At 39.9% G+C, this 72089-nt stretch overlaps 2 protein-coding genes across 10 annotated transcripts; one reads left to right on the forward strand and one right to left on the reverse strand.

Moving 5' to 3' along the window:
• Window positions 1–3308: 3308 nt before the first annotated feature.
• Window positions 3309–40184, reverse strand: LOC148010368 (pentatricopeptide repeat-containing protein At2g39620-like). 9 transcript variants are annotated; one of them, XM_087671767.1, is made up of 4 exons: window positions 36001–40184; window positions 35666–35815; window positions 35407–35528; window positions 3309–3696 (listed from the first exon to the last, which is right to left on the reverse strand). In XM_087671767.1, exon 1 carries the CDS (start codon window positions 40126–40128, stop codon window positions 36295–36297), a length of 3834 nt encoding a protein of 1277 aa, XP_087527893.1. In that variant the 5' UTR covers window positions 40129–40184; the 3' UTR covers window positions 3309–3696; window positions 35407–35528; window positions 35666–35815; window positions 36001–36294. The 9 variants fall into 9 exon arrangements, with proteins under 9 accessions (XP_087527893.1, XP_087527892.1, XP_087527889.1 ...); XM_087671766.1 differs by having other exon boundaries at window positions 35407–35566; XM_087671763.1 differs by having other exon boundaries at window positions 35407–35575; window positions 35992–40184.
• On the forward strand, window positions 11506–13473 carry LOC148010369 (uncharacterized). Its single transcript, XM_087671064.1, has one exon. The coding sequence runs from the start codon at window positions 11506–11508 to the stop codon at window positions 13471–13473; it is 1968 nt and encodes a 655-aa protein (XP_087527190.1).
• Window positions 40185–72089: the final 31905 nt, after the last annotated feature.

Below are 72089 nucleotides of genomic sequence, written 5' to 3' on the forward strand. Positions count from 1 at the left end.
TAATGGAGATGATCCTTGTGGCTTGATTTTGGATGGAAGATCCAATTCTACATGTGGGGTGGTGCGACTATGTGGAAGTCCAAAACCCAAGGCAAATGATTGTAATATATGGATTGAAACCAATTAGAAAATAATGTTTTAATTAGAAGTCAATGAGTTTGAATTATCTAGTAAACATTTATGGGATCCTTATTGCATAAATGTTACCTCCACTCAAAATCGATCATAGTTTGTGTTTGTTCTAATTCATGGATCTTCCCATTTTTATCATTCATGTATTTACTTTTGAATTTTATACAATTTATCAACTTAGGTAAGAGATTCAATATCTACTTCTCCATGCATGATTAAATGCATGCAATGCTTCAACTCGTTCTTCACACAATGTGATTTGCACAAACTTCAAGTACATATGACAATGCGCTCAATTGATATAATAAGACATAATTCAATAACACATAATCTACTTCTCCATGCATGATTGGATGCATGCAATGCTTCAACTCGTTCTTCACACAATGTGATTTGCATAAACTTCAAGTATATATGACAACGCTCTCAATCGATATAATAAGACATAATTCAATAACACATAATTTAGTGGACTTTAAGAGCCAAGTGTTGTTAATTGAAAACAATTGTGATCATAACAATGAATGTCTAGATAAGAAAAAATCACAAGTATAAAAAATAAGATCTTTTTTAAAAAGGGAATGCTCATAGAACATGAAATCAAACCCATTTGCTCATGTACTTGGACCTAGGTGTTGAGTCATGCCCCATTATGAATATTAATAATGCTATTTATCAATGGTGAAGAGCTAAAGCTCTTAAATAGGTTTGTTAGACCACTTACAACTTCCAAGCTACTACATAGACTTTCATACCCTATATGAGGACAAACTTATGTAGACAAACAAAACCTTGAAAATCATATGGATACATCTAGTGATATTGTTGAATACATATGCTAGAGGCAATTTCTACTAGCCATGACCATTTCATGTGCAAATAAAGGTGCTCCATATTATTGCATGTTTGTGATATATTACTTCATGTGCTTCTTCAAGGTGTGTGGAAATAAAACAAGTTGATGAGATAGACTTTGCTAAGGCTCTAGGTGTCAAGGTGTTAGGATACTTTAAGTGGTATAAAGACTATGAATGTGGTAGCAATCAACTTGAGTGGATCACATAAAAGAGGTCATATTACACATGTGCATGCATAGATAAATGGGAGATTATTATTCGATAGCTCACATCTATGAGACAACTTGAAAAAAGTATTAAGTAGAGGATTGACTTGTCTACCCACCCTGTAAGTTACAAATAAGCAAGGAGAACCAAATATTGAAGTGCTAAAATTATTTATATCTACAATCCAAGAATTGAAATATACATGCAGAAAATTAAGTTGGTTTCCCCCATGTGCAAAGCTTCTTACCAATCGATGTCAATTTAGGTAGTAAATTTGCCTCCCTATTGGTTACTGTACTAATAATATTAGTTGCATGTAGTACTCTCTACATAGATAGTTAATATATTGATTATTACTCTCAATGGTCTCTTATTTATACCTTCCATCAAAAGCTCCAATCATAATATCTACTCTTGTGATTTAGATTTTGAATCAAAATTACATCACTCTTAAATTTATCGCGCAATAGTTCTTCATCTACTCCATTCTAATGTTCCTTTGAAACTTATATAATTGCTTTACAATAGTGCTACTTATTCGCTTCTTTTGAAATCAGATATTACAAACAATAAGTTGGTTGTATGTTTTTTTAAGTTTAAAAATATTTTTGAATACCTAATAAGGGCCCTTATTAAGTTTGATAGCATTTGAATCCATAGATGGAGTGATATGCTTAATGTAAGGACATATAAATAGACACTGCAAGAAAAAGAACAATAGTCTGATAAGAGCTATGTTTGATCTATTTCTACTTTGAATTTTTCTCCAAGTTGTTTTAAAGTGTTAGAGATTAGATTATAACCTACAATTTTGCACTTTAGGCAAACCCACTCCTAATTTAGTGTTTGACATGGTGACAAATCGACCCAAAGATGATAGTACTGAACTTTTCAAGACATATGGCAAAATTAAAGATCAATATACATTGATCTTTCTTGGTCTAAGGGCACAATCAAATTTTCTCTCTTGATATGGCAACTTGTTTAGGCATCAGAGAGGATGAGATGGGACCCATGGGTGAGATTGGTATGGCATGTAAGGGCCATACAGAGCTAGTCACTCTTATGACTAGAAAGCTGATCATGAACTACAGGGTTGCCACATGTCCGAGACTTGCTTAGATAAACAAGTGCCTTCCTTTTTGAGTGTGCTATGTAGCCTTCCCTAGTCCCGTAATGATCATGGTGTAAGTTGATTATGACCATCCATGAGTTGATTGCATAACTAGACTCATGCATTAAGTATATTTTACTTACACCATATGTCTAACATTAGGAGAAACGTGGACTCTCTCTTTTGACCCTTAAGGGGTTTTTTTTCACCTCTCTAAAAAGAGATTCCAAAATAATATTATAATAAGAGATATTTTACAATCAAGCAAAATCTCATATTTATATTTTCAATAGATTTCACCTATTATTTTATTTCCAAATTGTAAGATAAAGTCACTTTTTCTCAAAATTCTCATAACTAAAAGCATATCGCATTTTTCATGCTTGGAACCCAAACTCAATAGCCCATTTCACCTTCATCTCCATAACCCATGAAGATGCCTCTATGAGATTTCATGTCAAGTTTGATTATGTTATCAACAGGTACATGAATATAGCATTTGCAACCAAAGACCCTTAAGTGGTCGTATGAAGAACGTTTCCTAAACCAAACCTCTTCGAGGATGCCACTTTCAAGTGCACAATGTGGAGATAGGTTGCAAATACATACCGCGATTTTAAGTGCCTCTCCCCAAAATGATTACGGGAGATTAGCTGTGGACATTTTCACATCTAATCTCACGTAATCGTTTTGGGAAGTTGTACGTTCAAAGTTATGTGGATAACAAAGAGTTCTTTATTGCTCTTTTGAAAGGATGTGATGCCTTGCTTGGTATGCCTTGGTGCAATCATGTACATCTAGTGATTGATGCCCATGATAAGATTGTGACCCTCTTTCATGGAGGTAAAGTTCATACATTGAACGCAAAGTTAAAAGGGAAATATGTCCCTATTGTATTTACTTCTACTATTTCCAAGGTAATGAAAAAACATCTTTCAGCTTACTTGGTTTTACTAAGGATAAGAGTGATAATGAAAATGTTGAAAGTACACCTTGTTTGGATAAAGATCACATGTCATTTTTATTGTAAGCACAGGGAAGATGTAAGAATGAGAATACTTTGAACTTGACCAACTCAATCAATTATCACCATGAAAATTAGGAGAGAGACAGAGACAGAGACAAAGAGACACACACAGAGAGAGAGAGAGAGAGAGTTGATACCACACTGGGAGAGAAACTTGCCCCTCCCCCTTAACATGAATTTACGGAAACAAAACCACGCGCATCAAATATATAAGTCCACAGGTGCAAGTTTAAAGAAAGAGAAGAATATGAAAAAGAATAAGAAGACGAAATTGGAGTAGGTTTGGGCAACATGCTTTTCATCATTAGTAACCCTCCTTTGCATATCAATCTGTTCTTTCACCTCTCCTGCAACTTGCCCTACAAAATTTGAAGAAGAATAATGACAATGGTTTGTTTATTTTATTTATAAACAAAAAAGAAATCCTAATGTTACTAACATTTTTCTTCATACCAATTCATATGCACTGCACTTAAAAGAAAAAATAACCCTTAGCAATTCAAAGGTTTGCCAACTCACACTTCCAATGTCGATCTTTAGGTGGCTTATCTTTTCTCTTGCACTTACCCCAACTACCACTTTCTACCCAAGCATTTCCCCCCTTTTATTGTGAACAACCTTTGCCATATCCTCACAAGTAAGACAATTAGGCTTCCCCAAAAGAAAAAACACCTTGAGTAGTATCACCATCTACCCATGCCATCCTCATCCTCTATGTGGTGGACACTAACATCATCTTCTTTATTTTCTAAGTTGTAACAAACACAACAAAAGCTAAATAAGTTTTTTTATTTAAAAAATATCAACCAAGGAAAAAAACAAACACTCAAAATATAATCCTTGACCAACCGACCAAGCCAAATTGCTTCTTTTGAAGCCTCAGTGTGGCTGAAATATATTCAGCTTCAATGATAGAGTGCTACTATTTTTTGCAATCTAGAGCACCAAGAAACCGCCCCACCCGTCAAGGTAAAGATATACCCACTAGTAGATTTTCGAGCATCCAAGTCACCTGCCATGTCTGCATCACAAAACCCTTGCAGATCCAACATACCCTTGTCATAGCAAATACGTTTTCTTTGTGTGCCCTTAAGGTACCTTAAGATACATTTCACTACTTCCCAATGTGCTTTGCCAAGATTTGACATGAACCTGCTTACAACTCCCACTGCATAAGCAATGTCAGGTCTAGTAGCAACCATAGCATACATGAGTGAACCACAAGCTGAAGCATAAGGTACACCCTTCATAGTATTGGCTACCTTGTCATCTTTTGGGCAATCTGCTTTGCTAAGCTTAAGGTAGGGTGAAAAAGGTACACCAAGAGACTTAGCATCAGACATAGAAAAACGATCAAGTACTTTGCTGATGTACTTTTCTTGTGAGAGAAATAAGAGTTGCTGCTCTCTATCTCGTGTGACACGCATGCCCAAAATATGATCAACTACACCTAAATCCTTCATAGAAAAGGCTGAATTCAACTGCCTTTTCAATGCATTAATCTGGCTTTTATGCTTACCAACAATAAGCATATTATCCACATAAAGCACGAGTATAATAAGGCTTCCATCATCAGCCTTCTTAATATATAAGTAGTGATCTGCACTACTCCTTTTAAAACCATGTGAGAGCATGAAGGCATCAAACTTTTTATACCATTGTCTAGGAGCCTATTTCAAACCATATAAGCTCCTCTTAAGTTTACATACCAAATGCTCCTTTCCATGTATAATAAAGCCTTCGGGTTGTTACATGTACAGCTCTTCTTTCAGATTACCATGCAGAAATGCAGTTCTAGCATCCATCTGATCAAGTTCAAGATCCATAGATGCTATAATGGCAAATAACACTCGAAGAGTAGTCATTTTGACAACATGAGAAAACACTTCCTGAAAACCAATGCCCTCTTTTTGTGTATAGCCCTTAGCCACAAGTCTGGCTTTGTATTTGGGTTTGCCATCCACATATTTTATTTTATAGACCCATTTGTTAGGAATGGCTTTTCTATCCTCGGACAATGTAACCAAATCCCAAGTATCATTTTGATACAATGACTTCATTTCTTCCTGCATAGCTAGCTCCTACTTTTTCTTTAACTCACATGATAAGGCCTCATTATACATAAGAGGCTCGCATTCATCTGTGAGCAAAATGCAGTCCAAAGAAAGATCAAATATTTCTATAAGTCTTCTAACACGTGTAGACCTCCTTACCCAATGATTTGTGTTATCAAGTAGTGGATCCACATCCAAGGGAATGTCAATGGCCTCATTGTTTGTATGCTAAACTGCATGTTCAGGTTGCTGTAATACAATTTCAGGCTACTGTAATTCATATTCAGCATGCTGATTTTGGTGCTCAAGCTGATGTTCAGCCTCCACTTGCTACCCATTTTCATCTGGCTCAATGATGATACGCTGATTGTCATAATCAGCATCAAATGGAGCTGAATTTTCAGTGGTTGATGGCTGCTCTAGTAACTGATCATGCTGAAATTTAACTTTCTTTTTGTTTGAGTCATTAGATGTGACATTTTTCATCAGCTTTGACTCATTGAATATCACATCCTAGCTATGTAGCAGCTTTTTTATGCTTGGAACCCAAACTCGATAGCCCATTTCCCCTTCATCTCCATGACCCATGAAATGCCTCTATGAGATTTCATGTCAAGTTTGGTTCTGCTATCAACAGGTACATGTACATAGCATTCACAGCCAAAGACTTTTAAGTGGTCATATGAAGCAGCTTTGCCAGACCAAACCTCTTCAGGAATGCCACTGTCAAGTGCACGATGTGGAGATCGGTTGCAAATATGCACCGCGGTTTTAAGTGCTTCTCCCCAAAACGATTGCGAGAGATTAGCTGTGGATAGCATGCACCGAATCTTCTCACATAACGTGCGATTCATTCGCTCAGCCACACCATTAGAAGATGGATTGTAAGGAGCTGTAAGCTCTCGTTTAATCCCATTGTCACCACAAAACTTATTGAATTCTTTAGATACATACTCTCCCCCATTATCTGTTCTTATGCATTTTAACTTTAGGCCTTTGTGAGTATTAACCAATGCATAAACCCTTTTAAAAGCATCCAATGCTTCACTTTTCTACTTAAGCAAGTAGACCCATAGCTTCCTAGAGTGGTCATCAATAAAAGACACGAAATAACGGAAACCACTATGAGTTTTTATTGGCATGGTGCAAACATCAGAATGGACTAGATCCAAGATACATGCCTTCCTAGAGGCTCCATGAGAGTAGGGACTCTTTGCATGTTTACCAAAAATACAATCATCACAAAAGTCAAGCTTTGAACTTTTCACATCAACTCTTTCGAGTGAAGAGAGTGCCTGCAAACCCTTTTGGCTCATATGTCCAAGACGCTTGTGCCATAACTCCATGTGTGATTGTATTTCAGCAACTGCAATAAACTTTCCAAGAAGTGCCTTGCAGTAGAGATAATACAGAGTCCCATGTTTACCACCTCTAGTAACTAGCATAAATCCTTTTTGTATTTTCCACATGCCACCACCAAAAGTAGTGAAGTAACCTTTGCTGTCAAGCTACCCAACAAAAAGCAAGCTCTTCTTGATGCCAGGAACATACCTAACATCATGAAGAATCAATTCCTGATCATTTTCTAGAGCCAGGTGTATGGTGCCCATTCCTTCAATATCACATGCATGATTGTTGCCAAGGTGGACTTTTCCAAGATTACCTTCTGCATAAGTAAAAAAACACTCCAGAGATAGAGTTACATTAAAAGAAGCACCGTTGTCAACAATCCACGATTGTGACAAACCATCATGAGCTGACAACAAAGCATCTATCAGATCTATTTTAGTGATATACATGTCCTCCACTGTCATAGCAAGCGGATCTGAAAATGCAACCAACAAATCAGCATCTTTATCATCTTCTATCTCCTCAATAACAACACTAGATACCACATTTGCTTTCTCTTATCTCTTTGGGGTTAGAGCTGCCATCCTTGTCATTCTTTTTGCCTTTTGCATTAGCCTGCTTCTTACGTTCTTATTCCTTTTTAAAGTACCTGCAATCGGGCTTTTTATGCCCTTTGCGACCACATTGATAACAAGTTACATCTTGCTGTTTTTCCTTGCTTTTACTGCGATTTTTGTTTTTATTTGCAACATTATACCTTTTTTCAGCTCTTCCTCTTACATTGTTGTTTTCCCCACTTGCCTTGCATCTAATCTCTTCATTCAGAATAGAACCACACACACCATCAAATGTCAAGTTGGGGTTATTGCTTAGTGACACAACCAATGCTTCCCATGAATCGGGCAAGGTCATGAGCAAGAAGATAGCCCTCAATTTAGGATCAAAAGCTGGCAAACCTGCATCCTGTAACTGACTCAAAATACTAGTAAAAGCATTCAAATGCTCTGAAGCAGATTTGGACTCATCAAGCTTTTCAAGTTGACCAACTTCCACATGAGATGTACCTGATTGACAGGAGTTATATTCTCATAAGTAGCCTTAAGCTTTTCCTAGACTACATAGGCAGTATCAAGTCTCTTTATATCAACCAAGATGTCATCTGTGACAACTGTTTTAATGTAAGTAATGGCCTTTTTATTCATTTTAGCCCAATCCTCATCTGACAAAGCAACAAGCTTATGTTCTTCTAAAGCATCATCACAATCCTTTAGAAAGATGCATTATGGATAGCTCCCACTTCAGTAGTACATCATCAAAATTCCCAAATGCAATGACCCAAATGCTGTATTTACCACTGTTTCACTGCATAATGAGTATTCAGCAATGTATATACCAAGAGAAACTGCCCTTTTTCAACATTTGAAGCATCCAAAACTATAAAGACTCTCACTCAGCAGTGAATCTACTGCAAATTTCACTGTCCAGTCTCAACACGACTCAAAAATACATCACCAATGTGAAAAGCCCCAAAATTTCTGCAGTGAATCTGCTCCAATTGCATAAATACATCATCCCAAGCATCAAATGCGAGCTAATGTTGCAAAAATTTCACAATTTTTGTAAAAGCCCCAAATTTCGAGGTCCCACAGTGCACAATTTCCAAGAAATTGGCTCATCCAAGCAAAAATTTCACTTGCATTTGAGAATCCCCAAAAAACTTCTAAGGCCTTTGCATTCAGTGTCTGCAAATTATGGTCCAGAGATCACTGCAGTATGTGTCAAGTACCAGATTTGGGAAAAGCCCCAAATTTTAATACACAGATTTGCACAGATTTGAACTCTATGCTTATAGGTGTGAACATCTGGTAGAAGGGGAAAAATAAGGTGAAGAAAAAATTAAAAGAAAAGTGTCATTGACCTTCTGCTCCGTTCGTGTGACGGAATGCCCGTCACTCGAGTCGTCGTACAGCCCATCGATCAACGCGTCTGACATGGCATTCAGATCCCGTCCATCTGGCCGCATGCAGATCCCGTCACGCTGGTCCTGACCAGGCCTGCTTTTTGAAGGGCGTCATGCACGTTTTTAGGTCCATAGCACGTATTTTACTTTCATTATTTTAATATGCCCGTCACCATTGAAGTGTATATATTTCACATGGGCGTCATTTTGACGGGTAGAGTTAAAATCTGCAAGTTAAATTTGATACAAGTTACTAATTAGCTTGGGGTGCCCATTGCCCATTGCCCGGGGTCGAAGTTTGAACCAGCCCCCAGTGCCCACTGCCCATTACCCACTGCCCACTGCCCAGTTCCCAAACTATAGCCTACAGGGCCCACTGGCCCAGCCACCCAAGGCTCAAGCTAAAGGGACCTCTTTTTGAATGTTTGTTATTTTCTTGGATTTTGTTTTCTTGGTTTTTGCAACAATACGTTGTAGTCTATAGTATGTACTATCATTCTGAATCCTGATTCTTAGGGTTCCAAACTTCCATGTTTCAACTTCCCCATTGAGATACACGCCGCACAGTACGCCTGGCTGAATCCTAATAACCTGCAGATTGAGCTTTGAAGTTTGGAGCAATGAGGAGTTAGGAGGACTGAAGTTTGAGACTCAAGAGTCGAGAGCCTCTTGGCCCCTAGGGCCTGGACTATGTTCAACCTCAAATAAGGTACGTTCAGTCTTGCACTGACTCCTAAGTTCACTTTTGTTACACGATGCAAGTGGATGCATTATGCAACTGTTCAGTGTCCACTGTTACCCACATTGCCAAGTCCAAACTAGATTATCTCTTGGCACTTGCACCTCGATTAATGGTGCTTCTAATGTCGAACATAAAGGGGGGAATCTGGATTCTGGACTCTGGAGACTCGAGACTGAACCCTAGTCTTTGTTGAAGGCTGAAGCCAACGAGGAGAGACAACCCTTGGGCCCTGCTGCTGGTCCAGCCGCCTACTGTCTACCTACTCCCAAGTTCCAACCCCTATCTTGTGGCCCGTGGGTTGGAACTTGGAAGTTGGAACTTGCTACTACAGGCTACAGCGGGATAGCGTATTGGCATATTGCCATTGGCCAATAGAGACCTCAGACGAGGATGGGAAACTCGAGAGAAGGGGAAGCGTACTGCCAATAGATCCATCATTCGAGGATGGGGAAGAAGGGTAGGTAGACCGTAGCAGCATAGTGCATTGCTGTGGCTGGCAGGGTTTGTGGAGGCCCGAGGGGGAGAAGGGGGAGCCTAGATGCGGTAGGGGGCAAGAGTAGGTTGCAAGAACTTGCAACTTGCAAGTTTCCAGACCGTGCTTGAAGAAAGGCCGAGCCTCGAGGGCCAGGCCCAACCGCCCAAGTTCGAACCCCCGAAGACTGAGGGGAGTCGGGACAATACGACATGGCCCGTCCACAGTTCATTCATACAGGTGCAGAGGGAAGTAAGGCCAACTTCCAAGGAGGTGAAGGCTGAAGCTTGCTGCCTGAGGCTGGGGGGCAAGCCGCAACAGGCCATAGGAGCTTGGAGGGAATCATGACTCCGTGAGGTTGGGGGACAGCAAGCCGCACTGTGCAGGAGGGACTTGGGAGTCCGTGACTGGGGAGTCGGGAGGCACTGCCACTCTGCGAGACAGAAATCAAGATGATTTGACCTATTACTTTGATTGTAATGGTCTAAATTCCAATCGTCCATGCCACATGGAGAGAGAGAGAGAGAGAGAGAGAGAGAGAGAGAGAGAGAGATGTGCCTAATGCCCAATGCCCACTCTGGCCCTTGCAAGTTCCCACTGCTCACCATGGTTTTAATTTTTAATAAGCCTATTACAATTTACATTTATTTATTGAAACAATTGTAAATTGTAATGAATTGATTGATTGAGAGAGAGAGAAAAATAAGAAAGAAAAAATTGCCCAAGCCTCACACTAATCTTAAGATAGAGAAAAAAATACCTAAAGGAAGAAATATATTATGTGATCCTTGCAAGTTGCCGCTATCATTCAATAAGTGAGAGTTTATTATTTATAATACTAGTTTATTGTTTATTGTTTATTAAGAGACTCATAAGGTGATTATTGGTGATTGTTAAGTTGTATAAGTAATTGATAGATGTATATGGGCTCTAAATGATTATAGGTTGTAAACACAAGTGTATCTAAATTTAATGTGGTCTTCATCTTATAGGAGTTTCCATTGGATATTGATGGTAAGCTTTTGAGGATAGTGACTTTGTGGGGAGGAGGTAATCCATAATCTCAAAGGCCTTTGACTACACGATATTCTTGCTTTTGAGATCAAGGTACGCAATCTAATTTTTATCACTTTATTTTTTAAGCATTATAATAATAGTTCGTGCAAATTAATGCTTTACAATGTATGTGTTTTAGTATAGATTCTCAATGGCACCCAAAACAATGAAGAGGCAAAAGACTCTGAAAGCAATGTTTGGTTGGGTAGCTCCCTCTCCGGCTCTTGAGGAAGCTACTACTTGTCCTCTTGATTTTGATCTTAATGATGATTTGCAAGAGGATTTAGATATGCATGGCTTGGAAGGGTCATCTTCGACACAAAATGCAAGTAATATGCATGGCTTGGAAGGGGAACCTTCTTTAGGAAATACAAGTATTGCTTCAAATGCCGAAGGAGAGCAAAAACAAGGTTCAATAAGAAAATTTAGAGCCCAATGGAAAGAAAAGTTTCCTTGGCTCAAATATGTTTTGCGGGATGGCGAAAAAGGAGTTATGAAATGTGAATGGTGCGAAACGTACAAAGTATCCGGTCCATGGGTATAGGAGATGGATGTATTACTATGCAACATGATGCAATCAAGGTACATGCTTTGTCTAGTGGCCATAAGATGGCAATGGCCAAGTACACTTGTCCAGTGGAAAAGAAAGCAAATCCAATTCCAGTGCACATTGCATCAATAGATGATGCAAATAAGGCAAGGATCATCACTACTATGAAACTAATGTATTATGTTGCGAAGAAGGACAACTCAATAGCCTCATTTGAAGATCTTTGTGACTTGGCTATGTCTCTAAATGTTCCAAATATGCCAAGGACTACAAAGTACTCTTCTTATACAAGTCGATATGCAGGCATTGAGTTCCTTTCGGCAATGTCAAATCAATTGTTGGAAATGCAGATTGCATCTATGCTAGAATCTCCATATTTCTCAGTGATGTTGGATGAGAGTACGGATAGAGGACTTGAGATGCATTTGATAGTATATGGTACTTATCTTGCATGCAAAGGCGTGGGATGTAAGCAGTCAAGTTTTATGGATATTATGACACTGACAGATGGAAAAGAAAAGACCATCTATGAAGCTTTGATGCGGTTTCTTGATGCAAGAGGTCTATCCAAGCAAAGAATGATTAGCTTGGCAACTGATGGAGCATCATGTATGGCTGGTCATGAGACAGGGGTTGTTGGGCTTCTTAAAAAAGACTTGCCAAATTTAATAGGAGTGCATTGTATTGCACATCGAGAAGCTTTGGCTGCTGGAGATGCTTGCAAAATATTTCCACAGCTTCTATTCATAGAGAAGCTAGCAAACAAAGTGTACTCATGGATCAATAACTCATCCAAAAGAATGAATGAATTGATGTCACTTTTAGAGATTATGCAATTAGATGCACATCGACCGTTACAAATTCATGCAATCAGATGGCTTTCACGTGGACAAGTCATGGAAAAACTTGTTGTCTTAATGCCTGCCATCTTGACAACTTGGAAAAATGAAAAGTTGATGGATTGGTACAATAAAGCAAGGCATTTTATTGTGCAATTTTGCATTCATATGATGGCCGATATCTTAAAAGAATTGAATTTCTTGAGTCTAAAATTTCAAGAAGAAATGGTGGATCTAACATCCATTGGAAGTGCTATTGATGTGGTTATATCAAAGCTCAAGCATTGCTTTTTTAGACCCATGTATTTTGCAAAAGATACCACATACTTATCTAAGTTCTTGGAGTGTTCTAAAAAAGGATACTTGGAAATGGTTGATAAAGATGGCTATATACATAGACATGACCTGATATATAGGCCACTTCCTAAAGGTAAAGACAAAGAAGATGCATCTAATGGGAAGAAAAATGATGTTGCAAAGCAAGACACTCCAATGATAAGACCACACATTGATGGCACTTTGAAATCTTGCATGCAACTAGCAATGGACTATGTGCAATGTTTGATAGATAGTCTAAATGCTTGTTTTCCCGATCTTCCACTCTTTAATGCTGTAAAGCTTTTTACCCCATGCTTTTATGCTCAAGATGATGAAATCAGGGAGAAGAATGCTAAGAGATCGCTTGATAAGTTGGTACAACATCTTCAACCATGTGAGGAAGGAGATGAGCCATTACATCCCTTGGTTGATAGAAAAGCTTGTGAACGAGAGTTGTTTATGTTTACCGAGACTCTTCGCTTGAATTGTGAAGGGTTTACAATGAAAGAAGCATGGAGAGCATTTTCATTAATGAAAGAATGGCAAGAAAGCTTTCCTAATATGATGAAGCTATGGCAAGCTACTATTGTTATTCCAGCAAGCACTGTGGCATGTGAAAGAGGTTTCTCACGACAAAATATGATTAAGGATGCAAGAAGAACATCAATGTCGATCAAAACTTTGGATGCTCTCATGCGTGTTGCACTTACAGGACCAAAGCTAGATGATGTGGAATGGGATCGAGTTTTTGAGATTTGGCAGGATGCTAAAGAACGCAGGATATATGATGTTTGAGCAATGCAAGTTGTATAATGTTGGGTACCTTCATTCTTTAGTGAGTCTTTTGTCTTTTGTGCTTTCTAGTGGCATGTCAAAATGGTTGATTACCCGGGATATTTTGAGATTCTAAGCCTTAAGTACTAGTTATAGTTACAACTTACCTATAATAGTTTTAGAGCTTGACTTTTTAAGTGCTTGAAATGTACGGAATCCGAATCTATAGATACCTTTGGCTACACAATTGCATTGATTTATCCTTAAATTTTTGAAAATTTAAATTTTGAAGGGAGGGTTTGTTTCTTCCACGTCACAATGGGTAAAATGAAGGGCAACGATGATTTTAGAACGTCCCCTAAAATACTTACGAAGGGCATCCATGAACGTCAAAAAGCAGGCCTGGTCCTGACTGCATACTAGTCCCGAAACCTGCAAGTCGTCTAGGCTGGACTATGGTCGCCTGTCACCTGTCACACAGACTATGGTCGCCTGTCACAGTCCGTATGACCTGTCGTCAGTCTGCCGTCGACTATTACCTATCCGTCTACTCGCCAGGTGCCCCCTGCTCCTCAACAGCCTGACAGACCAATTGCCTGCTTACGTGAGCCATTGGCTCTGATACCAGTTTGCTGAGTCGAAGCCGAAGCAGATCGAGAAAGAGAGCTGAGAGCAAGCACAGTAATTGAGGAGTTTAAGGACTCCGAGCTAAAGAGTGTTTGACAGTGATAGAGTAAGAGTGAGTCGTCGAATGAATGTGTACCAGTGTGGTACACACAAAGAATGAAAGAATATATTTATACTTAGGGTACGCTACACTTACACCCGTTAGGGTGGGTTCACATGTGTGAAGTAATATATACACGGGAGAGCACGTAAAGGGCCTTTACACCCAACAAGAAGTTGGGTATAAAGGCCCTTACGCTACTCCTGTGTATGTATATTACTTTACACATGTGAACACACCTTTGCAAGTGTAAGTATATCATACCCTTAGTATAAATACATTCTTTTATTCTTTGTGTGTACCACACTGGTACACACATATCCCTCAACTCTTCACTCTCACTCACTGCTCACTCAACAGTTGCACACACCTTGATTGACATGTGCATATCCTAAGTGCTTCCTCTCACACTCTTCAAACTGGTATTAGAGCATTGGACCAATTGTCATTGGCAGTCCTGACAATTTATGCTGGTGACATGCAAGCATGACAACAGGCTGGACTGTTTCTATAGGCCACAACTGTCGAGAGCAACTCGCAAGGCACAAACTGCAACTAGGACGCATTCAGCAGCCAGTGAAACACAGGCTGGCGGGTCTGTTGTAGGAAGGTCGAGTCAACAGCGGGCGCCACATTCAGAAGGCGATAGGCACAAGGACTGGAGGACAGCTCGCAAAACTGGCAAGCAGGTCCAGCAAACAATGACATGCAAGTCCGCGGCGGGTAAAAAGGCTTGGTCAACGTCACGACAGGCTTGATTTTTTTCTATTTTTTATTATTCTACAATTTTCCTTCTCTTTCTTTTACCGAGTGTTCGCGCGCACAAGCATAGGATTTAGATCTGTGCAAATTTACATTTGAAAATTTGGGGCTTTTTCACATTTGATGTTGGGCATGCATAACAATGACATTTGACCCAACAATTATAAACATTGTGTGCATATGCCCTGGAAATTTTTGGGCTTTTATGTGTAAGTGAAATTTTGCACACTAAGCCAATTTCATTGTAATTTGTGCACATTTGGACCTGGAAATTTGGTGATTTTGCAAAATTCGTGAATTTTTGCAACATTTGCCCATATTTGATACTCCAGAGGATGTATTGATGCAATTCGGGCAAATTCACTGAAAAAAAAAATTGAGCTTTTCGCATCGATGATGCATTTTGAACCAATTTGAGCTTTGACAGTAAAATTACAGCAAATTCATTACTGATGGAAGAAATTTGAACTTGGGACGTTTCAAATGTTATAAAATGACAACTTCTCTTGGTACATGTATTGTTGAATGCTCATTATGCAATGAAACAATGGTATATACAACACTTGGGTTATTGCATTTGGGCATTATGGTGATGTATTATTAAAGTGGGAGCTGTTATTTATGCAAATGTATAAGATTTGATTTGTATGTATGTTATAATCAGTACTTGAGACTGAAATCACAAAAAAAAAAATCTGCTTCTTGGACACCTTGGAAGTACAAGTATGTGTACTTGTTACATTCAGCAACCTTGCTATTGGCTGAAAGTATTCAGCATTTTAATACAGTATTTTATTGTTGAAGATGTCTGGCAATGCATCTACATCTGACACAAAGAATCTCTTTGAGATTCATAAATTTGATAGCAATGGCTTTGATCTTGGAAAGATCGTACGCAAGGTATACTTTTTCTGAAGGATTGTGATTATGCTTTGGTAGAACATAAGCATGTTGCTTTGTCAGATGAGGATTGGGCTAAAATGAATAAAAAGGCCATTACTTACATTAAAATGGATGTCACAGATGATATCTTGGTTGATATCAAGGGACTTACTACTGCTTATACAGTTTGGAAGAAACTCAAGGCTACGTATGAGAATACAACTCTTGTCAATTGAATACATCTCATGCGAAAGTTGGTCAACTTGAAGCTTGATAAGCCTAAGCTTGCCTTAGAGCATTTAAATGCTTTCACTGGTATTTTGAATCATTTACAAGATGCAGGCTTGCCACCTTTTGATCCTAAATTGAGACCTTTCTTCTTGCTCATGACTTTGCCCGATTCATGGAAAGCATTGGTTGTATCATCCAGCAACAACCCCAACTTAACATTTGATGGTGTGCGTGGATCTATTCTCAATGAAGAGATTAGACGCAAGGCAAGTGGGAAAAACAGTGATTAGCCTACAATGTAAGAGGAAAGATTGAAAAAAAGTCAAATGGTGCAAATAAGAACAAAAATCGCAACAAAGACAAGGAAAAACGGCAAGATGTCACTTGTTATCAGTGTGGACACAAAGGGCATAAAAAGGCCAATTGCAAGTACTATTAAAAAAAGCAAGAATGCAAGAAGCAAGCTAATGCAAAAGGCAAAAAGAATGAAAGGATGGCAACTCTACCCCTAAAGAAACAAAAAAGGCAAATGTGGTATCTAATGTTGTTATTGAAGAGAAAAAAAAAAGATAAAGATGTTGATTTGCAGGTTGCATCTTCAGATCCACATACTATGATAGTGAAAGACATGCATATCACTAAAAGGGATATGTTCGATGCCTTGTTGTCATGACACTCATGATGGTTTGTCACAATCGTGGATTGTTGACAGTGGTGCTTCATTTCATGTAACTCCATCTTTGGAGTGTTTTTATTCTTACGTAGAAGGTAGCCTTGGGAAAGTCTATCTAGGCAACGACCATACATGTGATATTAAAGGAATGGACACCATACAGTTGGCTCTTGAAAATGGTCAGAAATTGATCCTTCATGATATTAAGTATGTACTTGGCATTAAGAAAAGTTTGCTTTCTGTTGGGCAGCTAGACAGCAAGGGTTACTTCCCTACTTTTGGTGGTGAAATGTGGAAGATACAAAAAGGGTCTATGCTAGTCACTACAGATGGTAAGAAGAGAACTCTTCATGGAAAGTCTGTTGCAGTTGCTGAAGTACAGTCACACATGGAGTTATAGCGCAAGCGTCTTGGAGACATGAGCCAAAAGGATTTGCATACACTTTCTTCACTTGAAAGAGTTGATGTGAAAAACTCAAAGCTTGACTTTTGTAGTGACTATGTTTTGGGAAAACATGTAAAGAGTTCACACTCTCATGGAGCCTCTAAGAAGGCATGTATCTTGGATTTAGTCCATTCTGATGTATGCACCATGTCAATAAAAACTCATAGTGGTTTTCGTTATTTTGTGTCTTTTATTGATGACCGTTCTAGAAAGCTATGGGTTTACTTGCTTAAGCAGAAAAGCAAGACATTTGATGCCTTTAAAAAGTTTTATGCATTTGTTAGTACTCAAAAGGGTTTAAAATTAAAATGCATAAGAACAAACAACAAAGAGAGTACATATCTAAAGAATTCAGCAAGTTTTGTGATGTCAATGGGATTAAACGGGAGCTTACAGCTTCTTATAATTTGTCATCTAATGAAGTGGCTGTGCAAATGAATAGCACATTATGTGAGAAGATTCAGTGTATGTTGTCCATAGCTAATCTCCCACAATCATTTTAGGGAAAGGCACTTAAAATTGCCATGCATATTTGCAACCGATCTCCACATCATGCACTTGAAAGTGGCATCCCTGAAGAGGTTTGGTCTGGCAAACCTCCTTCATATGACCACTTAAGAGTCTTTGACTGCGAATGCTATGTACATGTACCTGTTAATAGCAAAACCAAACTTGACATGAAATCCCATAGAGGCATCTTCATGGGTTATGGAGATGAAGGTGAAATGGGCTATAAAGTTTGGATTCCAAGCATGAAAAATGTGCTACGCAACCGGAATGTGCTATTTAATGAGTCAAAGCTACTGAAAAATGTCACATCCAACGACTTGGACAAAAGGAAACTGAAATTTCAACATGATCAGCCACTGAAAATTCAGCTCCATTTTATGCTAATTATGATAATCAACGTATCATTATTGAGCCAGATGTAAATGGGCAACAAAGGGATGCTAAAAACCAGTTTGGGCAACACAATCAGCATGCTGAAAATGAATTATAACAGCCTGAAAATGTATTACAACAACTTGAACATGCAGTTCATCATCCAAATAATGAGGTCATTGACATTCCTTTGAATGTGCATTCATTGCCTAATAACACAAATCATTGGGTAAGAAGGTCTACACATGTCAGGAGACCTATACAAAGGTTTGATCCCTCTTTGAACTGCATTTTGCTCATAGATGAAGGTGAGCCTCTTACATATAAAGAGGCATTATCATGTGAGTTAAAGAAAAAGTACGAGCTAGCTATGCAGGGATTTGGTTCCATTACCCAAAGATAGGAAAGCTATTCCTAACAAACGATAAGAAGGCTGTCTTGGCATCCATCTGTATGAGTTCCGTATCTTCAAATGCAACCAAGCCCAAGATGATTTGCAAAGTAGTCATTTTGACTACAGAAGAAAAGATTTCATCAAAATCAATTCCATGTTCTTGCTTGTACCCTTCAGCAACCAATTGTGCCTTGTACTTTGGCAAAGAACCAAAAGTGACTTTCATTTTGTAAACCCATTTACATGGTAGCACTTTCTGTCCCTTAGGCAAATGCACCAAATCCCAAGTGTCATTTTTCATGAGAGATTCCATCTCTGACAACATAGCCTTATGCCATTTCTTGTCTTTTCTGTCCATTGCTTCTTGGAAGCATGACGGCTCACCACAATTGGCCAACATATGACATAATCAACCACATAATTGGCACCAAGAATAAACCTATCTGGCTGTCTTTGCACTCTGGTCGACCTACGGACCCAATGGTCAAGATTTGCTGGTTGCTCAACCTACAAATCTACACTAACAACTTGCTATTCTACAAGTTCACCATGCTATACAATTGGTTTTGGTTATTCCAAACGCATTTGTTCTTGCTAAATTTGTAGTACATCATGGGCAATATCTTGCTAATCATTTTTAGCATTATTCTCTGCATTTTTAGGAACATTTACAACAGGTATTTGTTGTTGTCTAGCGGGCATCCTATATTATCCAATCGGTACATCCTTCCAGAATACAACCCTTCTGACCTCCTCTGTCTTTTCGGGTTGTTTATGCATGCAATCTTCCTGGAAGATAACATCATTGCTATGTACTACTTTTCTTTTCTCGAGATCCTATAATTAATATCCCATTTCACCTTCGTCACCATATCCTAGGAAAATACATTTGCATGACTTTGGCTCAAGTTTGATGCATTCTTCCTTGCGAATGTGAACAAATGCCTCGCAGCCAAACACTCTCAAGTGAGCATACAAAGGTGGCTTGCCCGACCACACTTCTTGAGGGACTACCCTTCCCCCCCCCCCCCCGGCCACCCAAAGGCCTATTTGGCGATCAATTAATCAAGTATACAACTTTCATAACAACCTCTATCCAAAATCCATGAGCTAAAGCAACATGTGACAACATTGTACGGACCTTGTCTTGAATTGTCATGTTCATACACTCTACAACACCATTTTGGGATGAATTGTAAGGGGCAGTAAGCTCCCTTTTAAACCCTTTGCTATCATAAAAGTCCTAAAAAGCTTTGGACACATATTTCCCACCATTGTCAAAGCGAAGACACTTTAATATCTTGCTGGTCTGATTTTCAAAAAGTGCCTGGAATGTTTTATATTTATCCAAGGCCTCATCTTTATGACGGATTGGATAAACATATACTTTGTGTATGGCATCATCAACAAAGGTAATGAAATACTTCTTTTTCCCTAGAGATAACCCTGGCATTTGAAATACATCTGAATGTACCAACTCTAAGGGTGAAGACTTTAGAGAGGGATTTTTTATGTGACACTTGAGCATGCTTACCATAAGTACAATGATCACACTATTCAAAATCAGCACACCTCAAAGATAGCAAATAACCCAAGCGAGAAAGCACTTTCATCCTAGTTTGACTCGTGTCCCAACCGTCTATGCCACAAAGAAACACTTGGCTGCTCGATTATGGCGACTACATGGTCATGCATTCTAGATACATGCAAAGGATACAAAGTATCACTTTTGGAGCCCTTGGCAACAATGTGAGAGCCCTTACAAATTTTCCATTTGCTATCCCCAAAGGTGGTGTGATAGCCTTCATCATCTAGCTACCCTATGCTTATCAAGCTCTTCTTGAGCTGAGGTACATGCCTCACATTATGCAAAACAAAAGAGCCCTATTGAAATTCCAATTTCACACTGCCAATGCCTGCAATTTTACATGCATAGTTATCTCCCAAGTGGACAACACTATGTGCACCACCATTGTAGACAGAAAACCACTCATGATGTGGGGTAATATGAAAAGACACACCTAAATCAAGTATCCAAGTGTGCAAGTCATCCTCAGAATTTACAATCAATGCATGTGCACTCAAAGAAGAAGCAAAAAGTATATCACCATTACTATCATTCTCATAAGTGATTGCATTTACCTCTTCTATCTTCACACTACTCTTCTTTGCGAGCTATCTGTCCTTGTTCTCAACCTTGTTGTCTTCAATGTTTTTATTTTTGCATTTCTTTCTTCAATTGAAAACAGTCCCATTTGTAGTGTCCTTTCTTGCCACAATGATAACACTCCACATTTTTGCCACGAGACTTGCTATGTGCTCTATTTATAGAACTGCCTTTTTGTTGAAATTTGCCCCTAGTGTGCAATACATTATAAGACTTGTTTGCTAAATTATTTTGTTTGTTGCATTCTTCCATCAACAAAGAACTCTCCACATCATAATGTAACAGCTGACCATTTGAGTTACTCAAGGCTGTCCTAAAAGTATCCCAACTTTCAAGTAAAGTGCATAGCAAGAAAGTAGCTTTAAACTCATCATCAATATGGAAATCCAAAGCAATCAACTGACTGAAAATGGAATTGAACTCATTCAAATGTACAGATATGGTTGTACCTTCCTTCATACGAAAGTCCATTAACTTTTTCAGCCAATAAACCTTGTTGGCTACACTTTTTTGAGCAAACAATTCTTCAAGTCTTTGCCACATTGCATATGCTGAATTCAGCTTCTCAATGTTAAAGAGCAAGTTGTCTGACATTGAGAGCTCAATGGTAGAGCGTGCAAGCTTCTCAATGTTAAAGAGCAAGTTGTCTGACATTGAGAGCTCAATGGTAGAGCGTGCAAGCTCATCCAAATCATCCCACTCTTCTTGTTCCATACCTACTGGTTTTATTCCCTTCGCTTTGATGGGCTTCACATGTTTCTTTTGCACCAAGACATTGTAGCATTGTTTTTGCCATATTGCAAAATTATGTGCATCCTCAAGCTTCTTGATATGCAAGAGATTGCTGCTGTCACTGTTTCCAACCATAATTTGCAACACTAAATTGACTCAAAAGTCGCCAAATTAAGCCCAAATGTCACATAAGTGACCACGGTACACTGCAAGTACTGATTAGTAGTGAAATTCAAAAAAGTGCATAAATATCATATCTGCAAATAGATTTTTAGAATTAGAGTGTGTCTGCTAAGCACTCCACAAGCAATTACAGCCACATTCAGAGGCCAAGGTACCAATTACATGTGGAATCCCCAAAATTTGACTACAATTTTTACTCCAAAAGCATTCACAAGCACAAATTTGAAAATTTCAGTCAAAAACCCAAAATTTTCTAAAGAAAATCTGTCCAAATCGCATCAATACATGTACCCAAGTAATATACCAAGCAATTGTTGCACAAATTGAAGAAATTTTGTAAAAGCCCCAATTTCCTTGGGTCTGATGTGCACAAATTTCAGTGAAATTAAAGAAATTTCACTAAAATGTGAAAAGCTCCAAAATGTCATGGACAAATGTGCACTGATTTTACAATTTTTGGGTCAGATTGTCATGTTCTGCATCACAGTTCCCAAATCTGAGAAAAGCCCCACATTTTTAGGCCAAGATTGCACACTGTGCTTATGCACGCGAACACCTAGTAGGGAGAGGAGAAAAAGGATTGCAAGATATTATAAAAACTGAAGAAAATCAAGCCTATCAAGACGTTTACCAAGCGTGATCTCAACCTAGGCCGAATCGTGGCCCCAATGGACCTACCTCGGTCGCCCACTGGATCTGCGCACCTGTCTCCCATTGGACTTGCACGCATGTCGCTTGTGCCACGTCTAGTCGCCACCTGCCTGATTCGTTACGTGCTAATTTCCGTAAGTGACCTGTCGCAACTCCCTATCATCTGTTGATTGTGCCCAACCTTGGTCATTGCAGCCCGTGTGCTGCTCGCCAATCAAGTCTACTTGGACACGTCAACCTCCTCGTCTGTTCACCGTCTTGGGACTCATGCACTCCTAAGCTGCCTCTTGCCTGCTCTGATACCAATTTGAGGTGCAAGGGTGCAAGCCTACCTCCACTCCAATTGAGATAGCCCACAAGTTTACACTTGAGGATGCAAGAGATCCATTTGATGCTTCTCTTTATTAGTAAGTTGTTGGTTATCTATTGTATTTATAATACACAATCAAATATTCGGTTTGGGGTCTCTTAGTTGGCACACTTCATGCACAACCCTTGTACTACACATTGGCAACCAACCAAACATGTATTTCGCTATCTTAAAGGCACTCAGACATTGGACCTTTTCTATCCTAAAGACACTTCTCTACACTTGCATGCATTCACAACCAATAATGCAGGTGTCCACTAGTGGTGATTGTTTCATGCTTGGTGATTCATGTATCTCTTGGCTAAGCAAGAAGCAATCTACAGTGGCCACATTTGGTTATGAAGCTGAAATCAAAGCAGCATTTACAAATACATTGGAATGGCTATGGCTCAAACACCTTTTAGTCGATCTTAGCAATCACCCACTCCTATTTATACTGACAGTCACAGTGTCATGGCAGTTGGGAGAAATCCAGTATTTCATGCTCGCACTAAGCATATTGAGGTACATTATCATTATGTCAAAGAAAGGCTCCATATAGAGAAAATTGACTTCGAAACAACTTGGAGAATGTGTTTACAAAAGCTCTCTCTAGAGAAATGTTTGAAGTCTTTCGCAAGGCTTTAGGCTTACTACCATTTGGAGATTGATCTATCAATTCCTTATATACGTTCACATCATTCACTTGAGGGGCTTTGTTACACTTATCATATTCCTCCATAGTTTTTTATGATTCGTGTAAACACCCATCAACAGGTTTAGTACCCTAGAGGTTGTACTTTCATTATCATTCTCACCTAGTAGATGTGACCTTCCAGCACTCCTCTCTCTTATTGTTCACTGTGAGAATGTATGAGCGTGTGAGTGCTATTGAATCCTAAACTAACATGCCCACCCTAATAGAGGTCCATAGTACGGGGGAGTTTTGAAAACGGGGAAACCGAAATGGGAAAAACCAGAGTTTCAAAGTTTCGGCCAAATTTTGAGAACGAGGAAACAGTGTTTTGGATTGTACACTAAAATAAATATGTTATTACATGGATATGTAAATATATCAATCCTAGGGATGCTCTGGCTGCTTTGGGGTGGGATGCCTTGGGATAAAATATCTTTCCTGTGGCACTGTTGTTGGGCCTGAGGGGGGTGTTGAGCTAAAAATGCATTAGCTTTACTTAAACATCCCCAAAACTTGCTAATTAATGAAGAAACCTTGTTTATTTAAAAGAAACGTGATCCTAGAGAGTTTCTGTGTCCCATAAGCACAAACCCACTTGGGAGGGCCCAAACTTTCTATAAATACATATGCTGCCCTACATTTAGCCTTGAATCTCGTTTTTGCAAATTTCAGGTGTTTTAGCTTGTTGTCCACACCCCGTTCGCGGAGGACATCTCAGCCGAAGCTGTCCACTGTTGTCTACATCAATTGCGCCTCATTTCCGGCCCTCTTTTTGCAAGTTGAAGCTAATCCTAGCCATGCGACTACTTTCGTGCAGAGACATGTTGCCGTACTACCTGCCACATCATCTGCAGCCTGTATTTGGCAGTTTTTTCTCTCCTCCAGCTGTCGCACAGCTTCTGCAAGCTATCTCCAGGCTGTCTAGCCTGCATTTTGCAGCTTTCTCTCATCCCTGCAGGCTGTCCTACCTACGTTTTTAGTCTTTCTCTCTCCTGCAACCTACGTTTTTAGCCTTTCTCTCTCCTCACTGCCGTCTGCATCAGATCCAACTTCTCATTGTTGCGTTTGCTGGTGTTTGACATCCGGAGGCTGCCTTGCTGCGATTTGGGATCCGTTCAGAGTATGAAATACTCTCTAGCTTATTACCCCTGCCCTGATCCTTGAGATACAGGAGTTTAAGGTTCAATATTCATTCACTGCATAGTGTGTTTCCTACATGAGCATTGCATATTCGGCAGTTATATCACTTCAGTTATTTTCTGTGTTCATTGTCTCTAAGTCACCCTAACCCTAACTGAGTTCTTTTATCAGTCTGTGCTTTGTCATACGATTGTTATTTTTGTTTCTATGTCAGAGTATTTCTTTACACCAATGAGTTTCTAGCAACAATTTTAGACTGATTTTCATATTTATATCATGTTTATGCTGGCTGAAAATTGTCAACAAGGTTTGGGGCATGTGGCATGGTTAGACAACAATGACCAATGTTGTGACTATGATGCCATATGGAAATTCCAGTACAGTATGCTTTTCATTAATTTAATTATTGTTTGGTGAAATTGATTATCTGAGTACTAGAAAAATTATAAAATTAATTTTCAAAATTAATATTCTAAAAATTAATTTAATAAGTTGGATAATGCTGAAACATAGGATTAGAAGGATGCCACTTGGCAAAACCTGCCCATACAAGTGAAAAAACGTTTTTAGGGGCTGGTGGAGTCTATTCTAGCCATTGTGAAAAATAAGGAGGCTATTAGAAAGCCAGGAGAGGCTACTCATATAGTTTGCAGCCACCAAGGATCAGTCCTACAATAAGTAACAACAATTTGGAGCCCTCTAAGACCAGGTGACAGCAGTCCAAGGTCCTTTTGGTGCAAGTAACAGCATACAGAAGGGGACAGCAGTCTCTCTGATGGTCCTAAGCTGTAGATGATAGATTCCATGGTTGTTTGAGTAGAGCAACAGCAGTTTTTCAGAGTTTCTCGTGATGAAACTCTAAAATTTCTCTCTTTACAACATTCTCTCTCATCTCCTAGCCCTATCTCAAGTTATATCAGTATTCTCCAACAGTTTGAGCAATCAGAGAAAGAGATTTCAATCAATCTCTATTGTAAAACCTAATTTACAACAAAAATTAGGGTTTTGACAACTGCCTGGAGATGTGTGCTCAAAATTGAGGGCCTAGAACTTGAATTCCAACAGCCGAAATTGAAGAATTTCAGGGAGATTCGAGGGGCCAACCAGCCAATATCAGATTTGGGGCTGAATTTATCTTTCAAGGAACAAGGTGAATACCAATCCCCAAGCAAACTAAGGGGGACAAATTGATTTGGAGGCTTGTTGGTCAATTTTGACAACAAGAGACACTTCAATTAGCCAAGGAGATCAAAGGATCTCAATTGTACTCCTTCCATTTGCAATATAAGATAAAGAAATACCAAAAGGGGCACCAATTTTAGGGCCAACCAGGTGTCCAACATCCAAGATTAAAGTGGTAAAGTGTGCATTTTCAATTCATGTGAAATTTATGGTTGCTGTAATTAGTGTTAAATCACATTATTTACCACCCTATTCAAGGACAAGCAAGAGCAAGAGGAATTTGATAACCATTTTAAAGATCAAATGATGACAGCAACTAAAATGTTTGTGTAATTGGCAAATTATCCTTACGAGGGTAGAAAAGGTGAGAAGAGAAAATCGTCTTCAAGAGCTTCGCGACAACAAGATGCACCAAAGGAAGAGCCAATACAGCAACACGATATAATTAGTGTTGAATCAAGTTATTTACCACCCTATCCGAGAAGGAAGGCTATTTTCACTATGCAGGTGAATATTGAACCTTAAACTCCCATGTCTCAAGGACCACAACAAAGAGTAAAAGTTGAAATTTTTATCGTATTTTGATAGATTCCGAAACGTAGCAGAAAGCCTTCAAGAATGTCTGGCAATGGTAAACACACCTCTGTGACGACCGGATAAATGATAGATGGGCAGGCAATGTAGTAAACAGCAAAATGCAGCAATTGTTGATGAGATGGCAAGCAATCCATGCACCTAATCAACAAAACGCAGTAGACAGGATGCTATAGCAGCAAATGCGATGATGCAAACAGTAAAATGCAATAGATAAGCCACATGGCAGCAAGCAACAAGGTCTGATGAGTGTAGGCAACCGTCACCAGCTGGACAACAGCATGAACAGGTTGAAAACCGATCGCCAATAGCAAGCAAGGGGCTGGACAACAAGCACTTGATGATGGACATCAATGGCAGCAGCTCAAACTCAGATATCCTCCACAAACAGGGTATAGACAACAGAGATAAGACACTTACAAGCTGAAAAATGAGATTATAGCTAAGTGGCGGGCAGCCTGTCTATTTATAGATGGTTGGGTCCCCCCAAATTAGGGTTTGGCTAAAGGGACATAAACACTCTCTAGGAATGCATTTCTTTTTAATTAAAGTTTCGTAAATGATTAATTAAGCATGTTTTGGGGCTGTTTTAAATGGCCAATCAATATATAATGCAATTTTTAACTCAATGCAAGCAGCCCTCCCACTTTGCAAATGCAGCACTCCTACCTCCATGATGCACTCCTCAATGTGCTCCAACCGTAGCTTGATGTGCAACCCTCCTACTCACACTCATACATGAAAATGCAGCTCTCCTTGTGTGCTAAAACTCATCTTCAAATCTGTCCGCCTTTGTTGCAATCCTCTAACCTAATACCATGTCAAAGTGCAGCAATGTAGAAGCAGATGCACAAACCAAGACAAAGAGTGCAAGAGAATGAATGCTGAAGACTGAAATCTAAAGCAACATATATACAAGAATGAGTATCTAGTGTACAGCACTTAGAAGACCTCACAATCTCTCTAATAGAAAAAATACATGATCACAAAACCGCAACCTACAAACCTGTACTCACATTAGTCAAATCGGCCAGCTGAAAATGGCCTACCTAGAACCCAGAAACAAGCCAACCTTCTCTGCTTGGTCCACCTACTACTACCCATATTGCTAGTGCTGCCCAACTAGACTATCCAACCTACTAGCCATCCACATCACCCGTCCGATTGACCATGTTTGCCCAAGGCAGCCCTATGTGCCCATCACCTTCCCACAAGGCTGTCTGCTTGTCTGCCACCTGACCAAGAGATGACCCTCTACAACAGTACCCTCTAACAACAGGATCCTCTACCCAATGGAGTTCTCCCAAGTGTATCATCTATGGAGCCTCTTGCTACTTAGGGCCAACATCTACACTCCAAGGCAAAGATGCACTATGCAATCTTCATCATAAAGGCTGGATTTTGCACAAAAGTGGATTGGATGCCTTGCCAAGCTAAAACATATTAGAGCCCTCAGCATTGCAATTGAAGACATGGGAGCTTATTAGGAGCCTCATAGGGCGGCACATCTAGAAGGCCCATTACCAACCATCTTATGTTAGAGAGTCATTTCCGGGACAGCTGTGTGCAGAGCAATACGGCCAGAGTGCCACATCAGCAGCGCAGGATGCCGCGTCAGCAGGCAGTTCGGACAAACCAGTCGGATAGGTGCCACATCAGCACAGTCGGTCAGGGACAACAGTAGTCCGACTGTTTTATGCAGCCGACCTGTTTCTTGGTCATTTTCGTGGCACTTTTCCACTGCTATTTATAGCAGTTCCAGTCCAGCACTTCGATCATCTTGGATCTTGAGATCTGACAGAGACAACCTGCTATGACTGACGGCATGCGGGCTGATGGAGATCAAGGTCCTCAAGGCGGAGACACATGCTGATATTTTCTCTGCACCCGTGTATATTTCTGCACTCCTATACAGCATACTACACTGCAGATTTTCTATATTTCATTGTCTCCTCTCTCTCTCTTCTCTCTGTGTTCTCTCTCTCTCTCTCGGTCTTGGTCCTACGCTTCCGCATCACTACACTCTAACATGGTATCAGAGCAGTGAATACGGACTGACTGATTGAAGAACCTACCTGAAGAGGAGATTTCAGCGCGACACAAGGCTGCATTTCCAGCATTCGAGGGCGAGCAGGAGGGCTGCGCATCGAATCAAGGCTGAAGCAAGCATGGGCGTGCGGGAAAGGAGTCCAGTTGGTGAATTTGCTGCAGGTTGTTGCTGTTTGAAGGGCAGGAAGGCTGCGTATATAGTAGGACCTAGTAAAGTAGAAAGGGACTCAGCCAGTTATTCCTTAAGTTGTTAAATCTGAGTGTTGCTCTATTCAAGGGTGGTATTAGCTGATTGAAGCTCTTTTTTCTGGGCAGCTATCAAATCTTTAAGCTCTTGAGACTCTTGCAATAATCTATCCCTCTCCTTGTCATAATGAAGAGGGTTTCTTTGGAGGTGCAGATGCGGACCTTGTCCGTAAATAAGTCTTCTCCGCTTTGGGAACACATCAACAAGCTTCGGCAACTTCAAATGCAGGTTCAATCACGGCGAAGCCTATTTCCTCCGAAGACATGGCGATCACTTTATTGTCCCAGTTGCCGCCACAATTCGATACCTTTTATTCTGCTCTTATTGCATCCGGGCGGGAGTCGACTCTTCGGTGGGAAGAGCTAGTTCCTATGGTCTTGGACCAAGAGAAATAGTTGAAGGGACAGAATGCTTCCAAATCGGAGGTTTTGGTTGGTCAAGCCTTTCAGAAGAAGGGGAAGGACCAAAAGAAGGAGGACAACAAATCCAAGAAGGACAAGGAGAAGGACTCGACTTGCCATATTTGTGGTAAGACCGGTCATTGGAAGAAGGATTGCCCCGACAAGGACAAGAAGGACACCAAGAAGAAGAACCCGAAGGATTCTGGAGCGGTGGCTGCACCCTCATCAGCTGCTTTTCAACACTTAGCGGTCATTGAGGACTCTACACCGAAGACTTTTAATGCTGCAATGACAGCTCCCCAGGCTCCAGAGTGGATCGAGGACAGTGGTGCCTCACAGCACATGAATCCTTCTCCCGTTGGTATTGCCCATTTGCGACCTTCGCGTGGGCAGATTCTCATTGGAGACAGCTCTTTTATGTCTATTGCTATGCGGGGTGAGATGCAGCTAATTCCACATGGACGTGGTGGTACCCACACTTCCGAAGTGTTGCATGTGCCACGTTTAGGGTATCATTTGCTTTTGGTCCATAAGATTTGTTCTCTTGGCCTCTTGATGGAGTTTGACAGTGATGTTGTTCGAGTTATTGATCATGGATCAAGGAAAGTCCTTTCTTTACGATATGAGGAAAACGGCATCTACAAATTGAAGTCTTCTACAGCTCTTACCTCTCTTCTTCTTACCTCTCAAACACAGTCCAAGCTATGGCATGCTCAGTTTGGCCACCTAAACTACGAGTACCTTCGGAACAAGTCACAAGGATCGTTTGTCCGAGGTTTTGCCGAGGTTTGCCGAACATAGTGGTGAGCCAACAGCCATGTGTCTCCTGTATTCGTGGGAAACTACATCGGGATGTGATTCCCAACAAGGCTTCGCAGCAGTCTACTTCACCTATGGAGCTTATATCTACAGATCTTTGTGGCCCGATGAGGACCGAGTCCCTGAAGGGGAGCTTGTACTTCATGTTGATCGTAGATGACTACAGCATGATGACATGGGCCTATTTCTTGACATTGAAGTCGGAGGCTTTCTCCCACTTCAAGGATTGGCTTCGCTTTGAGAAGAACTATTCTAGCCGGCGACTGAAGACCTTGCACTCAGACAAGGATGGTGAATTTGTGTCTAATGAGTTTGCTCGTTTTTGTGCAGATAGGGGAATTCACCAAGTGTTTGCTAACACCAACACTCCTCAAGATAATGGCATTATGAAGCGGAAGAACTGAAGTGTGATCGAGATGGCGCACACCATGATGGAGCACCGACATACACCTCAGTTTCTGTGGGCCGAGGCAGTGGCTACCGTAGTTCACATCCTCAATCGCTCTCCCACTTTGGTCGTTGACAGGATGACACCTTTTGAGACTTACTTTGGGACTAAGCCTAATGTCTCTTATTTCAGGATCTTTGGGTGTGACACCTATATGCACATCCCGAAGACACAGCGTGACAAGTTTGAGGTGGCTTCCCGATGACAAGTTTTTGTTGGCTACACCTCCCAGTCCCAAGGTTATCATCTGTTTGATCCCATCAAGCGGGATGTCTACACGAGCCGAGATGTGCGGTTCGTGGAAGTTCCAGCCAAACAGAGGGGGGAAGGAGCATCCCGTCCTTGGAGATCCAAGGGAGAGTTGGGCTCCCGAGACAGTTCCTTTGGAGCCCGAGCCTCTTGATGGAGATTCTTCTTCTGATTCAAAGTCTACTCTTCCACGGGCCACCCCAGTGAAGCTTCCACCGGTGGATGTACCCGATTCTTCAACAGATGGAGAGCGACAGTCTCCTCGTTGGGCCCGTGACACACTCCGAGATTCATGGATCGAGGGGGTCCCTGAGGAGTGGGAACTGCAGGATGAACCGCGGAGGTCACGGAGAAATTAGACACATTCTACGGAGCTTGTTTGCTCTAACTATTGTTTGATGACCTGTGTTATGCAGAATCGAGAGCCTGCTTCAATGAAGGAGGCTTTGCAGTTTGATCATGGGCGGAAGGCTATGGAAGCCGAGTTAGAGGCTATTGAGAGAAATGGCACTTGGTTCCTTGTGCCTCATCCCTTTCACAAGAAGGTGATTGGCGTCAAGTGGGTCTTCAAGACCAAGTACCTTAGTGATGGTTCTTTGGATAAGCACAAGGCTCGCTTGTTGCTAAAGGTTTTGCTCAGTACCCAAGCATTGCCTTCCATGATACTTTTGCCCCCACTGCTCGTATGGCGACTATTCGAGTTGTTCTTGCCTTGGCTGGCCATAGGAGATGGTCTGTCTATCAGTTGGATGTGAAGTCGGCCTTTCTCAATGGTGACTTGCAAGAGGAGATCTATGTTGAGTAGTCTCCTAGCTTTGGATCCTCGGATGGGCAAGTTTACAGGTTGAAGAAGGCCTTGTATGGCCTCAACCAAGCTCCGCGTGCATGGAACGAGAAGATTAACTCATTTCTTCAATCAAAGTTGGGATATCAACGCTCCCAGGCCGACAATCCACAGCTTTACGTGCGCACTTCCGAGACTGGTCGTGTGTTGTTTGTTTTGTACGTTGATGATTTGATTCTGACAGGGGATCATGCACAGAAGGTCCACGAGGCCAAGACAGCTTTACATCAGACATTTGAGATGACTGATTTGAGGCTTCTTCACTTCTTCTTAGGTCACGAGATTTATTAGTCTCAAAGGGGATTTTCATCTCTCAATAGAGATACATTCAAGAGCTCTTGGTGACTTTGAGATGGAGACTTGTCAGTCCATTTCTACTCCTATGGATCCGAACTGAAAGACCACTTCACATTCCGATTCCCCCTTGACGAATGCTTCCCGCTACCGCGGGTTGATTGGATCCTTGATTTGGCTACTCAACACTCGTGTTGATCTTTGTTTTGCCGTGGGTCTTTTGGCGGGGTTCGTGAGTGAACCTAAACAAGTGCATTGGCAAGCTGCCCCGCGGATTCTTCAGTATTTGAGGGGGACCTCTGACTTAGGGATTTTGTATCCAGCAAGTACAGATGCTTCAGATCTTGGTCTTGCAAGTTTGAGCGATTCGGATTGGGCTGGCGATGTGGACCACCAGCAGTCTACTACAAGCTACTGTTTTACCTTGGGTACAGGTGTTATCTCTTGGAGTAGCAAGAAGCAGCCCACGGTAGCCCTCTCTTCTATTGAGGTGAAGTATCAGGCTACATCTTCCACCACATGCGAGGTTGTGTGGCTTCAGAGATTGTTGGAGGAGCTTGGCTGTCCCCAGCCTCGTCCTACTCTTCTACGGTGTGACAATGAGAGTTGCATTGCCTTGGTACGAAATCCTGTATTCCATGCTCGGACGAAGCACATTGAGATCCAATATCACTTCATTCGGGAGAAGCTTTTGGATGGGACCATTGATGTGGAGTACTGCAAGATGGAGTATGATCTTGCAGATTTGTTCACGAAAAAAACTTTTTCCAAGCTCTTCTTTGGAGACATATCAAATCCCTCAGTCTTTTGACCTGTCCAAGATGTGAGAGGGGGTGTTAGAGAGTCATTTCCTGGACAACTGTGTGCAAAGTAGTACGGCCAGAGTGCCACATCAGCAGCGCAAGATGCCATGTCAGCAGGCAGTACGGGCAGACCAGTCAGATAGGTGTCACATCAGCGCAATCGGTCAGGGACAGCAACAATCGGACTGTTTTTTGCAGCCGACCTGTTTTTTGGTCATTTTCGTGGCATTTTTCCACTACTATTTATAGCAGTTCCAGTCCAGCACTTTGATCATCTTGGATCTTGAGATCTGATAGAGACAGCCTGCTGTGACTAATGGCACGCAGGCTGACGGAGATCGAGGTCCTCAAGGTAGAGACACACGTTGATATTTTCTCTGCACCCGTGTATATTTCTGCACTCCTATACAGCATACTACACTACACATTTTTTGCGTTTCACTGTCTCCTCTCTCTCTCTCTTCTCTCTATGTTCACTCTCTCTCAGTCTTGGTCCTACGCTTCCGCATCGCTGCACTCTGACATCTTCGGTCAAGAAAGCCCTTCAATATATGCCACGTTGGTTGAGCTCTTCATGACCACTAGTGGCAACTACGAGGAGATTCTTGGCATCAAAAAGAGCTTCAGCAACTGTTCCTTCAGACACACAGTTACCAAAGCATGTTCTTCACACTATGGGCTGGCAAACCTCAGTGGTCTAACATTCCCCTGCCTTGACTTCTTTCCACCATTCCTCCTAGACCACCCTGAGAGGCCTTATACCCATATGATGTAGAATTTTGGCTCCAGTTAGGCTATTGAGAACTTGTGAATCTTCACCTGGGAAAGCCCTTCAATATATGCCACCTTGGTAGAGCTCTTCATGAGTGTTGGAGCAACTACAAGGAGATTCTAGGCATCAACAAGAGCTTCAGCAACTTTTCCTTGAGACCTAGGGTTACCAAAGCATGTTCTTCACACTATGGGCTGGCTGGCAACTCTTAGTGGTGTAACATTCCCCTGCCTTGACTTCTTTCCGCCATTGCCCCTAGACCACCTTGAGAGGCCTTGTACTCATATGATGTAGACTTTTGGCTCCAGCTAGGCTGTTGAGAACCTGTGAATCTTTGATGTTTTTCTGAGTAATATACTTGCCCAACTTACTTTATTGTCATCAGGAATCATATGAATTATCATTGGATTATGGTCCATAAGCCATGTCTTGTCCCATCACCCTAATTTTCTGATTCAAACAATCCCTAAGCTACTTTACCTATAATGTTTGCCTCTAAAATTGCCATAAATTGTGGCAAAGAATGTCAATTTGCTGCCTGTCTGCAAAAGAAAACTGCAAGAGTATCTTATTTTCAATAAAAACTTTGATACAAGCCCACTCTAGAGAAGGATTGTGTGCTAAGAGATGCTGTCAAAATCCACACGGAAGCAAGAAATAAATGTTGAGTACAAGAATCAACAAAGGCGTTGAAGAAGTTTTGCATAGAATGATAAAGAGCCTGAAAACAATAATCGACCTTTGCATAAGGTGCTACATGCATTGGCAGTGAAGGCACTGAGGATGCAAGATGGAGAAGATGACTGGCAGTAAACTGCACTAAACTGACCCCATCTAAGAAGATGTATAGGTGTAAATAGAAAATTGTACCCAAACACAGAGGCTGAAAAAACATTGGTAGGGATACCAGAAAGTGAGCCACTCCCCAAATAAAGGACTAAGGATAGAGCTCCCATTACCCCCACCTGATTCCATGATGGGGCTCACGATCAGAAAATGACACATACTGCTACACATGCAACCTAAGGCACCCAAAGTTGGTAAGGAATATAATCCCTTTACTACAACACAAAATAGGCACAACGTAGATGCAAGTAGTGGAAAGTGGAGGTGGCAATCTCAACAAGATCCTGCTGAGCCAGTAATATTAGGGCTTGCAATCAAACATAACTATGGTGCATTAATCCCTGATTGTAGTCTCCTTAAAACAGCCCCAGGAAAGCAATCAATGCAAAATTACCAAAAATAAATGGCTTCACTTTTTGCAGTAGGACAAATGCTCCAAAATCCTTATAGATAGGAGTCTTGTATTTGAATATCCTTCATCTTGACCATTATTACTCTCAGCCCTCAGCATTCAGCCGCTCTCCCTAACACTGCTGCCCACACACCTTCTGGAGGACATTACAAACAGTGGAGGATCATCACCAGCTACTACCCCACACAATCAAGAGCTGTCCACCCTGCCATGACCTGATTCTGGAGGCTGTCTACAGTAGGCAACATCAGTCTTCAGATGCAACTCCATCCGCTGAATTTCATCAGTTTGCATGCCGCCCTGCTGTTCCTGATCATCCTTAGCCTGTCGCCTGCACAGCTGCAACTGTGTTTTGGAGTTTTGGGCATCTTCACCAGCATCCTGATCAGTTTTGTGCTGGATTTCTGCTCCAGACAAGCTGCCAAGCAGTTACCCTGATTGCTGCCATCTTTCAGAGGCATCATACCAGTCCCATCTGGATTTTCAGACTGCTGGACATCCATACACTGCTGCCTTCATCAATCAACATCATCCACTGATAGATTTCAGCCTTCATCAATCAACATCATCCACTGATAGATTTCAGATTGCTGCTGCTTATTCAGGATCTGTTCCAATATGACACACTCCAACGCCCATTCCTCCAGCTACCTCTGCCCCGGTACTAGAGACATAGAGGTTTGAGGCCCACTGATTGTATCATCTTCATACTCATTATTCACTCACTAGCATTCAGCATTCCACAGATTGCTTTTTCTGTGTTGCCATACACTTTTGTGTTTCCGTGTTTGCCATACCATTTCTTTGCAAATTCATCCTTACATTGGCCCTCGACCAAATTGCAAGAATCCATACCCAGGCTAAGACACCACATAACTTTATGTGTACTATCACCTAACAGAGAAATTCCAGTAACTTAACTAACATAGTTATTGCAGTAGCAAGTAACATTATGGATTTTGCATTTAACAAGCTATAAGCATGCCTGACCAAGGAAAAAGTCTTCCACCATGAAAAATCCAGCAAAATATCATTTCCTAAAGTGTGTAGTTAAATTGTAAAGAGCAAAATCTAGCTACCTGGGACATCACAGTATGTGGTAGTGAGCTTGCTGGACAGAACCGAAGTACATCCCAACACTCCACATCAGCTTAAGATGCTAATCCAGTGCACTTAAAAGAATTCAGCTCAAGAAACCACACTGTCCACATTCAATAAGCCCATGACACCCTGAAGATACTGAAGATACTGATCAAAACTGAAGATAGTGAAAACACTTTCTAAAGAGAAAGTATGTACTTAAATTACTTTTTTTTTAAAATAAATTCAACTTCCTACCTGGGCACTGCAGAATGGGGTAGTGAGCTTGCTGGATGGAACTGAAGTACACCCCAACACTCCACATCAACTTAAGATGCTAATCAATCGTACTTGAAAGAATTCAGCTCAAGAAGCCAAGCTGCCCACATTCAATAAGTCTATGACATCCTGTAGTGTTGATCACAACAGTGATTAAAGCTGAAAATACTGTGACAAAAGAAGAAGACTAAAAGTGAAATGAAGCAAAGTAGTACTCACATAACAGAAAGAAAGATCAGTGTTCTTTAGGAGAAACATGAATTCACACACGATGCAGTAACATGAGGTTGTGAAAAATGATAGACCTGTAGTACCTCCTGGCCGGTCGAAAAACCATCAAACAAATCAGCTGCACCATCGTCTATTCTGAAAAGGCATTGTCTCTTGTGCCCGTGACAAATCTCACACAGTATTTTCTCTCCACCTAAATGGAGTGTGACCGATGCTTCTGCCCAGGTGTCCACTACATTATGGTCCCAATGGCAAGTTCATGTTTGATAAATCTCAAAACCATCTGGTTTGAACCACCAGAAGCAATTAGGCTGTTGTCCCAAAGTGCAAATTTGGTAGCCAGTACTTGCTCAGGTATAATATTGTGTCAGTTATGATCAAGCTGCCAGACAAAAATGGTATGAGCCAACATTAGGACGCTGACCCACAGCTCTTGCATAGCTTGTCCTAACCAGTCTTATGTGTTCGATCTCATCAACACAGTGCTGCAGTCCAGCATCCATATAGATGCTGGACATCAAAACATATGGACCCGCCTCAACAGGCCTTAGTGCCACTGCATTATCAAAAGCCCATCTTGCTACCCTCACATTGCCATATTTATGGCATGCTCCCAAAACGCACATCCAGATGGACCAGTTAGTCTGCACTGGCATTTGCAATAATAGAAGTCTCATTCTACCAAACTCTCCTGCCCGTGCGAGGAGGTCTACCATAGCCACATAATGCTTCAGGTTCGGAATTATGTCATATTGCCTGCTCATAGATTCAAACAACTCAACCCCTTTGTCAACAAAGCCAGCACGACTACAAGCAAAGAGAAGTAAAAGAAAAGTGACTCCATTGGGTGTCACTCCTGCTCCTTGCATTTCTTGGAACACTTTCAAGCTTGCAAGAAGATTCCCTTCTTGTGCATAAACAGCAAGGTATGCAGTCCATGACATGACATCCCGCTGAGGCATTCTATCAAAGACTGTTTGAGCATCTGCCATGCATGCACAGCCTCCATATGCTCGAATGACAGCTCTTCCCCAAATGGGAAGGTCATCACACCCTGTTACAACAACATTGAAGTGAAGTTGTCTACATATCTCTATGCTCCCTGTTGTCCAGCTGCCTTCCAAAGCACGCACTAATGTGGTTTCATCTAAAGCAGCACCTTCTACTTTCATTTGCCTGTACAGCTGTAAGGCATTTTCTCCTTGGCCCTGCTCTATATAGGTTGAAAGCATTGTACTCCATGACATGCTGTTTCGAGCAGACATTCCGTCAAACATATCTTCTGCTTCCACAATGCTTCCACACTTGCTGTACATATTCAAAATTGCATTGCAGAGAAACATGTCTGAAAGAAAACTGCACTTTTGTGCATCAGCATGTAATGCTCTACCAATGTCCAAAGGCATCGTATCAGCTTGACAGCTGTTTACAACTGCCAAAGTTCTTTCACTCTGAACTAGTGCACCACAAGCTTGAAGGGCAATGGAGAATGTCTGATGATCTGGACTAATACCTTCCTCGTGCATTTTCTTGTAAGCTTGAAACAAGGTTTCTTCCAAATCCTGCTCTAAGTAAACGGACAGCAATGAATTCCAAAGAACGATGTCGCACTCAGATAGCCCGTGAAACAAGTTTTCTGCTTCCATAATGCTTCCACACTTGCTATACATACTCAGCAGAATGCTACCAACAAAGCCATCCTTAGTCAAACCCTCCTTTTTGGCATCAGCATGTAATGCCCGACCAATTTCCAAAGACATGGCTTGACCTAGCTGCTGGCCATCAGTAGTGTCATCCTCTCCTACAATTGTGCAACATGCTTGAAGGGCAATCACAAAAATCTGCTGATTTGGCCGAACACCTTCCATTTTCATTTGTCGAAACAAATGCAAGGCCTTTTCTCCTTGGCCCTGCTCTACATACACTGAGAGCATTGCACTCCATGACACCAGATCAGGATTGGGCAAGCCACTGAAAACTGTCTCTGCTTCTTTGAGGCTTCCACACTTGCCGTACATAGAGATCATGGTATTCTCAATAAACATGTCTAGATGGATATTTCTGCAAGCATCAGCATGCAGTGCTCGTACAATTTCCAGCGGCACCACCTGCAGCATTCTCAACTCAATCCTGGCTTCATCTGGGGTGACCAAGGTACCACAAGCTTGGAGGGCAATAACAAATGCACACAGATCTGGAATATGGCCTTCCTCCAACATTTGCCTATACAGCTGCAAAGCCTTTTCTCCCTGATCCTGTTCCATGTATAGAGAGAGCATTGCAGTCCATGAGACAATGTCACTCTCATGCAGTTCAGCAAACACAATTTCTGCCTCTGAAAGGCTTCCACATTCGCCATACATGTGGACCAGTGTGTTGTTGACATACATATCTGAAGTGAAACCCTTCCTTTGAGCATCAGCATGTAATGCACGCCCAACTTCCAAAGCTGATACTTGATTGATCTGCCTCTCGCTAAGATCAGCAAGGGCAACACATGCTTGAAGAGCAAGCACAAAGGTCAACTGGTTGGGACTGACACCACCTTCTTCCAAATGCCTGTACAGTCGTAGAGTCTTTTCTCCTTGCCCCTCTTGTACAAAGACTGAGAGCATGACGTTCCAAGACACAATATCACGCTCAGGTAACTCATTGAACACTCCCAATGCTTGCCGGCTGCTTCCACACTTTCCATACATATTTATGATGGAGTTGCCAATAAAGACATCTGCAAAGAATCCCTTTGTCCAGGCATCACTGTGTAATGCCTGGCCAATCTCTAATGCAATCTTTTGAGTCATTTGTTCCTCCACGAAGGTGGCTCTGTCATAACCTGCAAGTATGATACATGCTTGAAAACCAAGCATGAAAGTCTGCTGATTCGGACAAACACCTTCAACCTGCATTTGCTTGTATAGTTGTAAAGCCTGTTCTCCTTGTCCCCTATCCACATGGGCAAAGAGCATTGCATTCCATGACACAGCATCATGTTCAAGAATTGCATGAAACACTGACTCTGCTTCCAAATTGCTCCTGCACTTGTTATATAATGTCAATAGCATATTGGGAACAAAACCGTCAGAAAGGAAGTTCTTTGTCAAGGACTCCACATGTAATGCATGCCCAATTTCCAAACACATGAGCTGAATGGAATTATCTGTGGGTTTTGCCTTTGTTAAACAAATGCAACATGCTTGAAGGGTGATCACAAATACCTGCTGGCTGGGATCAACACCTTCTTCCTTCATTTGCCTGTAAAGTTGTAAAACCCTCTCTGGTTGACCCTGCTCCAAGTATGCAGAGAGCATGGCACCCCATGACACAGCATTGCGTCCAGAAAGCTCATTGAACATGGTTGCAGCTTCTGTAATATTACCACACTTGCCATACAAACTCACTAGTGCACTGCCCACAAAAGTGTTTGATGTAAGACCTCTTTCCCGAGCATCTGCATGCAGCTTCTTTGCCTCCTGGAGATCGGGAATACACGCACAAGCTTTCAGAGCACTGACAAAGGCATGTGGGTCAGGTTCCACCCCATCCTCCTGCATACACCGAAACATGTACAGTGCATCCCGAGGCTGGTCGGATGCAGTGTAACCAGCGATCAAAGCAGTCCAGGCATACACAGACCGACTGGGCAAGGAAAGCAACACGTGACGAGCATCATCAAGGGCGCTGCAATTGGCGAGGGCCATAATCAAGTGATCAGCGAGCAAGCCATGGGGTGGGAGGTCAGATTCGCAGAGTGCAGCATGAATCAATTTGATTTCGGGGAGGGCCTGGACATTACCGAATGCTTTCAAGAGCCGTGCGTACACATCGATGTCGAGGGCAACCGACGGAAGCGTGCAAGACAGAAGGGCAAGGATTGCTGAGTGCGGCTGGTCTTGCTCGCAGAGCATCCGGACTCGATCACAGGTGGAGATGTGTTCGGAGAGGGCCGGTAGGCGGGAGTCCACCCATGGGGGCCTGTGCCAATCGTTGAGCCAGAGGACCTGTCGGGAGAGCTTGTGCCTGAAGTCCGGGTGGCGAGGGGTTTTCTTGTCGAGCCGGTTGTCCCACCAATCCGAGGGGTGGGCGAAAAGGTCTTCCCAGAGCTCCAACGTGGTGCCGCTGCTGCCCACCTGTGGCGATGGCGATGGCGAAGATGAGGAGGAGGAGGAGATTGGAAGATGAGCTGCTGCAGCTGCTCTTCGAGACACAGACATGTCTCCGCTGCCAGGCTTACGTCCATTTCATGAGAAACAAGAGACCCCTCTGGCAGTCGAAGTTGGCAGTGGAGGCATGCTTGAACTTGTTCTGTAAAAATCGAACTTCCATCGGCCTCACGTGCGTCTTGGCAGCTCACGTGCTTGTTTCCTTAGGGTTTTAGGGTGCTTGCACACCAAGTGGGCCAGCCGCCCCTTCGACCTTTGCCATGTAAAAGGCGTCATCTTGGCCCTTAGCATAGTGCCTCACCCAACTGATTTACCAGACTTTCAAGAGTCTAGCAAGTAAAAGTAGCCGTATTTTTTATAAGTATAAAGATGTCACACCATGTTCGGTTCACGTTTACAACTTCTACAAAATCCAACACACGCTAGGTTGTGCCACCACCCTTTCACATAAAAATGGAATAGGAAGTTATCTCAACCTGCTTAGCAACTTCACATTACATTCAGTGGGATTTCCCATCTCCGCCTTCTGAAAAAAACAAACATATTTTTACAAAATGGAGCTTGTTTTGAAGCAAGGTTGTTAACTCTTGCTCCTCCCAGAACCATTTGGATATATTATACATTACAAATTAAACTTGGCATGTCCTATGGTTGCATGGTGGCAAGGATAATGGATGATACGCAGCACCCTGATCAAGGGAGAGGGAACTAAGTGCTTTTGAAGGCTTCTCTTTTACATTTTCATGTGCATCTCTTCACATATCAAACTTCTACTAAATAACTGTTGCAACTACCTAGCCTACTTAAAATATATTCAATTTTTTATTATTCATGAAACTAAACGTGCAAACAAAACCCAATATGGCTCATGTAAATTGCAAAGCCACCACCAAATTGGCTTCATTGCATTGTTTTAGTACCAAAGAACCAATTAGTTGTATTAAGATAAAGTCAGTAACACTAATAGCCAACAGATCAACACAAAGTTGTGTTGCTAGATCAACACATAATTGTTTAAACAATGAAGTGGATATTTGTCACTAAGCTAATCCCCTACCCTTGTATTGGCATTCATTCTGGCCCTCTAACATCTATAATACTAAACCCTCTTGATTCAAGGACCATAGAAGGTGCACTTGAGATTTGTTGTGTATAATCTAATAATGCAAAAGAGGTGATTTGATGAATTTTCACAAAACAACAATAATCTTTATTGTCATTAGACCACCAACACTACTACTATATTTAACAAGGGCGCACTATAGCACGCTAGAGCATTGCCCTCTTTCTCTCTCTCTTTTTTTTTTGGGACATCGAGGGGGGGGGGGGGGGGGGGGGGGGGGGGGGCGGTATTGTGTAAGGGCTTTGTAGCTATACCATGCCGTTGCTACCGATTGCACCTATATAGGGAGTAGTAGTGACTCAAAGCCCTGCCTTGTTTCCACTCTACGCGTGATTCCCTATGCCCAGTGGTGAACCCTCTTATGTGCAGTGTCACGAGGGTGTAGTCCTGGGATGTGTCTATGTTGTCCCGCTTTTGGATTGAATAATACAAGAGTATACCTTGAGCTCATATCGTGTTACCTTTCTGTGCCGTGTTGAGCGTGTAACGAGTGTAGGTTTATCACAGGGGAGGGGGGGGGAGGGGTGGAAGGGGCTTGAAAAAGAGCTTGGGGTTGATTGTGCTTGCTTGCTTGGTTTGCTTGTCTTTAGATGCTTGTTCTTTATGTCAAGTAGTTTTTTATTCATACCTTATTTGTAGAAGCTTGTTCTTTATGTCAAGTATTTTTTGGTTGATATTGAATGAATAATGCGTTGTAATATGACCAATACAATGGAATTATTGATGGTATTGTTATTTGTGTACTATCAACATTTGTCCATATATGATCAAGCAAAGAATTGTATTATGTTGTTGGTTGGTTTTTTTTTAATATTCTAAATTTTGATTGTTGCATTTGATATATTAAGATTTCTCTAATATGTTGGTTAGTTATAGCATGTTGATATTGAAATCTCCAAGAATAAATGTTGGTTTAGTGTGTATGTTCTTGTTTTTTCTTTCATGTGGAGGAAGTCAAGTGGGTTTGTGTTGGGTCTTCAGTATTATGTAGATATTATGTACATTGTTTTGTTATTTGGTTGAATATGCTCGCTTGTGATTGTTTCATAATCTTGCATAATTATTATTTCTTAATGCAAATTTTTGTTACTTTAATTATAGCTATACCATGCCGTTGCTACCGATTGCACCTATATAGGGAGTAGTAGTGACTCAAAGCCCTGCCTTGTTTCCACTCTACGCGTGATTCCCTATGCCCAGTGGTGAACCCTCTTATGTGCAGTGTCACGAGGGTGTAGTCCTAGGATGTGTCTATGTTGTCCCGCTTTTGGATTGAATAATACAAGAGTATACCTTGAGCTCATATCGTGTTACCTTTCTGTGCCGTGTTGAGTGTGTAACGAGTGTAGGTTTATCACAGGGGAGGGGGGGGGAGGGGTGGAAGGGGCTTGAAAAAGAGCTTGGGGTTGATTGTGCTTGCTTGCTTGGTTTGCTTGTCTTTGGATGCTTGTTCTTTATGTCAAGTAGTTTTTTATTCATACCTTATTTGTAGAAGCTTGTTCTTTATGTCAAGTATTTTTTGGTTGATATTGAATGAATAATGCGTTGTAATATGACCAATACAATGGAATTATTGATGGTATTGTTATTTGTGTACTATCAACATTTGTCCATATATGATCAAGCAAAGAATTGTATTATGTTGTTGGTTGGTTTTTTTTTTATATTCTAAATTTTGATTGTTGCATTTGATATATTAAGATTTCTCTAATATGTTGGTTAGTTATAGCATGTTGATATTGAAATCTCCAAGAATAAATGTTGGTTTAGTGTGTATGTTCTTGTTTTTTCTTTCATGTGGAGGAAGTCAAGTGGGTTTGTGTTGGGTCTTCAGTATTATGTAGATATTATGTACATTGTTTTGTTATTTGGTTGAATATGTTCGCTTGTGATTGTTTCATAATCTTGCATAATTATTATTTCTTAATGCAAATTTTTGTTACTTTAATTATATAGAAGTATAGTGTTTTGTTTTGTTTTGTTTGTATAGATTCAAAGTTTGTTTGTAGTAGGTATGGTTTAATGTCATTGATATGTGTTTCAATAATGATTAGATGTTTTGTGTATTTTTTTCTAATGTCCTTGTGTTGAATGCCATTATTGTAACTATATTTTGTTCTTTTTGTGGTATTTTTGAAGTAGCTAGTTGCCATTTTGTTGTGATTTGTAATCTTTGCATTTCTTTTTCGACATTGTGGTCCAAGTGTATATTATTTTTATGTAAAGATGACAATAAATATAAGGTTTGCATAGTACAAACTCTTGATAGTGTTGTGTGTGTTAGTCCATGCTTACTGATTCCTTCATGACAAAAAGCAAGTTCATCCGTTGTCCATTGTTAATCCTTGTGATCAATGTATTGTTTGTGCAAAAGCTAGTTGTGTAGGGAATTGGATTCTTGAAATTTTGTGTAATATATTTTTTCATTTTTGTATTTCTTTTGTTATAGGTAGTACCAAGGTCCATGCTTGTTAATTTGAGTTTCTTGTAAATATTTGAGCTTTTCTCTTGTTGTGGTTCGTATTTGTTTGTTAAAGAAATCGAGCCATATTATGGTGTGATTGTTACAAGTAGTTATTGTCTTGAACAAACCATCTGCTCCATTTACAAGCCCATCACTAGTATCATAGTTGTTTGCACAAAGTTCAACAATCATTTATGGCGTGAGTTGGATTTTTGACCTGCACTATCATTTGGATTTTTGGATAGCACAATTGATTGTGGGCAAGTATTAGATCGTATGTCAAGAGCAATAAATGAGAATATTTTTCCAATTGTATTATTGAATACAAAATTATTATGGTGAGCGATTCTTCTTTGAGTGTAAAACAAGTGTGGTGTTTGTGAGGACAAATGGAGGTTTCTTGAAGCAATTGTGATTTAGTGTTTGTATATTTTGGGTAACAAGTTACTCATTTTGTCCAAAAACTTGCAACTATTGGATGATTTTCAAAGAATACCCATTTATCACGAACAAGCGGTATTTGGTATAAGTCTCTAAAAAATAGAACACGAACACCTCCAAATGGCAAGTAATGTACATATTTTAAGGCTTGCATTCTTTTATTGATAATGGATAATATGCATGCTCCAATAAGTTCAACTTCATCAATTATCAAGGCTTCGACTTCCATGTATGCTTTTGTCAATGTATTGAGCTTGCCATTGGATAGGTCAATATACTGTTGTTGATTTATTGGTATTGCAAAAGTTGAGTGTAATGTTAAACCATCTATGTTATAAGCTATTTTTCATGTGTATGCAAGTTTTAAGACTTTGGGTTTCAATGAATCAAAGTTGAATGTTGAAAGTTTCCGGGAGAGCAATTCAACTAGAATTTTAAGCAATGTTGTTTTTCCTCTCCCTACTCCTCTACTAACAAATAGATGAATACGTGTATCTGTATATTGAATTTTGTATGCTATATCATTGAATAAAGCTCTTTGTTCTATGTTTAAAGAATATATTGTATTGTAATATTAATCATTTGTCATTTGAATAAAGCTTGATGGTATCATGTCATAGATGTATGTAGTTGTTATGTTGCTTTGTGTATATGGTTGATGTGTTTTATCTTCTAGCCTAACAATATATTTTTCAATTCATGTTACATTTGTGATTCGTTTTACTATAAGTTCAATTATTATTATTTTTTGTTTGCTTGCTAATTCTAAAAGCAATGGCTTCAAAATCTAACCGATTTGTTTGTTCTTTTTGTATTTTGGTGTAAGTGTATTGTTTGGCTTTTTGTTCAATGATATTGATATTTCTATTATATGCATCTTGTCAACTTTTATGGATTCTTAGTAGTGTATTCTGGGTATCATGAAAAGGTATATAGAGTAAAAGTTGTTCTCTATAGTAGTAGTTACTTGGATTTTTCAGTTTGTTGCAATTTATTAAATGTATTATTCATTCTTCTTTCCATTTCTTGAGTGTATTATTGTAGTTGTAAGATGTTGTATATCTACTAATGAGATGTTGTCTAGTTTTGGAGGTCGCTTAATGTGGTGGTCTATAAGTGATGGTTTAGCTATTCTGGTTGATGTGTCATCAAGTTTTTTTGAGTCTTCTTGTTTTCTTAGTACAAAGTGTGTTCATTAGGTTTGCTTTTGCTAATAAAGTGGTATGTTCTACTTCACCAATTGAAAGAAAGTCCAAGAATCGTGTATACAGTTTGTTGGATCGATATTTCATGCATGGTTAAAAATGTGTTTCCTAGTTTTTTTATTCTTATTGCTATGTCATTTTGTTCTCTTTTACAAATTTCGAGTATCATTTTTTATCCTTTTGTAAGAGTTGTATCTACTTTTGTTATACACAATGTACAATAGGCAAAAACAACATATGGATCTAAAATGTATTGCATGTCCATATTTGCTTCCCATAGATTTATGAAGTTATTTGAAAAAGGGTTTGTATTTATGTTGGATAAAGTTATTTGTAATAAGTATGTGGGTTGTGTTAATGTTAATTGCATCGTGATTTTGTATTCATGTTTTGATATTTGAAGCTCACAAAGCTATAATTCAAGTTTTTTTTCTATATTTTTTGGTATTTGTTGCAAGTATTCTATAATATTTTTTATATTTTCTTTTGACTCGTGATTTAGTTCTTTTATTGGATCAAGTATTGTTGTGTTATCATATAGAAAATGAGGAAAGTTAAATCTACATAAATTTGATGCTTATTTTTTGCAAGCATGGGAATGTACATGTGTCTATATTGATTGTAGTTGTTTTAGTAACAACTTTTTATCAGATGTGATATATATTTGTTAATAAAGTTATAAATTTTAGCTCGACTATATTTTTTCTTGTTGTGATACATTTTTAATCCATATAAGACTATGGTCATGTGTTCTACCTCTAGGTTGGAATTCCATTACAAATAAAAAATATTGCGCATGTTTTATTAAGTTTGTATCATTTTTCAGTTGTGTTTGTGATGTAGCTGTTTGATGTGTGTAATATCTAGTGCATGTTATTGGACCAAAGCAAACTAAATCTAGTAGTTCAAATGCATATAATAGACTAGTAATCGGTTTCTTGCTCAATGTATTTAGTGCTATTTGTAAAGGTTGCCAATTTCATTTGGCGCTAGTAAATGTAATGAAGAAGTTTGGTGGTCCTAGTTGTCGAATCATTGCATACAATTTTTTCATAAGTGTTCATGATAATCTACTGATGTGTGCAAATGTTTCAAGTTACAATAGCCTATGAGAGAGTGTAAAATTTTATCCAAGTCTACTTGTTCTTTTACATAACATGCATAGAATGTTCGATTTTTAAGTTTTGCTTTTCTGATTCTCATAGTTGTTGCTTGTAAAACTTTTAGAACCACGAGTTTCATCTCTTCAAAAAATATAATAGTAGTATGATTTGCAAATTGGTGGTCTATACTCATCAATTTCTATTTGATTCTGTGATATATGAAATCTTTTTAAATTTATCATGATATTGTGGTGCACCATTAAATAATATTGGATAAATTAATTATTCACAAAATTTATATTAGAAAATCCTTGTGGAATTTGTCCTTTTGAAGGTGCAACTATTATGATTTTCTTTATAAGCTCATAGCATTCTTGAGCATTACAAGATCCATGCAATAGCGTATCAACTTTGTCTTTTAATGTTTTGATTGTGATCTTTTATTGAAGAAATATCATCATTCGAATCTATGTGATTGTTGATGTCATTGTTGTTATGTCCAATTTTTGGATTCATTGTGTTGTCATCTCTCCAAGTTGTTGGCACTTTCATTTTAAATCTCTTATAAAGTTTTGTGTCTTTTAATTCATCTAGTGCATTCATTGTGATTTGTGGTCTTATTGTTTTGATTGGGTAAATTGATTTGTATGATAATTTTCATTTGATTGCAATTTCCATTATGTGGTTGTTTTCTAAATCTCTTGGTAGAACTTCTTGTATGATATCAATATTTGAAGGTATGATGATTATTCCACCTTTCAAGAATTGTTGCCTATAGTTTAGGTATTGATGGATTTGTGCAAATTTTACTCTTGGAGCAACAAGTCATTCTTCTATTTTGTTTAGTTGTTGTACATATGGAGTTAAAGTATTTAGTCTTATATGCATTAGAGAAGCCAGCTCTGGGATTTTCTTCTTTTTCAAGTATTTATTACAAGTTCTACATAGTAGTTGATCTTGTTTTTTACAACTCTTAATTAGTAGGTGAGTTGCATGTAAGAACTGTTTTGTTCTCTTTGTTATGCTTTATATTTGTGTTTTGAAGAAAGTTCTTTTACAAACTTGATAGAGGAGTGTTGGAATCTCTACCATTGTTTCCAAGTATTGTTATTATTGGTTTCTATTGACCTATATCATGATGTCTTTTTCTTTTTTTGTTTTTGAGCTTATGTATGTAGTGATGAAGTTCTTTTATGTGAAATGTTATTGTTATTTTTTTGTTTTAAAATATTGTTTTGTGGTACTTGCTCTAAGTGCTTTGCTTTTTCTTGATGTATGTTTTTTTTTTTTTGGTTTTGCAACTAGATACTTTATGTGTTGTATTATTTTTGCAATTATTTTATTGATATGTAGATTTTGAGATAAAAAAATTTCAACAATTTTAGATTTTGTGAGTGGTTTATTGTTAGTAGCAATTTCTAATAGTTGTTTGTCTTGCTCTTTGTAAATCTTGGTTTTCCTATAGTAGATTGATGCTTTTTCTTGGTTATGGTATTATCTTTGTGCTCATGATTTTTTGTTTGTATAAAATTTTTAAATCAATAATTAGTTTTTGAATTTGTGCATGGTTTCCATAATGTTGTTTGTTTATTGAATATCTAGTAGTGGTTCAAAATGGCATGATTGAGGATTGTTATCATAGAAAAGAATGCTGCATGTCTTCTTGCAATTAGTAAAAGTGTGTGTGTAATATTCTTTTTTATAATTTGTGGATCAAATATTTATGGTTGAAGCAAAATATTGTGATACTAGATATATGCAAAAGTGATCTTCCCAAAGGTCACCTTTTGAAGTTGGTTGAGTCATTCTTTGTAAGTATTCTTCTACTGAGCTTACTTTATGTAAAATACTTAAGAAATCCAAAGAAATATATGTTTGCTTATATTCATTAAGTATGGTATTGTTGTTTCTACAAATTTCTACAAAAGCACCTATTAACGCTTCTCGTAATTGAGTTGAAGTCATATTGAAGTTCAAAACTTTCAATAGGCAATCTAATAAATAATCACCAATGTTATAATTGAATGTAGGACCACACATAAGTCTTGCAATGGCCAAGATATGGTCCAGGTTGTTTATCTCCATATTGAACTAGTCCTGTATTGATGACATTTACATATGCATGTTATTTAATAAAAATTGTAAGTGTTGTTTAATGATCATGACTACTTGAATATTAACACGATTACTATTCAAATATTATAAATACTTGAAATTAACATGATTATTGTTCAAAAATCATGGACTTAGATGTTAACCCTCAAACGAATGAAGGTGGAAAATCCGGAAAAGCTAAAGCAGAAGACAAAGGCCAAGGCAAAGTGAAACGGAAGACAAAGACGCACAAGGAGAAAAGTCCTAAATAAGGGAGAAAGGAGCACAAGGAAAAGCGCAAGTCAATACTTTTGTGAAAGAGCGCAAGCGCATCATGGTCTAATTCAAGGAGCGCCGGGCACTCACTCGTGCAATTTGTAAATGTAGACGGGCGGTGGAAAGGAGGCTAGGAAGATAGAAGGACAATGGGAAAAAGGGCCTAGGCCACGGCCGGCCATGGAAAAAAGGGGATAAGGGGATGACTGCCCAAAAGGGATTTAGGGTTTTGTATATAAAGTTGAAAAGTGCATGATCATTTTATCAAATTAATTAAAATGTGTTAAAACATAAAAGCTATGGATAAATTCAAGAGACAAAATTTAGTACTAGTTTTTATTTTTAGTAATAATCTCTAAGTTCTAGATTGTTTAAGTTAAAACACGATGAAAAACCACTAAATATGAAATTCTACAAAATCAAGTTTAGTTGTACAAATGAAGCTACAAAAAAAAGGCAATAAGTCTTCCCTAGATTGATTTAAGCTTTGGGATGTAATTGTTGTCAATGGAAGTGTAAGATACAATATTTCACGAGGATAAAAATCAATGATCAATTTTGTGTTGAAGTAACTATTGTGCAATCTTTTTATAGTATTAAAAATACTATTGTTTTATTGGATCCATCTGTAGTCTCTAGTAATGGGTGCAAGCAACAAGCTGCTTTGTATTGATCCATTCGATTGGCATAGAGATGTATTTGTGCAACAGTATATCTATCATTATTACTTTTAGATGTCAAGTTTGTTACCCAATACTTTATCAGATTAATATATTGTGTAGATGTCATTAGCTAGATAAGGCACTTAAGAATGAAGCCAACAGCATAGCTATCAATTTTAATGGAGCTGTTTTGCCCACCAATCAACTTTAGTGCAATCCAAGGATAACAATGCTTGGAATTTGAAGTTATTCTTATACTTATACTACTTGTAGATGTTGCAATAATCTTGTTGTATCTTGCAGTATGATTTTTGGAGTAAGATACTGTTTACCAATCAAAGATTCCAATGTAGACATCGTCATTTCAAAAATGCAACAAAATTTATGATAAATTGTGAACTAGTATAAAACCAATGCTTTGTACAAAGCTAGAATGTCTTAATTGGAAATATACATTTTGGAACTTTTTTTGTACATGTTATCTGTATCTTTATATTATACAATATGTATGGAACATTAGGATCCATTTGGCATGTAGTATATCTTGATGTTGAACATAATTGTGCTATGGTTTGTAATTTTTGGAGATATGCTTCAACATCTGCATTATCGTATGGAAATTTCACTTGTTCTATGAGTTGTTGGATGTCATTGATTTTTTTCTTATTGGAAGGCCAATGCAATAGCTTTTTTGCAGTACTGTATTCTACTAATCATGTTTTAACTAATTCCTTTACACTTGTTGCCTTCATTTGGTTACTAGTATGGTTGAGATTTCTCCTAGAAGTGAATACATTTTGTCAATAAATTTATATTTCTTTATAACTATAGTAATTAGTTGGTTTGGAATCATGATTTGTATGTTGCCTAAGATGCGTGACGTTGCTTGCTCAATTATGTATGGAGATTCCCATTGTGCAAAATCATTTGACAATGTAGCTGTTGAAGCTTTTGTATCTAAATATGTTGTGAAGCTTTTTGTAGCATTTCATTCAGTATAATTTTTGTCAATTCCATTGCGTATGAAACATGTCAAATCATTTTTTGAGTTATATCAAAGAGCTTGTAGATATGTGATTTGTATAAATAGTAATGGATCAAATGATGTCTGTTTACAGATCATTGAATTGATTCATTATGTTTACCTTGTTGAGGTTGAAAAGCAAAAAGCAAGTAATTGCAAAGCAATCTTATGCTGGTACCTCTAAATTTTAAAAAATAATTAGTTACAAAATTTGAAATATAAATACTATCTAATCAATTATGGTTTGGAGATTCAAATTTGAACAAGTAATTTATGATAAGAACGAAGTAGTAGATTGTAAGTATGTTGCTAATTGTAATGAAATATACTAATTTAAACTATTTTAGTCAACAAAAATTTGAACAAGCAATGTTATATATAACAAGAATATTGTAGTAGAGTATAGTTTCTATTGCCAATTATGATGAGATATATGAATTGAGAAAAAAATGTGAAATCGATTTCACTTAACTAGATCTAAATTTTAAAATTGCTACTCAATAACAATAATTTATATTGAAATTGTTATTTCAAATTAAGAGTGTTAAATAATTTATGCAATTTAATAAAAAGATAAGTTACGAACAAAATTATGTGCTTTAAAGTATTCAAAAAAGTGGAACTATGTTTCTATATCTGTTAGTTTGATATAAACTTGAATTAAACCTAATTCTAAAAGCTTGAAACAAAGATTAAACAAACAAACAATTCTAGCATTCTATGCAAATTAGTTTGCATGTCTAAAATCTAGGATCACTTTTGCAATAACTTTAGTGAATGTCTCTTTTTCCGAACCAGATAAAGTGTGAAAATCATGCTTAAATCACGAGAGCTACTGGTATTGGCCAACAACTATTAACTTGTTTTAAGCATGATTGCACCGTATGGTAAACAACAAATATAGATATGAACAAGAGTTTTCTTGCATTAAATCTTAGACAAGATTTGCATTAACTTTTTTAGCTAACACATGTGGCCTTGAACCAACAACAAGTGTAAGTAAGAGAGTTGCAACATCATTCTCGACATGCAAGAATGACAATAACTCTAATGCTTTGGAGATTGTATTATAGAAAGATCTTGTACTTCATTGTAACAAGATACTAATAATGATATGTGAAAAAAAAATAGATGACCATGTAAAAGATTAAATCTATCTATATTCTTTTGGATATTTTTTATTAATGTATTATAAAAAAAGTATAGTTGAATAATGATTTAAAAAGTTAGTGATATGATATTAACAAAAGATAACTTGTTATCAAATGATATCTTTAAAATATTAAAAAATAAGATGTAACATATAGATAAACATGTTAACTTAGATCGTGGTTTGTTAATTGAATATTATTTTTTAGATAAGTAAATCGTTGAGTAGCAATGGAAATCTATTTTTGAAATCATTTATATTGTATTTTGTTTTAATACTATTGATCAATATGTCAAAAACTCTTGTGTAAATGAACATATCGATGTTAAATCATCATTTCTTAATTGGATACTGTCTCTAAGATAGGTGAATGATTGGCAAAAATTTGTTTAAAAAATGGATGGCATGCACTTGTATCTTTTTCAATGCTATTAATCAATGTATCAAAAACAAAAGATTAAATAAATGATGATTGAGGCAACACAATCACCCTTGAGATCCTTCATAGCAACTTCTTTTGGACACTTTTGATTAATGTAACACAAAAAAAAGAATAATTGAATAATGATTTTAAAAAGTTAGTGATATGATATTAGCAAAAGATAACTTGTTATCAAATGGTATCTTTAAATAATTAAAAAAACTATAACATATAAATAAACACGTTAACCTTAAATCATGGTTTGTTAATTGAATACTCTTTTTAAGATATGTAAATGGTTGAGTAGCAATAACAATCTATTTTTGAAATTATTTACATATAATTGTATTTTGTTTCAATACTATTGATCAATATGCCACAAACTCTTGTGTAAATGAACTTATTGATGTTAAATCAGCGTTTCTTCTTAATTGGATACTATCTCTAAGATAAATGAATGATTGACTAAAAACATAAATTTGTCTTTTAACATAGATGGCATGCACTTGTATCTTTTTCAATGTTATTAATCCATGTATCAAAAACAAAAGGTTAAATAAATAATCATTGAGACAACACAACCACCATTGAGATCCTTCACAACAACATTCTTAACATTGAACCCAACATTATCACCATGCAAAGTTTCCAAGAGAGCCACATGGTGCATTTCCATGGACTTGACCCCAACGATCACGTCAATGGTGGCAGAAAAAGTGAAAACAATACCATGCTTGAGCACATTAGTCTCCACTCTATCAACAAGAACTTCCAATACCACCAATCCTATACACATCCTAAAGGGGAAGCCTTGAAAGCATTTCTAGAGGCCTCCTCTTAGGTTCCTGAATCATATCAAGCTGCCAAAAAGGTAGGATCCTTATACCAGTCCATGTTGGCTAACATTTCCTACGCTTCCATAAGTAGCCCACATTTGGCATTCATATCTATCAATGAAGTACTAACAAGAAAATTCATTTCTAAGTACTCTTGTCTAGCAACCACTCTATGCAATTTTGGCCCCTTATCTATAGCTCCTATAGTGCTACATGCTTTTAAGAGTGAAGTAAAGGTAACTATATCTGGAGTGAGGTCCTCAAACTGCATCCATTCAAAATAGTTTAGTTTGTTCACCATGCCTATGATAGGCATATCCTGTGCTTAGTGTATTTCATGAAGTAATATTAGAAGTAAGAAGCTTGTTAAGCACTTCTTGCACTTTTAAGTGTAGGCCATAAAACACATACATAGATGTCAATGCGTTGCCAGCACCTTCATCTTTTTCCAACAATGCACTTTGGAAAATTACATCATGTAACTCTTGAGATTTGCTTGCAATAGCTATCCTGCTGCAAGTTTTCATGATGCAAACAAAGGTGATAGCATCAGGAGAAACACCATCAAGCTGCATAAAATTGAATAGCATAAGGAGAAACACCATCAAGCTACATCAAATTGAAGCATTTCAGTGCTTATTCATCATATTCATGTTCTACATATCTTTCTATTAGTATATTCCATGAGACTAGATTCTGAATTGGAAGCTTGTTTAACACTTCTTATACTTTTCAAAGCAAGCCACATTCGGAATACATGCTTGCTTAATGTAGTACCAATAACATATTCTTCTAATAGTCCATTAGCTAATTTACAATCCTTGCATTATTGTTGTATGGTAAGTTTTTTTGGGTTTAAAAATAACATTTTACGTATGGGTATACACATCAAAGAAGCTATCATAGTAGTATCTTTTTTGGGTTTAAAAATAACATTTTATGTATGGGTATACACATCAAAGAAGCTATCATAGTAGTATCTTACATATGTGACAATGGTCAACTTATGGGATGTGCATTAGAAAATTTATCTATCAAATCATAATCCATACTATGTTCTTATATTTTTCTCCCTAAGTTTTTGTATGTTTTGTCATTTTCATATTTCTCATAAGAATGGAAAAACTATATCCATAGAGCTTCTACATCAAACTCTTGCACACTATGTCTAATCAATGTGTAGCGTCTTCATTTGTTACTAAACCTAGAGCTTATGGAGCATGCTGAAGGGAGTGAGTCTTGAAGTGAAAGCATGAAGCAAAAGCGAGAGCTATGGTGAAAGGAGCAAGAGCGAGAGAGAGAGAGAGAGAGAGAGAGAGAGAGAGAGAGAGAGAGAGAGAGAGAGAGAGAGAGAGAGAGAGAGAGAGAGAGAGAGAGAGAGAGAGAGAGAGAGAAGATGTGGGAACTCCAACAGTCACAATGTGTGATCGGCCTTCTCTTTATTCAAATGTCACTGAACGAATAAAGAATAAAGTGACAGTGATGGGCGCTGCCACATGTAGTGTACATGTATGCAAATAACTAATACATGGTATTGGTAACTAATGCATGGTGCAAGTACTGTTAATGTAACTAATACATAGATGGCTAGGCACATGCACCTTTACTCCCAACAACATCCCATTTAAAGGCGAATGTATCCCTAGTGAGGAGAGAACAAGAAAAAGGTGACAAGGTACAAATGTACATAATTACAACAGGATAAGGAAAGATATCATCTCATCCAACTCCCATCAAATTCCTAAGGAAGGCAAAGCACTCCAATAAGAGACTTTTAATGAGAAAATCTACAGGATTTTGGCCAGTTGAGATGCTGACAAACTCAATGTACTTATCCTCAACAACCTATCGAACAAAGTGGTAATGCACCTCAATGTGCTTCATCTTTGCATGGAAGATCAGATTCATGTCCAAATGAATAGCACTCATAGAATTCAAATGTAGTGTAGCGACCACATTAGTAATGCCAAGGTTTGCTACCAAATGGCCTAACCAAAGAGCCTTTTTATAAGCCTTAGTGCTTGTGATATACTTTGCCTTTGTAAGTAGTAGACATGGTTGTGTATTTCTGCACTATGGACATCCGAGAGACATCACCTCCAGCAAAGGTGAAGACATAGCTAGAGGTAAAATTCCTACTATTTGCACGTCCAAGCATAATCAAAGTCAGTATATCCTATGACTCTTGTATCCTAGCCATCATAACAGATGCATATAGTTGTTGTGTTCTTCATGTATCTCATGATACCCTTGACAATATTCCAATGTTGTCGGCTAGGTATATCCATATAGTGTGCCACAACTCCCACTACAAATGCTATGTCAAGATGAGTGGCTATCATGGCATACATTAAACAGTCCAACCACTACATATGCATAAGGGATCTTGGCCATCTCGGCCTTTTGCTCATTAGACTACAGATAATTGGCCTAACTAACCTTCATGTGAGAAGGTAAAGGACAACTAATAGGCTTAACATCTTATAGATGAAACCGCTTAAGGACCTTTTGAATGTACTCTTGTGACAAGTAAAGGAACCCCTTAGAGCGATCATGTGTAATGCATATCCCCAGAATATGTGAGGCTTGTCCCATGTCCTTCATCTCAAGGCTCTTCTTGACATGGCCTTTCAAGGCATCCAACTCATCATGAGCACTCCCAACAATTAACATATTGTCCACATAGAGGATCAGAATCATAAGGTTGCCATCACGAGCCCTCTTCATGCATAAACATGGATCCATATCACTATGGGAATATCCTTATGAATGCATAAAAGCATCAAACTTGTGGTACCATTCTCTAGGTGATTGCTTAAGGCCATAAAGTCTCTTTCTCAATCTACATACTAGGTAGTCCCTGCCATGTTCTGCAAGGCCCTTAGATTGCTCCATGTAAATCTCAGAATGCAAGTCCCCATGAAGAAACGTTGTCTTGACATCCATTTGATAAAGATCCTAGTAAGAAAAGCAACCAAAGCTAGTACTAAACGTAGGGTAGTCAGCTTCACAAGAGGAGAAAAGACTTCATCAAAGTCCACACCGTGCTATTGCTTGATCCCCTCAGCAACCAATCTAGCCTTGCATGTTGGCTTGGGACATCCAGGGGTACTTTTCAACTTGTATACCCACTTTGATGGCAAGGCATGCTTTCTACTAGGCAAAGGAACCAAATCCCATGCATGATTTTTCTACAGTGAGTCATACTCTGACTGCATGGCCTTCTCCCTAAGAGTGACTATCGCCATTGCATATGCCCTCATCATAAGTAAGAGGCTCACCAGCATCTATCACCATAACATAATCTAGAGAGGGCTCAAACTACATAGGCTAGAGTCTATCTCTAGTAGACCACCTCAAAATAGGCTGTTAGGCTAGGATATCCTATGAAGCATCAAGGACTTGGGCCACTAGGGCATTGGCTACTACCTGCAAGCTATCTAGATGGTTGTATAGTAGCATGAGATTGCTCTTGAAATATCACCTTGCTTACCTCAACAACATGCTCAAGCTGCTTATGCATTTTCTCCTCATGGAAAATAACACCATGGCTGCAGATAATCTTTCAAGCCTACAGATCCCATAGGCAATAGCAAATCTCACCTACATCTCCATAACCAAGAATGATGCATTTCCTAGACTTAGGATCTAGCTTATGTTCTTGTCCTTAGAAACATGTTAGAAAGCCTCACAACAAAAGATATACAAATGAGCATATGAGGGAGGTTTTCTAGACCATACCTCCTCTATAACCCAATAACCAAGAGCAATACATGGGGACAAATTTATCGTGTACGACAATAGTAACTGTCTCTGCCCAAAAATATTGTGGTAAGCTTGCCTAGCTACTATGAACTCGCTCCTGAATTATCCTATTTATGCACTCAGTTGCCATACCATTCTAGGGTGGGATGTATGGGGTGGTCAAGTGATGCTTAATACCCCTCTTGTCACAAAACTACTCAAAGGCTTTAGAGATATAATCACCCCCATTATTTGACCTTTGACATTTCAGCCTATACCCAAACAGGTTCTCAACCAAAGTAAGTTGATGCTGCAATGTAGCTAAGACTTCCAATTTCTGCTTAATAGGATATGCCTAGATCTTATGTGGATAGTCATCAATGAAGGTAACAAAATACTTCATGCCACTTAACGACTCGTAGGGCATGGGACAATGTACATTTGAATGAACAAGAGCCAACGGATCACCCATGTGTGTCATACCAAATTTTTTATGCATATTATGTGCTTGCTTGCCATACAAATAATAATCACAAGACTCATAATAATCACAAGACTGCCTTTGCCACTGAGTGGGGAATCTTTGCCTACATAGTCATGCCCTTCAGGTTGACTAATACACTAGCTACTTCCCAGAGGCTCATGTGTACTATATTCAAGGACATGCTTAGGAAGGAGTTAGAGATTTTCGTCGATGATCTATGTGTTCACTCTACTTGGAAGAAACACTTAGATAAACTTTGAGCTATCTTTGAATGGTATTGATTATATCATCTCTCGTTGAACCCCTTAAAGTACCAGTTCTGGGTGAAGCACGGATGCATCCTAGGGCATGTGGTATCAAAGAATGCCATTGCCACCGACTTCTCAAAAGTTAGGATTATCGTCGATCTTCCACCACCGACTGATTACAAGGGAGTTCAGTGCTTCCTAGGCCATACAGGGTATTATTGGCGGTTTGTGTTGAACTATATATTGATTGCTAGATCTCTATACAAGTTATTGATTATATTCAAGTGGACTGAGGAATGCCAATGCACATATGAAAAGTTGAAAAAGGCTCTAATCACCGCACCAATTCTATGAGCCCCAGACTGGACAATCACTTTTCATGTTCACATTGACGCTTCTAAGTTCATTGTAGGAGCAGTGCTCTGCCAGCCTGGTGAACACAACTTAGACTATCCTATGAGCTTCGCTAGCAGACAACTCACAGATACATAAATGAATTATTTGACAATGGAGAAAGAAGTTTTGGCCGTGGTGTTTGTTGTAAAGAAGTTTCAGCATTATCTTTTGGCTATGCCCTTTACCTTCTTCATTGACCATCAAGCCCTACTTTACCTTATTAATAAACCGTGTGCTATAGGACGCATAGCTTGATGGTTACTTATTCTTTTAGAATTTAACTTCTTTGTGGTCGTGTGTAAAGGAAGGTAGCATTATATGGCTAACCATATGTCTCGCATCCCCATGGAAGAAGTCGTTGGACAAGGCATTGTAGACGAGAGCTGCTTGATACCCATATGTTCACAGCCTATCCCGAGCAAGGGAGATTTGTTTAGAGCTGATTTGACGCCTTATTAGGCAGATGACATAGTCCAACCTTAGCTAACTCTATGGGCTAGGGCAAGACAGATTGTTGCATAGATGTGTGTGCGAGCATGAAATGCATGATGCGCTAGCAGAGGCACATGGCGGAATAGCAGGAGGGCATTTTAGTGGAGACACAATAGCCCGCAAGGTACTGCTGTCTTAGCTATGGTGGCCTACTCATTTTTGAGATGCAACATCACGATTCGTAAAGCACTGTGATGAGTGCCAAAGGACTAAGGTACCAGTTCGTAGGGACAAAATGGAGTTGAGTCCAATCATTGCAAGGCAACCATTCGAGAAATGGGGAATTGACTTCATTGGGCCAATCAATCCTACATCACAATACTCGCAAGCAAAGTACATCATTGTTGCCATAGACTATCTCATGAAGTGGGGGTGGAAGCACGAGCTACAAGAAAGAATGATGCTAGGATCACTACTAAGTTCTTATGGAAGTAGGTGATCTCACAATTCGGCTACCCCATCAAACTTGTTAGCGACGAAGGCACACACTTCATCAATGAAGTGATAGCTCATCTTCTGTCCACCTTTCTAATCATCCATTGAAAATCCTCACCATACTACCCTCAGAGGCGAATGGACAGGCTGAGTCTACAAATAAAATATTGAGGGTAAAGGCGCCTCCGCCTAGCCGCCCATGTATTATTACATTGACAATACCCGCCACTGCATACTGCAGGTGGCAGGCATCCGCCACAATCACTTATTCTTTATTCTTTTAGTGACAGTTTGAATAAAGGAAGGCCCGACCACACATTGTGGTTGTTGGAGTTCCCATTTCTTGTCTCTCTCTTTCTTGCTCTTGCTCTCTCGCCATAGCTCTCGCATGCAAGCTTCGATCCTTCTCACCTTTCAATTGGTATTAGAGCATGGATTCCCAACTCTTGAGCTTGGCTCATGGCATTCTCAGCTTCCCATTGACTCCCTACTCGCATTCATCCCGGTAGCCATAGCCGACTCCCTTGAGCTCCCGTCACTCCCTAGCTTCACGAGCTTCCTCCCAGCCCATTGAGGCATCCTCAGGGCATTTACACAGAGGTATATACTCTTTCTTTGTAGGGTTTATGTTGGTTACAGTTTAGGCAGGGCAGGGGCAGCCATTATTAAGCTTCTCATTTGAACTTTGAAGCTCCTCTCTTCACTTGGCTTCATTGAGCCTACACGAGCCTTTGCTTGGGCTATTATTAGCCCCATTGAACCTTATTGTGGCCTTCATCCCTGCCACGTGGAGCAGCAACACAGCCTGCCATACCTACGTTGATTGTGCCAGCCTGCAGGTCAAAGTCCTTGAGCTTCAATGCTTTGCTCCTTGGTTAAAACACCATTTGTGGGCCATATTTCCTCCTAGGCACATCCTATTGATGCTTGGTATTGCTAGGGTGCTTGGAGCCTTGGATTGAACCTCTTCTCTACTAGAATACACATCAGACCTACTAGTTATAACCTGTGATAGGGTTTTTTGCAGGTACATTGAAGCTTATCTACACTGGTTCATGGCTGTATGCGTATGCAATGGATGCCTATTATTGGTGGATGTAATGGTAATGCTTTCCCATCATTTTGGTGATGATTTGGGCCTGCAAATACTCAATTTGGAGCAGTGAATATCTGTTGTAATACAGTGGGCTGAAGTCATTTTACTCATGTAGGCTTATGCCTATGCTAATCGGGCTATGTCTTTGGGATATGCAATGAAGTATTGACCTTCGAGGTACGACATTGAGCTTGTCTTTGGTTCCGAAATGCTTTTGAACTTGTATTAAGCTTCGACTTGGTTGTTCTTCATTGGCATTTGGCTTCAGTTGGCATGCTTTGGACCGATCTATGCCTATTGTCACTACTTGACGTTTAGGCTTCTTGCATTTATGCTTTGATCAAATATGGATGCCATTTGGTTTGCCCATGCTTGATAGTTACTTAGAGCTTCATCTTCAGATGTATTTGAGCATTTTGGATCTACTGGACATTACATTTGGTTGTCAGTTACATGCTCTTTGCATGCTTTCAGGCTTATTCTTTATGGTTCTGAGTTAGCTTGGGATTTATGCTCTAGATGTACCCTACTAGAATTTGGCATGTCTGATGCTATGCATTTGATGTATTAGAGCATTGCTTACTCTCTTTGCATTTGACTTCACTTCTAGTGGGAGCCTCTTGGTATATTCGGATGTATATAGAGTCTTATTTACAGGTGAGCTTGAGCTTGTGGGACAGTTACATGCATTTGCTCTCTTGAGAGCTTTATGTCTAAAGTCTGTCTGTAGTGGGCTGATTTGATACGACTATTGGGGTAGGCACCTATCTCTGTCACAAGTTTGTCAGTTTTGTATGCATCTTGGATGGTTATGTATTGAGCTTCTTGCTCTATCAGTTGTGCTTATTCTCGGTCTCTTATCTTACCTTGAGACCCATTACATGTATAACTTCTGAACCTATGAGATGTCTCTTGCCTGACATGTTATTGGTTTGACAGTTCTTGGTACCCTCTTGCCCCTGGAAATGCACTATTGGATGTATCTTGTTACCTGGCAGCTGCAGTATCAGTGATTGCTTCATTTTGGGATAGTTTTACATACTATTGTCATTTATTACAACAAGTTGAAATCTGCAGATTTTGAGCACTTCTATGAGGATAATGCTTTCTATTTGATGTTATCTTGGCCATATTTAGTGGACAAGTGCTTCTCTTGGTGAAATCCACTCTTTCAACCAGTTTTAGCAAGGATTTTAATGCATTTTATGCTAATTACAGCAACTTGCAATTTTACTATTTTGCATTGTTTTGGGACAGTATGGCTGGTCATTTGAAAGATATAGCTCTCTTTAACATTGCCAAGTTGGATGGTACCAATTATGGGTATTGGAAGTCCCAAATATGGTAGGTTTTGGTGCAAAAATTGCAGATTAAACCCTTGTGTTTCAAGGGTGTCAAACATGAGGATATGGATGATGATGTTTGGATGGAAGTCGACCATTATTTTGTCACTCTCAGAAGAGGTCCATCATAATGTTGTTGAAGATGAGAGTCAGAGTGCATGGGACTTATGGGAGAAAATTCAGGAGCTTTATGCGCAGCAGAGTCTTGCATCACAGATGTATTGGCTGAAGCAGTTAATGGACCTTTGCATGAAGGAGGGGTCATCCCTATCATCTCATTTCAGTCAGTTTCATGCTATCATGAAGAATCTGTTGTCACAGGGTATTGAGTTCAACAATAACTTGCACCCGTTATTTCTGCTTAGTACCCTTCCTGAATCATGGGATGATTCTGTACTGCCATATGCACGAACAAGCTTGATGGGCTGAAAATCAAAGATGTTGAGAGTGCTTTATTGACTGAGGAAATCAATAGGAGAAACAATGATGCTTCTCGCTCTTCACATGCATTGACCGTTAGAAGTGGCAGAAATGGCAGGCATGATAATGATCATAAGGGCATGGATTCTCAGAAGTCCAGGTCCAAGTCACGTGGTCGCAGTAAGTCCTGTGGACAGAAGTCTGATCTTATATGTCATTATTGTGGGAAAGCAGGACATATTAGGTCGTAGTGCCATAAAATGCGTGATGATAAGCACAAGGAAAAGGGAAAAGATAAAGTGTAGGAAAAGTCTTCTAAGCGCAGCATAGTACCTGCAAAGTCTAGTGTGAAGATAGAAGAGGTTAATGTTACGCAGGCCACTGATTCAGATGAGATTACATACTTGTAGCTTCTTCATGCGATGCCTTACAAACTTCTGAGATACACTCTATGTATGCACAGTGCTGGCTCTTGGATTCGGGTGCGACATTTCATGTGACACCCTGTAGAGATTGGTTTCATACCTATCGTACTATGTCTGATTCAGTGCACCTTGGTGATGACGGGTCTCTTTGACATTGTGGGCATTGGAGATGTTAGGCTGCAGTTTTCTTCTGGTAGCTCGTTTGTTTTGCATGATGTACACCATCATATACCTGCATTGACTCGCACCCTTATGTCAGCTGGACAGCTTGATGATGGAAGGCATTTTGTGCCTTTTGGAGACTCTGCATGGAAGATTACTCGTGTGGCAGGCTTGTACTTACAAGAGGTGCCAAGTTTGGTAGCCTCTATCCGTTACTTGTATCTGGAGGTACATTGGATCATGTTTTGCTTGTGGGTTCTATTTCCCATGTATCCCTTTGGCATGCTCATTTGGGGCATATGTCTCTTAAAGGAATGAAAATGCTCCGTGCTTTGCAGTATCTTCCGTCTTTTGACTCTTTGCATTTTGATTCTTGTGATCATTGTTTGTATGGTAGGTAGACTAGAAATACACATAAAAAGTCTGGTAAGAAACACATGGGTGAGCCCTTGGCTCTTATGCACTCAGATGTATGTGGGTCCATGCCCAGTTAGTCATTTGGTGGGGCCGGGCAAAGTACTTTGTTACTTTCATAGATGATTACTCACGTAAGGTTTGGGCTTATCCCATAAAGAGAAAATCTGATGTCTTAGACACATTTTAGCATTGGCTTGCATTGGTAGAGAACTAGTCTGGGAAAAGGCTCAAATGTCTACAGTCAGATAATGGGGGTGAGTATGTATCACGTGCTTTTGAGCAGTTTTGTGATGAGTGGGGTATTAAGCGTCAGTTGACCGCCCCTTACACCCCACCCCAGAATGGTATGGTTGAGTGCATGAACAATACAATTCAGGAAAGGGTCCATAGCATGCTTAGCCAAGCTGGCTTACTGCAACACGTTTGGGCTGAGGCAGTTGCTAATGCAGTGCATTTCATTAATCGGTCACCTAGCAGTGGTATTGACTTTCAGGTTGTAGAGGAGGTATGGGCAGGCAAGCCCCCCTCTTATGATCATTTGCGTGTCTTTGGATGTGAGGCATTCTACCATGTGCCCAAGGACAAACACAATAAGTTGGATCCTAAAAGTGTCAAATGCATTTTCATTGGCTATGGAGATGTAAGAGAGATGGGTTACCATCTATGGGATCTGTAGGCGCGAAAAGTAATCCGGAGCCATGATATCATCTTTCATGAGGACAAAATGCATATGCAACTTGAGAAAGTGGTTGAGGTACACAGAGTTATCTTTCAGGAGGAGCCACCTGTTCCCGTTCAGCCCGCCGCTCCATGGCCAGCTAGATAGCGTGCAGCATCACTTGATACTCGTGGCCCAGATGTTAGACATGCTGATGTTAGACAGGATGTCGGTCAGGTAGCAGAGCCTGGCTTGAGACGTTCTACTAGAGATAGACGACCTCATGACCGTTTTGCGCCCTCTATGGATTATGTACTGGTTACAGATGCATGAGAGCCTCTCACTTATGATGAGGCTATGTGCAGGGGTGATTGTCACTCTTGGGAAAGGGCTATGCAGTCTAAGCTTGACTCATTCCATAAGAATTTGACTTGGGATTTGGTTTCCTTGCCTTAGGGTAAGAAGGCTTTGCCATGCAAGTGGATGTACAACTGAAAAGTACCCTTGGACACCCTAAGCTAGCATACAAGGCTCGATAGGTTGCTAAGGGTTTGAAGCAGGAGCATGGTGTTGACTTTGATGAAGTCTTTTCTCCTGTGGTCAAGATGGCCACCCTACGCTTAGTCTTGGCCTTGGTTGCACAACTTGACCTGGACTTGTACCAAATGGATGCCAAGACGGCTTTTCTACATGGGGACTTGCATGATGAGATTTACATGGAGTAGCCTAAGGGCTTTGCAAACCTTGGTAGGGAACACCTAGTGTGCAAACTAAAGAAGAGTCTATATGGCTTGAAGAAAGAACCTAGGGAATGGTACCATAAGTTTGATGCATTCATGCAGTCACAAGGCTACAGTCGCAATGCTACGGATCCGTGCTTGTACACGAAGAAATCCCATGACTGTTCTTTACTGATTTTAGTACTCTATGTGGATGACATGCTTCTAGCAGGGACATCTCATGAGGTGCTAGATGCTCTTAAGACTCAGCTCAAGAAGAGCTTTGAGATGAAAGATATGGGACATGCCTCTCATATACTTGGTATGCATATTATGCGTGATAGATCTCAAGGACTACTCTATCTATCACAGAGGGAGTACATTCATAAAGTCCTTGAGCTCTTCCACATGCAGGATGTTAAGCTTATTCGCTGTCCATTACCTTCTCATGTGAAGGTTTCACAGGCCGATTGTCCGCAGACATATGAGCAGAGGTCTGAAATGGCCAAGATTCCCTATGCAGAAGCTGTGGGCAGACTTATGTATGCCATGATAGCCACCCGTCTAGATATTGCTTTTGCAGTTGGGATTGTGGCATGTTATATGGCTACACATGGCAAGAAACATTCAGATGCTGTGAAGGGTATCATGAGGTACCTGAAGGGCACAACAGATATGCGTCTTTGTTATGGCAGCTAGGATACAGGAGTTGTGGGGTACATTGACTCTGATTATGCAGGACATGCAAATAGTAGGAAGTCCACTTCTAGCTATTATTAACCCTCAAACGAACGAAGGTGGAAAATTCGGAATAGCTAAAGCAGAAAACAAAGATAAAGGCCAAGGCAAAGAGAAACGGAAGACAAAGACGCACAAGGAGAAAAGTCCTAAATAAGGGAGAAAGGGGCGCAAGGAAAAGCGCAAGTCAATACTTTAGTAAAAGCGCACAAGTGCATCACGGTTTAATTCAAGGAGCGTCGGGCTCTCACTTGTGCAATTTGTAAATGTAGACGGATGATGGAAAGGAAGCTAGGAAGATAGAAGGACAATGGGAAAAAGGGCCTAGCCATGTAAAAAAGGGGAAAAGGGGATGACCACCCAAAAGGGATTTAGGGTTTTGTATATAAAGTTGAAAAGTGAATGAGAAGCTTATTCTTGTGTGTAGCCAAAAGTGGCTCTCCTCTTCTTCTTCTTCTTCTTCTTCTTGCTTGCTTGAGCTTGTGCTTGAGAGAGAGTGTGTGAGAGTGTGAGGGAGTGAAGGTGAGGGACCGGGGAGGAGAAGCTCTCCATCTTCTCCTCTCTTCTTCTCTTCTCTTCTCTTGCTCGGGGCAATGGAGCTTGGAGCGTGGAGCTTGAGGATGGAGAGTGCTTGAAGCTTGCACTTGGATTGTGGAGCTACCGGAGTGTGCGGGAGAGGAGGTAACTCGATTGGCATGGAGGTAAGCTCACTACACCCATAGATATGGATGGCGTGTCGGCTATGTGGGAGATAGCCATTAGTACTCGGCTTGGAATGCTTGAAACAATAAGTAGTCCGAGGGTCTTGGCGGTTCAGCGAAAGCTCTCACATTTTGGCTCTGTTGTCGGGACCAACGGATTCAAGCCTTGAGCGCTTGCGCGCTTCGAATAGATCATTGAAGTAAGGTTTTCCTCGAACCGATGCTTGAGATACATAGGTAGGAAGTGAGGGAGTTTGAAGAGGCATTCAATCTCCTTAGCAAGTAGGTTTTTGGTTTTTTGGATTTGGAAAAGCATGTTGCAGTAGTGTAGGTGATTGCTTTGTGATTTGTATGCATTTAGGGTAGGAAAAAACAAAGAAAAAGAAGCAAACAATAGGGTTTTCTGTTGCTGTATAACATGCTAAAACAAGGAAATAGGGGCACAGATCCTTGGAGTGCCATTTGATTCGAGCACCACAGTGATTCTAGGCATGTCTGGCATTTCCTTGTAGTGTTTTGCACCTATCTAGAAGGCGTTGGATGATTCGGTGAGTAGACGTTGACCTAGAGGCATCGCGTGTAACTCGCGAGCCGTCGTCCGCGCCGTCAGACCAGGCCATCCGAGTCCCAGAATCGGACCACCTCGAAAATCGAACCTCTCCGAAAATTGGACCACTCTGAAAATCAAACCACTTTTCCTATCTAAGTCCTAGAATTGGACCAGTCCCGAATCGGACCAGTCCCAGAATCGGGCCAGTCCCAGAATCGGACCAGTCCTAGAACCGGACCAGTCCAAAATCAGACTAGTCTAGAGTCGGACCAGTCCCAAAGTCGGACTGTCCGACTACTAGAATTGGACCACCTTGTCCGATCCGATTCCTAGTTTCGGACCACTACAAGAATCGGACGTGACCAAAATCAGACCACTAGGCCGATCAGACCAACCCAAAATTGGACATCTGATTCTGATAATCGAACTCCTGAAAATCAGACATCTGAGAATTGGACAAAAAAATTATCAAAATTGGACAGGTATCTAGAACACAATTTTTGTCGCATCTAAACCCCGAAATTGACCCCAAAGGCTATGTAGAGCTAAAGGCACATTACAGATCCATCATTGGGCCGAAACTTAGAGCAAGTAGTTCAAAATTGAGCTATAAATTGTCCTCCAAATTGCGCATGGTGTTTATTGTAACGGCCCTACGGGCCGGGGGGACTGTCCCCCTCGAACCTCCACAAAGGGGGCTCTCTGCCCCCTCTACACCTCCCCCAAGTAGGTTGGAGAGAAAACACGCACCGTGACAGGTCCTCCAAATTGGACCCTAGTTTAGTAATGGCTCTACATGAGCATGGATTCTCACTTGCAAAAGAGCAGCCAAAAGCCCATACCCGAACAGAGAGAAACAGAGACCCTAGAACAGCAATGGACCAATCTAGTCATCAAGGCAAAAAGGCCACACCACGAGAACACAAAGACATTGTGTTCAAACTGTGTCTAGTCAGAGCAAAATGCAACAAATGTAAAGATGACTAGACATGACACTCTTGACGAGAGATGTACCTTGAGCAGCACGAAGATGACTAGACATGACACTCTTGACGAGAGATGTACCTTGAGTAGCACTGCACAGATGACCCAAGACATCGGTGGAGAATCCACATCTGGCCATGCAATTGGGGACTCAAGGGCATTTGTCAGAAGGCTTAAATTTACAAGCCAAGACCCAGAAGATGAAGACATAGTACCGCTTGCTTATCTTAGGGTCAAACTCACCACGAAAAGAGAGCATACTATCGATGCTTTGATTGATGAAGGAGCAGATTTTAATATCTTGACCTATGAATCATAGACCCTACTAGGCCAACTAGAGCTCACACCGACTAGTGCAACTCTTAGCCCTTATGGGGGACACCCACAAGTACTCATAGGGAAGTGCAAAATCCTTGCGACAATTGAAACGGAAAGCTTGTCTATCCTATTTCATGTTCCTCCAAATAGTGCTGGCTGCAGGAAAGAAACTCTCCTAGGAAGACCCTTCAAAAGGGCGACCAAATGTGAGGCTAACTATGTAGCACAGAGGATACACCTGACACTACCGGGTGTGAGGATAGTCACAACCTTTAGCAAGGGTTGCAGATTGCATGTATTATTGAGTAGACAGTGAAAAAGGCTGTCTGGTGTATTGCTGTGCACTATAGGTCGAGGGTTGTAGAAAATTTGCCTCCTGTTTGGTATTAGTTTTGTGATAATGGCAGAGAACACTGGAAACCCCATCATTGAGAAGCTCGACAAGAACAACTACCCTTCATGGAAGTTCCGTGTCATGAACTTCCTTATTGGAAAATGCCTCTACGAGTTTGTTTCAGGTGAAGAAAAGGAGTCGGAGGTGAGTGATCCTCCTTGTAGAAGAGACAAAGGCACGGAAGGAATGGAATGCAAAAGACAAAAAGGTCATGTATTGGCTGTCTGCAGTAATTGACAATAATATGCTGGGACATATTAGAAATGCAGAGAATTCATATACAACTTGGACCATACTTGAAAGTATGTTTTCTGTAAATACAAAGGCATGAAAGATTCAACTCAAGTAAGAGTTAAATACATTGAAGAAAGGAGAGACTATCAATGAGTATGCACTGAAGGTAAGGAGCATTGTAGATGCCTTGGCAGCGGTTAATGCAATGCCCGATGATGATGATTTGGTGTCGTCTACCTTGGGTGGACTTAACAATGAAAAGGCTTGGAAGTCTTTTGTAACTTCCGTATATGTCAGAAAGCCATTTCCAGATTTTGATGAGTTGGTCTCCCTTATGATCACTGAAGAGATAAACATGCAGAGTGAGACATCTGAAAAAAGTGGTGAATAGGTCTAAGCTTTCTACTCTAGTTTAGGAAGGGGACATGGCAGGTCCTCTTCAAGAGGCCGTGGTACAAGATGTGGTAGTGACAACCATCAAAACAGATTGAATCAGCAATTTGGCGATATACAGGTTTCAGGAGGCCATGGTAACTTTAGAGGTAGGGGGAGATTTAGAGGAAGAGGTGGATGGTAGAACAGAGGTTCTAACAACTCTGATATTGTGTGTCACTACTGTGGCAAAACATATCATATTGCAGCCCAATGTTATGCTAAGAAAGATGATATTCGCAATGGTAAGTTGCAGCAAGAAACTATGCATCGTCTTCATGACAGAATGAAGACAAAAATGAACGTCTGTTTGTTATGCATCATGTGTTGAATGCTGTTACAGGAAAGGGAACACATGATGATATTTGGTATGTTGATTCAAGTGCATCCAATCATATGACCGGCCATATAGAATGGTTTGGAGAGATGCAGGATTTGCAAAATACAGATTATGTGCAGACGGGTGATGATTCCTGTCATCCAATTTCACACATTGGAAAAGTTTCCTTGTCCTTGCATGATGGTAAGACAAAGAGTCTTTCAGATGTATTACATGTGCCATCTACTACAAAGAACTTGGTGTCAATCGGTGAGATGGTAGAGCAAGGGCTGCAAGTCAGATTTAATGCAAAGGGTTGCTTTGTAGAAGACTTTAATGACAAGTGCAGGTTGGTTGCAAAGGGAAGTAGAGTTGGACGTATGTTTACTCTGGATGCTGGAATTCCTACTATGAATGCTGCTATGTATGCTAAAGAAAAAGGTGTTGTTGCAGATATTGAAATTTGGCACAAACTCATTGGACATGCAAATGTACAAAGGCTGAAATTAATGCAGTCCAAAGGGTTGGTTACAGGTTTGCCTACATTTAGAATTGCATAATTTCATAAGGTATGCAAAGCATGTCAGTTTGGTAAGCAGACAAGACAACCCTTTTCACATGACAGAGATGTAAGCAGAAATATCATTGATGTTGTGCATACAAATATTTGGGGGCCTACACAAAATGTATCTCTTGGAGGTAGTTCATACTTTGTCACATTCATTGATGATTGTTCTAGAAAGCTGTGGGTATATTAAGAGTGAAGTGTTTGAGCACTTTAGAACTTTCAAGGGTACAGTTAAAAGAGAAACATGCTTGAAAGTAAAGTGCTTGAGGTCAGATGGAGGGGGAGAGTACCTCTCGAATGAGTTCTGTGATTTTCTGAGGTCTCATGGGATAAAGAGAAAGTTCATATGTAGGTATATCCCACAGCAAAATGGGGTTGCAGAAAGAAAAAGCAGGCATATTGCAGAAGTTGCACGCACCTTGATGGCTGAAAAGAATATGCCTAAGCATTTTTTGTCTGAGGTTGTTCATACTGCTATTTATATTACGAACAGAACTCCCATAGCTCCAGTTCATGGTATGACCCCCAAAGAATGTTTTACAGGTAAGAAGGCTGATGTCTCACACTTGAAAGTGTTTGGCTGTATTGCATATGTTCATGTGCCAGATGAGCTGCGGAAGAAACTAGATCCAAAGGCTGAAAAGTGTGTCTTTATTGGATACTCTTTAGAGCAGAAAGGGTATCGCCATTATAACCCTATCACATGTAAGTTTAGAGTGAGCAGGGATGTCATCTTTGATGAAATGAGCAGTTGATATGCATCTAGTGGTGGTGCATTGGATGATGATGATGATCATGACACTCGTGTGCAAGCTGAAAAGCAAGAATCACAGACTCTTAGTGGACCAGAGACATCATCTGGTAGTCCTTGGTCTGGGACACTAAGGAGTAGCCCCACATCTTCAGGTGCATCTAGTAGCACTATAGGTAAAGACAAAGGAAAGAATAAAGTGTCAGATGGCATTGATGCAGTTCTTGATGGAGACTCTAGTGGCTCAGAGAGCTTGGATGATGAGCTTGGTATTCCTTCTGTCAGGACACCAGGTGTACAGAGAGCTCATAGTAATGTAAAGGCTCCATTGAGTGATCCGATGGTACGCAGATCTAGCAGGGTCAGATACCTTGTTAACAGATTTGGTTTTGAAGGTTATGCAGCTCACCATTATGCTTATATAGTAAAACTAGTTGAGGATGTTGAGTCCACATGTTTTGAGGAGGCTATTGGTCATGCTCATTGGGATGTAGCAATGGATGAGGAGATGGCTGCATTAGAGGCCAATAAGACTTGGGATCTAGTATCATTGCCAAAGGGCAAGAAAGCTATTGGATGTAAGTGTGTTGATAAGATTAAGCACAATGTAGATGGTTCTATTAGTAGATACAAAGCTAGGCTGGTTGCAAAAGGCTATACCCAGGCATATGGCATAGATTATGAAGAAACTTTTAGTCCAGTTGCTAGGATGGCAGCTGTCAGATGTGTGATTGCTTTGGCAGTAGCCAAAGGTTGGAGGTTGCAGCAAATGGATGTGAAGAATGCCTTCTTGCATGGTGATTTGTAGAAAGAAGTGTATATGGATCAGCCATCAGGTCATGAAGATTTAGAGCATCCCATGTATGTGTGCATGTTGAAGAAGGCGCTCTATGGGCTTAAGCAAGCACCTAGAGCATGGTCTGACAAGATCAGAGAGTATCTTGTCAATATTGGCTTTTATGTTTCTGATGCTGATCACTCACTTTATGTGAGAAAGGGAGATGCAGGTTTAGTCATCATAGTCATCTATGTGGATGACTTGATTATTACAGGTGATAGTGATAGAAGTGGGATTGCTGAAGTCAAGGACTTTTTGAAGAAGAAGTTTGAGATGAAGAATTAAGGTGAGCTAAGATACTTCCTTGGCATTGAGGTGATCAGATGTGATGATGGTATATGGTTGTCCTAAAGACAATATGGCTTGGATATGTTGTCCAAGTATAATATGACAGCATGCAAACCACTTTCAGTCCTGTTGGAGCAGAATGTAAAGTTGAGTGCTGATGTTAGGGATGAGATAGAAGACCCTACTATGTTCAGGAGGATAGTGGGGAGTTTGATCTACATGACCATTACAAGGCCAGACGAGCTACATTGTTGGTCTTATGAGTCAGCTTATGCAAGTACCTAGAAAGCCACACTTGGATGCAATCAGACGCATATTGAGATATGTGAAGTCCACATTATATTATGGACTTTTCTATGAGGCAGGTGAACAGATGTACAAGTGTTTGGATACACAGATGCAAATTGGGTTGGTAGTATGTCTGATAGAAGATCTACCAGCAGATATATGTTCTATCTTGGTAGTGCAGCAGTTACTTGGAGCAGCAAAAAGCAATCTACAGTTGCTTTGTCGAGTACAGAGGCTGAGTATAGAGGTGTTGTTGTTATTGGCTAATTTAGATGTGCAGGTGGAAGGTCCAGTTGTCATTTATTGTGACAACATGAGTAGTATACAGTTGGCTAGGAACCCTGTGTTCCATGCCAGGACAAAACATATTGAGGTACACTACCACTTTGTGAGAGAGAAGGTACTAGCAGGTGAGATTGATTTGGTGTATGTCAGCACACAGGATCGGATAGCTGACATCTTTACAAAGGCATTGGGTACAGAGAAGCTTCAAAATTTTCGAACCTTACTTGGAGTTGCAAAGATACAGTTGAGCTTGAGGGGGAGTATTGAGATAACAAGCTCAACACATGCGGACATTAATGATGGACCACCTGGTTAGATGGGTCCACGCATCTATACGTCGGTGGTCATTATGACTCTCACATGGCCATTGACTCATTACTTATTATATTCAGGTTGTTACACCTATTTACAGCTGGCATAGTTATAGCATCAGTCAACTAGTGTAGTCGGATATACATTGTTTGACTTAGTAGGCCACTTTCCTTT

This window comes from Lygodium microphyllum, chromosome 29 (genome assembly GCF_053477565.2).
Source record: "Lygodium microphyllum isolate KBCC chromosome 29, Lygodium_microphyllum_v1.1.10, whole genome shotgun sequence".
NCBI lineage: Eukaryota > Viridiplantae > Streptophyta > Polypodiopsida > Schizaeales > Lygodiaceae > Lygodium > Lygodium microphyllum.

Bases quoted from the DNA above. Each gene is read 5' to 3' on its own strand.
- LOC148010369 (XM_087671064.1), top strand. From the start codon at position 11,506: ATGGGTATAGGAGATGGATGTATTACTATGCAACATGATGCAATCAAG.
- LOC148010368 (XM_087671767.1), bottom strand. From the start codon at position 40,128: ATGTCTGTGTCTCGAAGAGCAGCTGCAGCAGCTCATCTTCCAATCTCC.